Source organism: Eucalyptus grandis, chromosome 11 (genome assembly GCF_016545825.1).
Source record: "Eucalyptus grandis isolate ANBG69807.140 chromosome 11, ASM1654582v1, whole genome shotgun sequence".
Lineage (NCBI taxonomy): Eukaryota > Viridiplantae > Streptophyta > Magnoliopsida > Myrtales > Myrtaceae > Eucalyptus > Eucalyptus grandis.
The window spans coordinates 25,970,442-26,042,530 of NC_052622.1; the positions used below are offsets into that span (position 1 = coordinate 25,970,442).

The 72,089-nt window shown below is 39.2% G+C and overlaps 2 protein-coding genes and 1 pseudogene across 2 annotated transcripts; all 3 read right to left on the reverse strand.

Moving 5' to 3' along the window:
• Positions 1-10,348: 10,348 nt before the first annotated feature.
• LOC104427546 (E3 ubiquitin-protein ligase PUB22) lies at positions 10,349-11,614 on the reverse strand. The gene has a single exon (XM_010040626.3). The coding sequence runs from the start codon at positions 11,594-11,596 to the stop codon at positions 10,349-10,351; it is 1,248 nt and encodes a 415-aa protein (XP_010038928.2). The 5' UTR covers positions 11,597-11,614.
• Positions 11,615-26,839: 15,225 nt separating this feature from the next.
• Positions 26,840-28,628, reverse strand: LOC104425570 (E3 ubiquitin-protein ligase PUB23). Its single transcript, XM_010038292.3, has one exon. The coding sequence runs from the start codon at positions 28,507-28,509 to the stop codon at positions 27,265-27,267; it is 1,245 nt and encodes a 414-aa protein (XP_010036594.2). The 5' UTR covers positions 28,510-28,628; the 3' UTR covers positions 26,840-27,264.
• Positions 28,629-48,908: 20,280 nt separating this feature from the next.
• On the reverse strand, positions 48,909-49,323 carry LOC104427547 (annotated as a pseudogene).
• Between the last annotated feature and the right edge of the window lie 22,766 nt (positions 49,324-72,089).

The following is a 72,089-nucleotide window of genomic DNA, read 5'->3' on the forward strand; positions in this document are numbered from 1 at the left end:
GGTTTCTTTTAGCTGGAAAAGTTCATAGTGAATAATTTTGTTCCTTAAAAAAGAAAAAGAAAAATTTACTCTTGTGGAGTCATTTTTCAACATGGGATAGTTTGGGTCCCAGGTTAGGATAAAATTTATCATATTTTACATTTGGTACTTGCTCAAGATAAGATAAATTCAGATATAAGTAAGATATAAATCGAATAAAATTATCCCATAAGACAGGTGTGATGAAGGTAGATAAGATTTTTAATATCCATAATGGAATTTTTTTTAGAATAACAAACTTCTTAAATTAACAAATTGAAATTATATTTCACCACAAAAAATTTGAATTCTAACATAAGAAATTCAAACTAACAAAAAATAACAGTTTAGATATTTTAATTTAATATTATTTAAATATTATAATATAAATTCAATATAAAAATATAAATTTATAGTAATATTTATTACATATTTTAGGTGTTTTAGGTATATTAGTGTAATTACTATTTAATAAATTTTATTAGAGAATGATGGAAGGGGAAAAAGAAATAAAAAGGAATTAATTAAAAAAAGAGAGGAAAATAAAATAAAAAAGAAAATAAAAATAAAGTAGGCAAGAGTGTTACGAGAGATTTTTGTCATCTCCATTTGTAAAAAAAATTTGTTCATTTATGCTAATATGCCATTTATATCAATAATGCATATAATATAATGTGAATATATCTGATTTTATTATTATAACCATCAAATTGTAGATGGGATATAACAAAATCTATGAATTTTATATTCTATTATATCCAATCATATCATAGTTAGAAAATTGAATAATCAAACGTAACCTAAGGGTATAAATTACTATTTTTTTGGGTTCCAATAAAAATCTAATTTCTCGAGTAAAAATTGGTGCTTTTTATAGATTCTTTGAAAAGTATGGTTATCATTGTCTTCATCGCACGAGTGCATGCTTTGCTTTTTGCATTTGGCCTCCCTTACCGTGTCAAACTGCATTGAGACTTCGTGTCTGTTTCATAAGTGTTTTATTTGGTTGTTGCTGAAGCATATTTACCCAATATTGTATTATACCAGATACAATCTAGTTGTGTTTTATAAAATAATTCATTTTAGAAGTTTGCGGGTAAATCATTATTTATATATTTTACCTATATGTTAGAAAGCAAAAGCTATTATAACTGCTTCAACATCTTCTACCTTTTCAAGCTTCCTACTCATTCTATGAAAGCTACCTTTTGAATCACGAAATGTTTACTTTCCCTAGTTCAACACAACATTTCAACTACCACGTGATCTCATGTTCATAAGCCAAAACCATATCATATAGTGTAGAAGACAATGTCAAATTCATTATTTCAATGATAAATGTGAGGGACATAACCTTCACATTGCACTAAATGTGCAGCAATAGTCGCATGATCCTCTATCTCGGTTGTTGTCTTCTCGCACCCATCCGAACTGTTAATTCACGTGTTTAAGGGTAATTGTGCAAACTATTGTATCGAAATCAAGATTTGTTGAGGTGAATAAAGGCACCGAACGAAGTGGATGGTGATTGTCCAAAACAATTATAATTTTTTTTTTTTAGAGATGCAATGTGGATCCCACCAAATCTGGTCACCACGTTGGAATTCAAATGTTATTTTTTTTTTTGGTCGAAAGTACTCAAATGTTGTTTAAAATTATAAAAAATTGAGGTTACATTCCAAAGAAAAATAAAAAGATTGGGCATGTCCGTAAATTTTTTTTTTTTTTTTTTTGAATATGGAGCTTAATTTGCATCGTTTTACACTTTGTCGAGAATAAATTCAATTAATAAAAATAAGATTCCATCGTCACTTAAACTAATAGCAATAGTTCATTTCCGTCGCTGGACTTGAATAATTTTTTCAATAAGGTCCTTTAATTGTTTTTATTGAATTTACAAACTCATATAATTTTTCTAATTAAGTCCCTCTATTCCAAACTGATTAATTGGCTGCATATCCATTCAAGCCAGCAAAAGTTTTACGTAGGAAAATTTTTGGCCACCATGGACTTGGAGTGAGTAGTTCTAAGGTGAGTGGGTTCCAACTTGAATTTGGAATCTATAATGTTGCGATTGGTTTTATTTTTTTGAACCTATAACCTATCATGAAGATCCTAAAGTTCAAACAACTTAAAAATGATAGGACGTATCTTAACAAAGAGCAAGTAAAATCCATGATCACAGATTTTATTGAAGGGGAAAATTGAGACAATTACCAAAAAAAAAGAAAATAAACCTATTGTAATTGTGCCAATTCCAAAAGCTTTTATGGTCAATTTAGTCATAAATATTTTGATTTATGCTAGTTTAGTCTATCCAACCAATTTTGGTTGACTGGTATTGACATGACATTACCGACGCTAATGTGAACTTTTTAATAATATTTTAATATTTTTTTGAATTTTTATATATTTTTTATATTTTCATATTTTTTTTCTTTAATTTTTTTCCCATTTACTTAGGGTAGGCAAGAGTAGATAGCCGAAATCGCCGGATGGACTAAATTGACATGGATGTAAAAAGTTTAGGATTGAATTTGCACAATTACATTATGTTTATAATATTTTTGGTAATTTTTCTCAAGATAATTAACATCGAATCCTTGTTGTCATTTGCTGATTAGATATTTTTATTTCATTCCCGATACGTCAATTGGGTCTTATGTGAAATTTTAATTAACCAAGGATTTGTGCCCTCTTTGTGCTCATTCCCCAAATCAATGCGACGTAATCATCCTTCCAAATCAAAAGCAATTAAAGAAAAGGTCAATCTTCGGGAACTCCTAAATGCGCTTTACTTGGTAACAATTGTTTAGTCAGAACCAATGAAAACTTTCGTACAATTTGCATGATTTACACGTGGTATTGAAAATTGTCGTTAGCTTATACAGTTTCCAAAAGAGAGCAATTGAGTGCATAATTTAATTGGGGCTAAGTCCATTCATCATGACCTCTTCCATAATTCAAAAGTCGCAAATGGGTGCAGTCCAACCTGGTAACTATCATTACATTTAATTGGTCCATATAAAAGCAAGATAAGAAAATCATTCGGGGCAAAAGTGGTAATAAATTTAGAAAAAGTACGACGGTGTGCACTTTCAATTTGTTTGTTCTAAGAAGCGGGGTCACCAATCCGACATAACGGTAGCTCCTTTGACTTCGCTTTCGGACATTTCGAAGTGCTAAAGTTGGCCCGTCACGACATGTTTTTCACGTTCGTCAATATTTCAGACGGACTTGATCATTTGCGTGCATTATTGTTAAGAAAACAATAATGGGGATTCGCTTCTTCTTTTGGCAAATGAATAAATATACCATGAATAAGTGTTTCGTTGAAAAGTGTTGGGAAAACACCTTCCAAAATGGGGATCAATATGAACATTGACAAAAGATAGGAATGGCGCTTTGTTTCGTGACCTTCCCTCTTGGTAAACAATCTAGAGGTTGGCTAATGGATTACTGGGCTTACACTTAGCTCCAAATCTCCGAAGTCCTTACCAACTCAAGACTTTGGTTTAAGTTTTTAACATGCAAATCAATTTCATTTCGGAATTGCCACTAATTTATTTTTCTAAGTTGATTAGAAATCTAAGTAAAGTGTGAGAGAATACTTTACTTCTACGAATTAGAGATCAAATAGATTCAAGTAATTACGCTAGGTTACTCTAATACTCTTCGGTGCATTTTCTTTTTTATTTTCAAAAATATTTTGGCAAGCAGTTTGAATTAACTTTAGACTTATTTACTAACATGTGAGATGGTAATGCAAGTGTATAAACAGTGAAACTAACACTTAACAATCAAAGGCAATAAACAAATTTCTAGATGAGGGAGAGAAATTGAATACCTCGATGCAAGTGTCACGGCCCGAAAGAAGACTGATCCGAGAGGTTCCCAATGGACGGCCGTGACTCATCCATGGAGTACCTCCTGCTTTCACTTGGATTCCCATCAAGTCTTCTCCTTGAAGTTTCATTATACCTGATTCTAGAAGACTCTATCTTTATTTATGTCGGTAGCTAGTAGTTGTCATTTATGTCGGTAGTTGAGGCGGTGCGATTTCGTCCACCGGATAAAATCTAGATCAACGGATGTAATCCGAGGGCTTTGAGTATAAGAAGGGGTGCCCTCCCCCTCATTTGGAACCATCCAACTATTTCAGTAATATCAAAGTTCCTTTCTTTCCAAAGCTCCTCTCTCTAAAATTTCTCTCTCTACAATTCGGGTGTGCAAGCGAGTGAGCGTTCGATTGAGCAAGGCTTGGCTTGGGTGATCCAAAATAGCCCGAGTCGCCGTGCGGTCACGATCCCATTTGATCGGCTCGTGACAAGTGGTATCAGAGCAAAAGAGAGATCCGTTCGAGATATCAAGGAGAGCCAACTGTTCGAGAGAATGTCGAGCCAAGATGCTGTCATGGATGGAGAGGCCATGCAAGTCAAGGAGACTCATGGCAAAGCAAAGAAAAGAGATACCTCGGTGGATGTTGTAGCTGCGTTCGATGAGAAGATCGGGAAGGTCCAGAGTGCCGTGCTCGAACTCATGGAAGGTCTTGACGATGTTTGAGATCGGATCATGGAGGTTGAGTCCTCACTCCATGAAGACTTCATGACTGGCCTCAACGAAGCTACATCCCTGTTGCACGACAAGGACGAAGCCCTTGAAGCATCGAATGATGTATTGCAGGGGCGTGTCCAAGTGATCAAGGAAGAAAGTCCGTGTAGGGAAGAGGTCGAAACCATGAAGGCGGAGATCCAAGAGCTCAAGACCAAGCTTGCCCTATGCAAGCTTAGCATCACCAATGGTGTAGTGCCTACTCAAGCGGTGCCCAAAATTGAGGTGCCAAAACCAAAAGAGTTCAAAGGCGACCGATCTGCCCAAGAGGTGGATAACTTCATGTGGAGCATGGAGCAACACTATGGCGCCGTCAACATCCGAGACGAGTCGATCAAGGTACGAACTGCTTCCATGTTCCTTCTGATACGGTAATGCTTTGGTGGCGCAATAGGTGCGATGAGATTAGGCACAGTGCTAATCTCGTGGAAACATGGGACGACTTCGTGAGGGAGTTCTGTGATTACTTCTTCGCTGAGTTTGCTCAACAAGAAACCAGTAGCAAGCTCCATTGCCTCAAGCAAAGAGGTGCGATCCGAAAGTACGTGAAGGAGTTCACGGAGCTCAAACTCCAAATTCGCAACCTAAGCGAAGAGGAGGCTCTCGGAGCGTTCATGGATGGATTGAAGCCGTGGGCACTACTTGAGCTCAAGTGTCGGGATGTGACGAGTCTCGCGAGAGCGCTAAGTGTAGCCGAGTCACTCATCAACCTCACCAAAGCCAAACCAAGGAATAGGCCAAGAGAGTGGAGGTCGAACCGATCTGAAGACGAAGGAAGAAACACTCCTTGAGGCGTGCATGATCAAAGCGGCCGAGTCAAGACGTGGGGAGAAGGGTCTTCCAAGCCATCTTTCCAAAGGGGTTGACCACAAACAAATTGCACGACGAGTAAATTCGATCAATCCCCGCCTTCTCCTTGTTTCATATGCAAAGGTCCGCACTGGACTCAAAAGTGCCTGAAGAAGGGTTGAATCAACGCCCTCCTTTCCATTGAAGAGAAGGATGAGCCAAAAGAAGAGAGGCGACAAATCCAGCTTGGAGTTGTGAAGATGATCAACTTCGTCTAAGCTCAATCGCCAACCAAAGAAAAAGAAGCTGCGTTGAACTCGGAAATGTTCTTCGTGGAAGTCAACGTGTGCTGGCGAACACTATACGATTTTGTTGACACGGGTGCGTTGAACATGTTCATGTCGACTGAAGTGGCGAAGGCCTTGAATCTTCGCGTGGAGCCAACCGGGAATTCCTTGAAGCCTATCAACTCGGAGGGCGTCCATGGTGTAGGATCGACTTCAGATGTGGACATCAAAATTGGCGGATGGAAGGGCAAGATGGCATAAGAGGTAATCCCACTCGTTGATTATGATATCATTCTTGGTATGCAATTCTTCAATAGCATGAGAGCCATGATCAACATGAGGACCAAGTGCATTATGATCCTCGACCCAAAATGCCCATCGATGATTCCCATGATCAAATGAGTGGTCGTCACCAAGACCATCGCCACAATCCGGCGCCTCGACGAAAGCTTGAAGTCTGTGAAGCTCTTGAACAAGTTGGCCAAGGTGAAGCCGAACGTAGAGTTGGATCCTACTCCAACACACGCCATGCCAATTCAAGTACTCTTCCCCGAGGTTGAGTATGCACTGCATGCTCTGTCCAAGCCGAAGATGGAGTCGTGTGCCAAGTCCAAGCTGATCATAGAAGGATGGGGTCCTTCGTTCGTGAGCGTTCGAGCGAAGTGAAACCGAAACAAGAAAGCCCGTGCCAAAGCCCGTGCTAGTACCAAGAAGGCCGCCTGTCAAGCTGTGATCAACGAGGGCGTCGCTCGATTGAGTGGAGGATAATGTCACGGCTCAAAAGAAGACCAATCCGAGAGGTTCCCAATGGACGGCCGTGACTCATTCGTGGAGGACCTCCTGCTTTCACTTGGATTCCCATCAAGTCTTCTCCCTAAAGTTTCCAAAGGCAGGCGACATTGTCATTACCCTCGATCTAGAAGACTCTATCTTTATTTATGTCGGTAGCTAGTAGTTGTCATTTATGTCGGTAGTTGAGGCGGTGCGATCTCGTTTGCCGGATAAAATCTAGATCAACAGATGTAATCCAAGGGCCTTGAGTATAAGAAGGGGTGTCCTCCCCTCATTTGGAACTATCCAACCATTTCAATAATATCAAAGCTCCTTTCTTTCAAGAGCTCCTCTCTCTAAAATTTTTCTCTGTACAATCCGGGTGTGCGAGTGAGTGAGCATTCGATCGAGCAAGGCTTGACTTGAGTGATCCAAAATAGCCCGAGTCGCCGCGCGGTCACAATCCCAATCAATCGGCCCGTGACACAACTGAAGCACATTAATTAATTTTCCTAACATCTGCAAAGTATTTATTAAAAAGAAATTCTATCTTAACCTAGCATGATTTCTATTAAGTAATTAACAACTCTAATTAATTCACTTTTTTTATTTGATTTTTCTTTTCATATAAGGAAGCTAACTATATGCAATTCTAACTTAAGTTAAACATGCAATTTATTCTAACATGTCATCCATTCTAAATCAAATGACCCTAAACATGCAAACATTAAATGACATGGAATTGATGACAAGGCATAGATGATTTGGCATATGATATGGCAAGTAATATGGCATGATGTAGCATGATGACATCGCATTGATGACACGGTAAATAATGATGCATGGATGGTGCAACTAAATCTATATGACATGCACATGTTTATTTTTTATATATTTTTTAACGAAAATTTGCAAGTAAAATTTCATGGAAATAAATTATTTAGAACAAAGGCATACTATACAAACTAGGAAATAATATGAATTAAATCCTATTGTAATTGGGAAACCTATCCAAATTCTCTAAATAATATCTAAGCATGCAATTTTATCTGAAAAATTGATGCGATATTATTGTGTTTTCAACATAGGAAGATTATCTACATCAAAGATAAGCAAGTATATCCAACCTAGCTTGAGATATTCATCATGATTTCAAAAAAAAAAAAAGATTATGCTAATTGAAAAAAAAAAAAATCTATCGTGAAATTAGCAATTATTGCAATCTTAATCATTAGAATATCCCAGAAAAAATCAAGATAATTAAAAAATGATCTGAGGTCTTGCAGATCAAATTTGTAACTATCATGATTTTTATCAATAAAATCCTAATGGATAATGCATATTCAATTAGATCATGACATGTTTAAAATAGGTAATAATACTCCCGAATCAAGTCGGATAAGCATCTTACCAAATCTGAATGTGCAACTTCCAAATTGAGGCCGGCAGCTTGGGCTAACGGACGGCGCTGGTCAGTGATGCTGGCGCGGTGGTGCTTATTGTGTAGCCAACAATGGTGGTGCTCGACCAAGGACACCAGTGGTGACTCCTTAATTAGCTAGGACCTGCTCTCGATGGTGAGTTTTCTCACGGCCAATGACAACTCGCTGTATGGCTTGGTGATCATGGATGAGGTAGCAAAGCTGGCTTACCACCGTTGAGGATTTCTTCAAACCTACGAGACAGAAACAACTGTAACAAGTGAAGTGGAACAGCGGCTTTGTAGTTGGCCGCGAGGTGGGCACGGATTGGTAGCGGGTGAGTCACGATGCAAGTCTGCAGGTGGCTCGGAAAAGCAGTAAGCAGCTTGCAAATCAGCAATGGGCGCGGGCTTGGAGCAGCATGGTCAATCGACGAGGGCTAGGAAAGCAGCAGATTGCCACGGGGGAACGGAGAGGTCAGCGTTTTCGTTGGGCGAGAAGCACCAGATCGAAGGTAGCGTCGGTGCAGGGCTCGACTTCCGGTGGCAGTGGTGACGGCAGCATCACGAGGTACGGCAGAACCTCCTTGGCACAGAGCAGTAGTGTCTGCGGGCTTAGCTAGCTAAAGCAGAGAAGTCTCGATTGGAGCGGGGATGGCAAAGCAACAACGTTGTCGAAGCACGACCAAGGGCTTAGCCAAGAAACTCCCTCCCTCCCTCCCTCCCTCCGTCTCTAGCGTGCTTGATTTCTAATTGCCGACCCCCTTAATTGTAAAGCATTGATATGTTTATATAGTGTTAATCCTAGGTTTAACCTTAAAATTCAAGATAGGATAAAATTTATCCTGTATTTGGTGCCTACTTAAGATATGATAAAATTAGATATAAATGGGATATAAACTGGATAAAATTATCTCATGAGAGAGGTAAGATAAATGTAAATATAATTTCTAATATCCGTAAAAGAAAGTTATTTTTCTCAAATAATAAATTTCTTGAGGTAACAAATTTAAAATTATATTTCAACGTAAAAAATATTTAAATTATGCATAAGAAATTCAATAAAATATAGTTAATTTAATCTTATTGTTATTTTCAGTATAATATAAATTCAATATATAAATATATATTCATTACATATTTTAGGTGTTTTGATATTTTAGGTATATTTTCTATTTAATAAAATTTTATTAGAGAATGATGGAAGGGAAATAAGGAAAGAAATAATAAAAAAGAAATTAATTAAAAAGAGTGGAAAAAAAAAAAAAAGCAAATAAAAATAAAGTAGACAAAAATGCCGCGAGAGATTTCTACCATTTCCTTTTATAAAATTTGGGGTTTATTTATATTGATATACCGTTTATACTTAGCAATATACATGATATGATGTGAATATATTTGATTTTATTATTGCAATCATGAAACAGTAGATATGATATACCAAATTTCTTTATACTTCATATCCTATTATATCCAGTCCTATTTTTGTTAGAAATTCAAACGACCAAACGTAGCCTAACTTTACGAGCTTAATCTTCACCTTATTAAGATAAAGGGGCTCTGCTCATCTAAGGCTTTGACTAATTGAATTCTAATGGGCTGAAATTATTTTAATCAAACTCAAAAGTTCCCTTCCCTTGTAAAATTTCAGCCGAGCCTAATGCATGAGCTGACCGAATTTTAGCTCACTTGTGGGTTAAATTAATGGTAGGCTTGATCTTTTAAGGGCTTATTTTAATTAAGCCTTCGACTTTAACGGGCTAAACCCAACTCTCAGAAGTTTGTCCTTTTCTTTTTTGAATTTCGGCCATCTCGTCTCCAAGCCTTGGCCGAATTGTCCCTCTTCACGGGCTCAGTCCATTTTATTAAGCTTAGAACCATTTGCCACCAACCCAATGAGATGAAATAATGAAATACGCTCCTAATGACTATACATAGGTGTGAGGAAAAAAAATCGATCGATTCAATTGAAAAGGGAATTGCCCGACACCAATTTGATTCACAGTTCCATAAAATAGGAATTAGTGAATATCGATCTGATCTGATTCTTAGTTCTTAGTTCCATGAACTGAATTTCTTAGTTCTTAGTTCCATGAACTGAATCAAAATATACACATTTACTCTCTTCCGCATATACCACCCTACATTACTCATAGAATTTAGCAACAAGATTATACAAACGCTTATCCAAAGGCCGACTACTCAATAATCGTGGTCTCATCACTCCGCCCACGACGACCATTCAGTCATTATCATTCGTTGGACTGGCCCCTCTGCCATCGAGCTGAAGCAGCCCAACAGATCAGAAACTTTCCAAGCATACTCGATCCTTTTGTTCAACGCCATATTTTGTTTCTCCAAGTAGGAGAACATGTGGCGGAGATCTACCATTTAAATATGGTCTAAGATCTTGCCTTGATCAAGATTGAATTGGTACAACAAGTGGTGCATTTCAAGATGGGTGTGAAGAGAGCAAATTGGAGGGTATACAAGGAGAGTGCCTCCAAACCCTGGCATGCAATTTTAGTATCTCAATCGCCTTTTCTTTGATCTTCCGCCCACAGTCCACTTGCAGAACCAAACACAGCTTTGCTGCGACGCCCAACTGCAACATTTCTTGCGCAACGCTCGCGGTTGCCGAGAACTTGGAGACAGAGAGCAGAATTCGGACTGCCCTCTCGCTAGCCATCTGTGAAACCCTAAGTATCCTCTTTGACACAACCGCAATGCCCGCCCCATGCCTTAGCAACTCCGATCTCCCCTCGGCACATTGACACAGCATCTCCAACAACATCAACATTAACTCGCTGGTCCTCCGGTCAGAGCAATCAAAAAGCAGCTCAATCAATACCGAGACTGCCCCGGATTCAACAGCTTTGATCCTGTTTCGGCCCCAAGGGCATAGGTTTATCAGTAGCTTCAGTGTGGCCTTGGTGGCCTGGTGAGAGATCTGGTCGTGCAGGACTTGGACCGCCTCAGCAAAGAACTCCTGCCTCAGGGTGATGATCTGCATTGGCTCGGCCACCTCAAACATTGACTTGAGCAGCAGCACCCCATACGCCCTCGACTCGTAAGGTCCACGCTGCATGATGCGTGTGAGTGATTCGGTGAACGCACTGTCCTTGGCGACAAGGCTCTTGAGGCCCAGTTCGGAGAGCTGGAGATGGTAGAGGATATACAGCGCGTCATCACTCGTTGTTTTGATGTCGACCAGTGACCCAACTTCCAATGCCAATGACTGATTTTGTGAGGTTGTATTTATCAGGGAGGACAAGAACTCAACGGCGCCGGTGGCTTCCATGCAACGCTTGGCTGAAGTATTATGAGAAACGATAGATCTCAGCCACCTAAGACACTTCTGCTGGAGTTGAGGCTTCTCGGCATCTCGCAGGATCTTGGCGATCTTGGCTTTGCTGATGGGAGACTTTGGGGTTGGAATCCGCTCGATGCCATGCGATGAGTTGAGGGTGCACCAAGATTGGATCAGGCGGCGGAGGTTGTGGTTCGGGGTCAGGTCCATGTCAGAGATTGGCCGTTTGGTGATGGGGCACAAGCTGTTCTTGGACGTGGACAGCCATGTCTCAATGCTCTCTCGATCATAGGTTATGCCCGTCGAGAGGGAGACCGGATCTCTCATGATCTCCAGCGAGATGGGACAGAGAAAGAATGGAGGAACTTCCACTTCATTGTTGTTGTCCATTTGCTCGCGGTGTGATGTGACCGGATTGACGAGCTGACGATGCAATCTTGATGCCAACTCCAAGTGCAATAGAATTTGAGTGCGATGATTGATGAACTCTTATGATGAGAGAAGAGACAAGGGATAGCTGAGAAGATTGTGAATTTGTTTGGGGTGGCTTGGTTATATATATATCCAGGTGGAAGGCCAGGCACTTCAAAACGAGAGTCAAAACAAAACCCGGGAAGTTAAACGGAGAGAGAGAGAGAGAGAAAGGGGACTTTTCAACGGTATTGAAAGGCTCAAGAATGGCCCTCTCTTGTACTTAAGAGGGCAACGAGCAACACGAGGGTGATGGGAGAGAAGGAAGAGAGGAAAGCACGAGCATGCTATGACACGTGTTCTTTGACTTTCTCTCTCTTGAACTATTGCGTGTGCGCCACGTGTTCTTTATCGTTTGGCATGACACCATTCTGAGATAATCAGTAATTGATGACAAAATCAAGTGGAGACGTCGTTGGATCTATGCGTGTTCCTATTTTTAATGTTATCTTTTGATTCCCTTTAACTACGACTGCGGCCATCATCAGCATCTCGATCCTTCTTCAGATAATAATAATTGGCTGAGCATGGCGTTGCTCCTTCAACCCTTTTGAGTTTTGACCCAACAAAAGTCGAAAATGTCAACGCTGATCTGGTAAACGTGATTTGAATATTATCGACTCCGTTGACATTTAACACGGAGTAACTGAGTCATGAACAGCTACTGTTATTGCCATTTGGGAATACAGCCTCGTGATTGATAAAGTTCAATCCTAGCAACATACGTTCCTTGCACAATTCCGATGTTTCATTTAGCCAGCAATGTACAATTCAATGGTCAAGACATGCAAATTCGAACTTATCCTTGATGCCTTCTGAATCTCTTTCTCTTCTGTCAAGCAATGAATCTCATTTCTGTTGTCAATGTAAAATCGCGTTTTACAACTTCTTGCGAAAAGTGCGTGGGCGGATCTCTAACATGAACAGTGCTGCAGATTTTTCTATGAGCTTCCGATGTCCCAAATTGTATCATCTACACAAAAATATGTGATCTTCTTGCTCGCATTAGAAAGTGACTTCTATGGCTTAGAATCATGAGGTAAATACCTTGAGGAGGCGAGAGACCTAAATTTATTCGTCGTTCTTTGTGTGAACAGAAATGTTGGGAGCAGGATTAATTAATTAATTAGGAAAGACCCTCGGTTAGATACATATGCATATTGCGCAATTCTAGTGCATTATAGTGACTAACAATTATAAAAAAAAAGGGGGGTGGGGGAAAGAAAGCTGGAGACAACTCCTTTATCGTTTTAAGTCTTAACCATACTTCATATTTCACTCAAAATGCACAAATAACTAATAAGTTATTGAAAGCTTGTAAATACTTGAACCGTTCCACAAAGGTCAAGCGCTAAAAAGAATACTCCATGTAACCCTATAAGGTAATAACCATATGGGGGTGTGAGGCTAGGTGTGGACTTATGTATTGATCGTTCAATAGGATCTCTTCCCTATTGATGTAGGATTTGAGATATCACAAACTCTAGCACTTATGTAACCGATGTTCTTGTCAGTATTGGCCCATACCTCGCAACAATAATCCCCATATTCGATGTGTGGCCCAATCAATTCATGCTCCTATGTCATCTTGGAAACCTTCCAAGAGTTGTACCTTGTTTGAGCCCTCTCTCCGCAATCATCAGCTTTGCCCTCGTTTGTTCAGATATGAAGAACCATACATTCATTCACTAGTAGATGGAGGCCCATCTTTAATACCATCAATAACAATCTAGTCCAATTCACATGTATTAAGCCTTTAAAAGGATTGCCCCGAGTAACGTATAAGTTGGTGAACACTTAAGATGTGTGTGTTAACCTATAAATCACTCAATAGAGATTCTCCCAATGCTATAGGACTTGGGACTTCACATACTGATTTTAAAACATGTTTTGTTAATATGAAAATATTAGGCTATACAGAAAAGATCATACGCGTTTATTTAGGTTGGGATTTGAATATAATTTGAGGTTCCTCACTCGCTACATTCGACCCATATTTCACGTCGGTCCATCTTATCACATCCCGTGCTATGGATAACTCGGTCACCGTTCACCCTACACATCATTTCTATGGTTGGCTATCATGGTCAACTCTTTTTTTTTTTTTTTTTTTTCCTTTTTGTGGCCATTATTTGGTCAACCCCGAAAGGTTCATGATGCAAACTTGAAATTCTAGCAAGCGCGATGGATAACCAGCCACTTCTTTATGAAAGTAATCGAGAAGCACAATGTACCTTAGCTTTTATGAAGTAAGACCATATTTCACGTGGCCATGTCCGCGTTGCCCATGTTCTTGTGAGGATCGAACAATCCCACATATGGCCAGATTAGGAGAGAGTGTTGACCAAATCTACGTTATCTTCGTTAATTGCCGGTTACGTGCCGAAATAGGAAGCACTTGTCTCGCGGTAAGAAATGCCACCTCCATGTAATCCTGATCCGAGATGAACAAGGACGACGATGCCATTCTTCCCAATTTCAATAGGCAATTTTGACTAGCACTTATTCGGAGCAAACTTAGGTCATTAAAATACCCCCACTCTTGTCTATAGTTTATGGGGAAAAATACCAAAAAAGTTATGAACTTATAGCATCGGTACCAATTTAGTCATGAACATTTTAATTGGATTAATTTAGTTTTAAAAATTTTCACATATGTATCAATTAAGTCTTTCCAGCCAATTTTGGCCAGTCAGCGCTGATATGGACACCGGCCGATCAGCGAACATTGACATAGCAATTTTTAAATAATTTTTGAATTTTTGAATTTTTTTCCTTTTCTTCTTCTTCCTCTTGGCTTCTTCTCTTGTAGTGGCTGGCAAGCAGCCACCGGAGGCTTACTGGCCACTACAAGAGAAGAAGCTAAGAGGAAGAAGATGAAGAAAAAAAGGAAAAAAAAAAAGAAAAAAAGGAAAAAAATTAATAAAAATTAATAAAAATTCGAATAAAATAAAATAAAAATTTAAAATTGCCATATCAGCGTTTGCCGGTCGGCCGGTGTCCACGTTAGTGCCAGTTGGCCAAAATTGACTGGAATGACTGAATTGATACAAATGCCATAAGTTTGGACTTTTTTGGTATTTTTCTCATAGTTTATGTATATATGAATTCTTGAAAAAATAATTTTATTCAATATAAGTTTGCTTAGAGATATCAGGTTGAATTAATATTTATACTCCGATTCAATCCTAGCCTTAGAATTGGAATAAGTTTGACAATGGATCACGAACTTCTCGATCTAGTATATGGAGAGCCCGCTTTAAATCATCCACCCTACACCCACTCTCTCAATAAGTGCTTCAACAGGAATAATATAAGAGTAGATTAATAAAATATACACGTATGGTAAAATGCTGCCCAACATCCAAAACATGCTATTTTCTCTGAAACAATTTAGTCAATGGCATATAAATAGAGTATACCATGTGGTCTCTTATCAAAAGTAATTCCACATGTTTTACTATTTTCATCTCAACTTCTTTAATCACATGTTATTATAGCGTGTCTATTTTTACTTATTTATGATGAAATCGCATGAGAAAAAGAAAAAAATCATCGTATTCTCTCGATTTGTTATAGATAGTAAAATTTAGTGACATAACTCAAGGGCTAGATATAGATTTTCCAATAACATCACTCATGAATATCCATTTTCATGGTATGTATAAAGCTCTTAGAGACAGTCTCTTTTTTAGGTCACTTGAAAATGAAGCTATTTTATTTTCAAAAGTATAAGTATGTGACCGGACAAAATTTCATTGAGGTATAGAATTATAAGGTTGAATCTAGTAATTAAACATCGTGCAGTCATTAGGGGCAAGAATGATAACTATTTTATTTCGTGACACAGTTTTTGACTATCCATTTCTGTTCTCTAAATGAGTTTTTGAGCAAAAATACAGGTTTCATGACGATACGAAATTTCTATTCTCAAAATTAAAATTCATTTAATAATGACATAAACGTGATGATAACCATTTTGATATAAAAAAAAAACAATTTCTAGCCAAAAATAGATTTTTTTCTGTTTTTAATCCCTAGACGAGTTTTTGAGCAAAAATACGGATTTAATAATGACATAAAATTTTTAGTCCCGGAATAAAATTTGTTTGATGATGGCACAAAATTCTCCCTCTTGGGGTGCTATGGATGTCGATGAGCGATGAGAAAATTTTTCTCATTTTTGTTCTAAAAATAGAAAAATAGAAAAATTTTACTTTTCATTTCTAAGGATAAATTGGGTTGCACGTAACGACGCTTTCCCTAGGTCTAGTGACCCAGGTGAGATAGATCTCACCTCAAGATTGATGAAACCCTATTTTGGGTACTCACAGCACTAGCCGAACTTAACAATTTGCTTGAAATGAACAAATTAGCTCAAAATTGATTTCCTAAAACAATAACTTACGAACTCTATTTAAAATCCTAGCCATTCAATCTGTGAATTCAATTTGGGGTTGAACTAATGCTCTTTTTATTATTTGAGGAGAATGAGAGACGTCATTCTTGTTTAAATATACTCGGTATTGATTTGGTTCAATTGATGAGTTTATTGTAATGTCATTATTTTCAGCCAAATCTAATGCCACATCAGTTTCTTTTGGCTGGAAAAGTTAACGGTGGATAATTTTGTTCCTCAAAATTATGTTTGTACTTTTGTGGAGTCATTTTGCAACTTGAGATCGTTTGGATCCTAAGGGTATATATTACTGTTTTTTTGGGGTTCCTAAAAATATTTTTTGTTTCTCGAGTAAAAGTTGGTGCTTTTAATATATTGTTTGAAAAGTATGGATATTTTTGTCTTGATCGCATGAGTTCATGCTTTTCTTCTTGCCATTTGGCCCCCCTTACCGAGTCAAACTGTCTCGAGACTTGGCGTCGAGTTCATGAACTGTTCTCTCTGGTTGTTGTTGAACCATATCTACCCAATATTTGTTTGATACGAGATACAATGACTGCCGTTATAGTAAGCTTTCAGTTTTTCAATATCTCTAGTTGTGTTTTATAAAATAATTCATTTGAGAAGCGTGTGGGCTGCTTCGACATCTTCTACCTTTTCAAGCTTCCTACTCATTCTATGAGAGCTACCTTTTGAATCACGAAATGTTTACTTTCCCCAGTTCAACAGAACATTTCAGCTACCACGTGACCTCATGGTCATAAGCCAAAACCGTATCATATAGTGTAGAAGACAATGTCGAATTCATTATTTCATAATAAATGTGAAGGACAAAACCTTCGCATCACACTAAATGTGCAGCAACAGTCGCACGATCCTCTGTCTGAGTTGGTGTCTTCATTTGGTGTCGCAACCATTCAAACCATTAATCCATATGTTTAAAGGTAATTGTGCAAACAATTGTATCGAATAGCGAGATTTGTTGAGGTGAATAAAGGCACCAAACGAAGTGGAGGGTTATCATCCATAACAATTATCCTTTTAAAAAAAAGAAAAGAAAGAAGTGCAATGTGGATCCCATCAAATTAGGGTGCTACGTTACATTCAAATGCCATTTGAAATTATAACAAATTGAGGTCATATTCCAAAAAAAAAAAAAAAAGATTCGGCATATCTGTAAAAGTATTTGAACTTGGACCTTAGTTTGCATTCTCCTTGTCGAGAGTAAATGCAATTAATAAAAATAAAATTCCATCGCACAAAAATTAATAGCAACAGTCCATTTTAGTACCTGGACTTGAATATTTTACTCAATGAGGACCTTGAATTTTTAATTTTGGATCAACTTTTTAGACTTGCATAACTTTTTTAATCAAGTCCCTCTGATTCCAAAATCAATTAATTAAAGCTGCATGTCATTCGAGCCAGGAAGAGTTTGACGTGTGAAGAACTTTTTGGACACTGTGATTTGGAGTGAGCGGTTTTAAGGTGGGTAGGTTCTACATCTTGAATTTGAAACTTACCTTGTCAAGACTAGTTCTCAGTTTTTGTGACCCAAAATCTATCACTTAAATCTCAAATTACAAACCACTGGGATTCGCCCCAGTGGCCACCTTTCCAACATGGAAGGGGGAGGTGAGGGGTTCAAATCTCCACCTTCCCAGGGGGGATGGGGGTGGGGACGCGTAAGTTTCAAGAGTGAGTTTCGACTCCCACGCCTTGCAAGAGGCAAGGCAAAAACTGAAAGTGAATGTATAGTAGAAATAGAATAGGACTGACCACAAAAAAAAAAAAATCCCAAATTACAAACTATTTAAAACTGATACAATGTATCTTAACAAAGAACAAGTAAAACCGTGAACACCGATTTCATCTAAGTAGGATAATTAACACTGATCCTTGCTATCATTATTTTGATTTCACTCCCTATACGTCAGTTGGATCTCATGTGAAGTTTTAATTGATCCAAGGACTTGTCCCTCTTTGTGCTCATACCCCAAATTAATGCGACATAATTTTTTTTTTTTTGGGGGTAAAGGTAAGGTATGTATTAACTTTAACCACTAAAGGAACTTTACAAAAGGAAGGAGACTCGAGATCCAACAGAGAGAATGCAACGTAAATTAATCAAGGAAAAAGTCAACATTAGGAGGCTTAGGGGCCTCCTAATGCGCTTTACTTAGTAACAATTGTTTAGTCAAAACCAATGAAATTTTTCGTAAAAGTTGCATGATTTGCACGTTGTACTGAAATTGTCGTTAGCTCATACTTTACCCGAAAGAGAGCAGTTGAGTGCGTAACTTAATTAAGGCTAAGTCCATTCATCATGACCTCTTCCATAATTCAAAAGTTACAAATGGGTCCGGTCCAACCTGGTAATTATCATTGCATTTAATTGGTCCATATAAAAGCAAGAAAAGAAAATCATTTGGGACAAAGGTGGTACATTTAGGAAAAGTACGATGTTGCCCACTTCAATTTGTTTGTTTTAAGAAGCGCGGTCACCAATCCGATATAACATTAGCTGCTTTGACTTCGATTTGAAACATTTCGAAGTGGATAAAGGTGGCCCGTCACCACACGTTTTTCATGTTCGTGAATATTTCAGACGTACTTGGTCATTTGCGTGCATTATTGTTAAGAACAATAATGAGAATTCGCTCTTTCTTTTGGCAAATCAGTAAATATACCATGAATAAGTGCTTTGTCCACCTAGGTCACACACCGCTTGGGTCGAGCGACCCTCATTGAGGGTCATGCGAGATCGGGCAACCTCCGACGGCCCTCACCAAGGTCACCCAACCCTAGTTGGAGGTTGCCCAACGTTAGGCGACCTAGATCAATGGCACCAGAGTCCATAGCCTTTCATCGAACAGGTGAAAGGTTTGGTCTTTTTTTTTTTTTTTTTTTTAAATTATATATATTTGATTTTTTTCAATTTTAAACAAATAAAAATAATGTGTTTTTGACTAAACGGCATTTCTCACAAGTTGATTCTCAAAGTGTAGTTTACCGGATGGTCTTTGTATTTACCCAAAGCCTTTTAAGCTAAATTACTTTACATTTGCCCAATAAATTTTCAAAATGCTGAATCAAATGCACCATTCATCATTAGCCGCGAGTCGAGGATAGATAAGTGGCAGGCGAGTCCCAGTAAAAAGCTACAGGTAGCTTAGCAACAGCTTGCGAATCAGCAATAGGCACGGGCTCAGAGTAGCAGGGTGGGTGAACGAGGACTAGGAATGCAACAGATCGTCACGGGGGAATAGGCAAGTTAGTGTTGTTGTTGGGCAAGAAGCAGCACAATGAAGGCAGCGTCAGTGCAGGGCTCAGCTTCCCGTGGCAGCGGGAACGGCAGCATCGCAAGGTATGACAGGACCTTTTTGGGACAGAGTAGCAACATCGTGAAGCTTGGCTGGGGAAAGCAAAGGAGTCTCGCTTGGAGCAGGGATGGCGAAGCAACAACGTTGTCGAAGCAGAGGAGTCATCGGGGATCTCAACCGAGGGCTTGGCCAAGAGGCTCCTCTCTCTCTCTCTCTCTCTAGTGTGCTCTGATTTTTAATTGCCGGCCCCTTTAATTGTAAGGCATTAATGTGTTTATATAGTGTTTATCCTAGATTTTAACTATAACTTTACAAGCTTAATATTTTCCTTATTGAAATAAAGGGGCTCTAATCGCCTAAGGCTTTGACTAATTGAATTCTAATGGGCTGAATTTTTTTAATCAAAGCTCAAAAGCAGCCTCACCCCCCACCCCAAAAAAAAAAAAAAAAAACCCGGGTCAAATTTTGGCCAAGCCTTATGCATCAGCTGGCCGAATTTTAGCTCACTTTGTATATTTAATTAATGAAAAGCTTGATCCTTTAAGAGCGTGTTTTATTTAAGCTAAAAGCCTTTGACTTTAATGGGCTAAACCCAATTCATTTAAAGCTCAGTAGTGTGTCCTTTTCCTGTGTGAATTTTGGCCATCCCGTCTCCAAGACTTCGTCGAATTTTCTCTCTTCATGGTCTAAATCCATTCAGTTAAGCTCAGAATTATTTGTTGCTAATCTGATTAAATGCAATTAATGAAATATGCTCCTAATGACTATATGCAATTCAATTAATTTATTTTTGCTAAGAGTCAGGGTCAATCCCTAATTTTCTATGTATTAAATTCCTAAATGAGTTGTCAAAATTTATGTGTCAATACTTTGGTTAAAGATATTTAGGATAATTCTAATAATTTTCTGGATCTCTCAAGATTGAGCGAATATCTCTCTTTAATTGTGTGTATCTTCATTAATATGTTATTTTATTTAGTGATTTTATAAAGTTTATTAATAGGCTGATGTAATTTTCATTATCATATATCAAAAAATACACAATTAATCTCTTTCGTATATCATTAACATTTCTCTACTTAGTATCAGAATCGGTCAATCCTGAAGTGCACTTGGTGCACTCACACCCGATGTACACCCAAGTGCCTATCTAGAGCTAAAATTGCTTCTTGTCAACATTAATTTCAACATTATTCATCTCATCCGATAGCCACTATACTTTTGTTGTGGTTGAGTCCATTCCATGATGGTCGTGTTTTGATGCCAACTGTGATAGCCACATCATTCAGTCGAAACTTTTCAAGGAGCTGGCTTTTCTTTCGATACCAACTACATGGGCCACATCGCTCGGTAACTATTCTCCTAAGCCAACCATATATGCCACTTGATGCTACAATGCCAGTCTTATAGGCCACGTCATTCAATCACTATTTCACAAGGTAGTTGCATTGGCCGCTTGCTATTTCCCTTCTGATTCTTGACCTTTTGTGTGTCGTTTTAGGAAGTCAAACTCACCACCAAACGCACTGCTCTCGAACCAGCTAGATCAAGAAGTTTCAGCACAAACAATAATCGGACGCCACTCTTTTACCTGTCTCAACTATTGGACACTAGTCGAACTCCAATTGGCATCTTAAATGCTCCTTGAGTTTGAGGGAGGCAATTAGAGATATTTATGGTATGTTTGGTAACATTTCTATTTCTGTCTTTTGTTTTATTTTTTGGTTCCCCGAAATGGAAAACAAACAGAAATCTATTTGTGTACTCAGTTAATTTTCTATTTCCCAGAATAGATCAATGGCCAGATAATAGATTTGAAACAAAAACAAGAAATTAAAAAACTCTACTATTTTGTTTCTAGGAACAAAAAGATAAACAATGTCATTTTAAAAAATACAAGGTCATTTTGGAGAAACAAGCTCAGCGTAACCTAATGTTTGTCTTTGCACAATCGACACAAGGTCCGAGTGAGATGTACATTTGAATTGGGTCTCTTGATTGATCCAATTCCCCATTTATTAAAAAAATTTAAAAATGAAATAATTCTAAATTTCGGAAAAGATTTAGAAATTATATTTTTAGTAGATTTTAATGTTAATTCTAGTTTAGAATTAATTTAGCATAAAAATGTGAAAATCTTTTGACAAAAATGAAATTCAAAATTGAATAAGTTCTTTGGGTTTCACCATATGTATTTTTAAATACCATTTTCTTTTAGAGATAAAGCTAGGTCGCGATAGCTTGGTGACTCGTTAAGACAAAATTGTCTTCTTCACGAGCAAAGTGTGGGTGTTAATTGAGATAAATACCTTCTTCACCATCATCATCTACAATTCTATTTGAATATGATGTGGTGGCAGGATGGGCAATTGTTGCTTTGAATCATACTGATGATGGGTGAGTGTATGGGGGAGGATGTCAATGGGCAAATGCAAAATTAGGAATAGAATATGGTCCGAACCAAGGCATACAAGATGTGCCAGCAACCATAAATCAAAATTGGTATTAATGAAACTCACCACCAAGGCCTACAAAAATCACCAACCAAGGACACAGGACTTTGGGATTCAAAAAGCTCCCTACCAAGGTGTACAGAAAACCATCAGCCAAGGATACAATGCTTTTTTGGCTCAGCACTAAGGAAGAATCCACTCTTCAAAGATATTCACTATCACACAGGAAAATCTCAAATATTCATTTATTCAAAATTCGCTATCTTACATTTGAGAATTTGCCTCGTTATATAAAGGGAATATTACCTAGGAAATAGACTAAACATTGAAGATAGGGAAACTACCCAACATTAATGACATGGAAACTAGAAATGACAATAAAGACCTAAGAACTAGAAAGAGCATTAAGACATCTAAAGACTTGAACTTTCACTCTTTGAAAACCACAACACAATTATGACTTACTAATGACACTTAATGTGGCACCCCTCGACACGGCCCCCGATCTGCTAGGGTCGCCATAGCTTGCTCACCTATCACTTGTCCTAATAACATGTCACTCTGATACCATTTGAATTGTAGTGGGTCCATAAATCCTGGGGGTTCGTACCATCTCAATCGGTCCCAGCGCAGTTCAAATTAACGGAAGCATACTCAACATCTCCCTAACCCGTACACAAACTAAATAATACAATGCAATGCACACCAACTACAACATTTCATATATATATAAAAGCTAATGCCAAACTACTTTTATTTACATACTAAGATGGATTTCACGACGAGGTACAACAAAAGGCCAAGACTTTAACTAAGCTCAGCTATACTCAAAAGTACTCGACTATACATCAGACATGTACATCAATCTATCAGCTAGTGTTGGCCATCCCAAAAAGTGTCAACCTCCACCGGTCACACGCTCCTATCACACCCATCCCGGTGCATCGACCGGTGGCGGCATCAACATCCCCATCATCCTCCCATCTCAACGAACATGGACAAATAAGAACTCCTGGACTATGGGGCCATCAGGTAGGCCCACATTGTACATAACCAAAACACAGACGCGGATAAACACTAGACCATGAACACCAATGCAGGGGTGCTCTGAGCACTCGACCTCAACATCAAACGGTAATCCATAAAATGTACCACGCGTGATAGGTGCTAGAGGCATCTCTCAATCTGAAATGTTAGTCCCCAAAGGGATAAGTACAACCACTCAGCAGTAAAGATCCATCAAACTACACAATGCAACAAGCAAAATAATCAAGATACCACGAGTAAAGCACATATCATCCATGCTATCGAGCATACATCACCATGCGGTCGTGTATATATCGCCATGCAGTCATGCATATCTCACCATTCTATCGTGCATATACCACCATGCAGTCACGCTTGTATTTCCATGAGGTTCATCCCATGCCATATGCACATACATATGCGTGATTCATGTCATCCATACACTCATGTATACATCCCCATGAGATCCATTCAAGCCTTCATGATCGCATTCTCAATGTCAAATAGCATCAATTTACTTTCATAAGCAGATCATGCATCATGCCATATGCACACACCCATGCACATGATTCAATTTCCAGTTTTATCTTTCAAAAGGATCTCATCATTTTTCTTCCAAGGACCAATGTTTGCATCCCTCATTTATTGCTCACATCCAACCTGGCATTGCGAGGAACCTCCGGCACACACCTCCGGGCATCCAGCACACACACTCTGGCATCTCGCATCCCACCTAGCATCACGAGGAATCGCTGAGGCTCGCCATGAAAATGGTTACCATTGCCTTCCGGAATTACGTACCGACATATTACCAGGCATCCCCTGGAATTACGTACCGATATACCACCAGGCATCTCGAAACTCCCGAGGACCCTCCGGCTCACACACTCCAGGCATCCGGCACACACTCCGGGCATCCTGACACTCCCGGGGTATCGTCGGCTCACACCTCCGACGGTATCATTATTATCACAATATATAATCATATATATGTCTCATTTTCAACATGTCATTTGATGCAACAATATCAGAGGTCTAAACCAGCTTTTTGATGTTACATGACATGCTAAGTGTCACCGCATATGCAGCATGATTAACCACTTAAGACATTATATCTCATAGAACAATTCATTTATTTTTGAAAATACAGCAATTTTCGGATAAAACAGAATGCACTCCTTTAGTAAAAATTCTTGGAAAATTAGTAAAAAATCTCAATAAATTCTGGAAATTAAGCATAATGTAGACAAGACCTAGAGAAAGATATTTTATGAAGAAAACCATACCGAAAGAGCTTCATACAAGTCGCTACAGTCCATACATCACAGCAAAAGAAATTCCAGCACCACTTTTGCATAGTTTTGGAATTAATTTCGATTAAATCCTTAAATGAACTGAAAAAATTATAATATTTTAATATGTTATATCTGAGACATAGAGTTAAAAGTCTCATGAATAAATTGAAGTCTAATTCCTTCTGAATTAAAATTTATAATTTTTATAACTCTCCCTAACTCTCGGTTCACTGTCCAGATTCATCCTCTTCAAAGAAAATCGTTTTCCCCAATCAATACTTGTCCGTTTATTCTCAAATTTTATTATGTTACTCCTCACGATGTCTCCTACAACTCTTATCAAGGACATGAGATCAAATTCGGACTGGATACTTGCAAAAAATTCACAGAATCACAATAGATCAACATAACAGTTTCCAGATCTAGTACCTTCGAAGAAAAATGGTGTCACCGACCTATAATTGTTCGTTTTCTCTCAAATTTTGATATGTTACTCTCCAAGAAGTCCTATACAACTTTCATCGAGAAGTCGAAGTAAGATTCCAACTAGAACTTTGCATGCAGCTCATGAAATCACCAAAGGTCGGACTGTTTTCCAGAAAACAGAATACTAGACTAAGGATCTACTCCCATAACTTCGAAAATCCTCACCTCTACCACATCCGAAACTCACCATTCATCACACACAATCACAGCAAGCGAAGTGTAGATCAACGGACTCTACTTGCCTCTAATACAAGCAAAATCACAGCAAGCACAAGGTGGGGAAAGGCAGGTTCGACGGCGGGACTAGGCGGACGCACAGTGGCAACCGGTCTCCTTCTTCTCTTCTCTCGCACGGTCGCTCAGTTTCCCTCTCTCTCACTCGACAACTCTCTCTCTCTCTCTCTCAGTCGATAACCCCCTCATCAATCTGCCTCTCCTCTCTTTAATTTTCTTTCCCTTCAATGATTTGCAATCATTAACCTTACATGGCATTTTACACTTGGCTACAATGGATGGACATGTGGCTGATCTCCCTTGCCACTTGTAAATTTTCATGTAGGTTGATGGGCCATCCTTTGGGCCGGCTCCTCCTTCGGTCGACAGCAGCTCCTTTGGGCTTCATGGACCAGGCCTTAGTGGCCGAACGGTGGGGGGTCTTGTGGGCTAGTTTTGGGCTAAAAATTTCGGCCCACTTCTTCTTTTAATAATCTACCCTAAATCGTCACTTATATAAATACCTAATTGCAATTTATAGGGCCATAAAACTTGCAACTTAAATCAATAAAATCCAACCTATAAAGTGCACGGCCAAGAATAAAATTTTCCTATCAAATAATGGTCCATTGAAATGCTCGGCCTTAATCTATTTTATTAAACCAATGACCATAACATAGTCCAATGGCGCTTCCATTACCTATCCATGGTTTATAGCATATCTAGAGGTTGTCATGAGGTTTTAGGATGCCACACTTAACTAGACACAAAGTAATTAAAATAGACATCAAAATTCATTCATCTCATTGGGCATTCTAATAGACATCTTCGAAGATCACCGAACAACAAAGGAAATTGTTCAAAGAAGCTTTTGTTTGCTAGATAGTCGATTAGTAGTCTCAAAATCAATAACAAGCTTGTAAGTTGATAGCAACAACCATGAAATTGACAACTCTCTTGCATAATCGACATCTTCAACTTGAATTGATCAACAAAGCCCAATGCTCCCACATCAAAATAGAAAAGTGGATAGTTGTGAACAAGTATCTTGCATTATCATTTGTATTCTGTTTATAGTAATCGAATAAGCGTGTGCTCCATGAATTTCCAATGTCATTTGCTTGAGGTTTGATGAGTTTGTAAAAATAAGTACACCAACTTTAAAATCGCCTCCAACCACTAGCCATTTGGTCTTCTTCTTCTTATTCTATGCACCTTTTTATTGTAATATAAAAAATATATTTGTCAACCTTATTATATTGTGAGTTATAAACTAATGGAACTCTCTGCCGCCATTTTCAATCATCCATCTTTGACTAATTATTATGTGAAATTTTCTGATGCCATTTTAGAATATCTTGATCAGTTAAGTCCTTGAATAAACATGAATTGTTAGGTCTCCACTAAAATTCTAATAATTAAATGAAAAAATGGGAATATAATTTTTTAGAGTCTTATCAAACATATTTCTATTTATTTATTTATTCTGGGAGTAGCAATTATGTGCAATTACTTAACATTTTCTTCTATTCATGAACTTATATAGAGAATAGAAATAAAAAGAAAAATTAAACAGAAATGGTTCTTACAAATAAATGTTACCATACATACCCCTGGAATAATTATGATAGTTTTTTATATCTCTCAAGATTGTGCAAATATTCTTCTTTGATTGTGTGTAACTTGTTTAATCTTTATCTTATTTAGTCATTTCATTAAGCCTATAAATAGACTAATGTAATCTTAATTATAATATAGAGAAATATATTTACAATTACTCTCTTCCACATATCATTCTTATTTCTCTACTACTTTGTTGATTCTTGTACAAGAAATGCAGATTGACAAGAAAATTAAAGGTATGAAAGCTAGAGACAACCGTGACAGGTCATGTAAAAAGGTACTAGAATGTAAAGATAATAGGAAGATAAAATTGAACGACTAGTGTTCATTGTTTGATTAGCGGTCCTTTACTCGAATGATCGATACTTATAACTATTAGAAGTGATTAACAATAGTTACAAAAAAAGCAAATACCACCTACGTGACTCATAAAATTTAGCAACATGTATTTGTAAATGATTACTCAAAGACCTACTACTCAATAATCATGGTCTCATCACTAGCCCCACGACGACCATTTCTTCCACAACTTATAGCACCTTCTCCTGACGGTTTTAACAGCCCGTATTTCGCGGCCATTATCATTTGTTGGACTGGCCCTTCCACCATTAAGCTAGGATCAGAAGCTTCCCAAGCATATTCGATCCTTTCGTTCAACGCCGTTTTTTGTTCCTCAAAGTAGGAGGACATGTCGCGGAGCTCTACCAACAAATATGGTCGAAGATCTTGCCTTGATCAAGATCGATTTGGTAAAACAATTGGGACATTTTCAAGATGGGTATGAAGCGCGCAAATTGGAGGGTATACAGGGAGAGTGCTTCCAAACCCTGGCATGTAATTTCAGTATCTCAATCGCCTTTTCTTTGATCTTCCTTCCACAGTCCACTTGCAGAACCGAACACAGCTTCGCTGCGACGCCCAACTGCAACATCTCTTGCAAAACGCTCGCGGTTGCCGAGAACTTGGAGACAGAAAGCAGAATTCTGACTGCCCTCTCGCTAGCAACATGCGAAACCCTAAGTATCCTCTTTGAAACGACTGCGATGCCCGCTCCATGCCTTAGCAACTCCGATCTCCCCTCGGCCCATTGACACAGCATCTCCAACAACATCAACATTAACTCACAGGTCCGCCAGTCAGAACAATCAAGAAGCAGCTCGATCAATACTGAGACTACCCCGGACTCAACGGCTTTGATCCTGTTTCGGCCCCAAGGGCATAGATTTATCAGTAGCTTCAGCGTGGCCTTGGTGGCCTGCCGAGATATCTGGTCGTGCAGGACTTGGACCGCCTTGGCAAAAAACTCCTGCCTCAGGGTGATGATCTGCATCGGCTCCGCAACCTCAAACATCGACTTGAGCAGCAGCACTGCAAATGCCTTCGACTTATAAGAGCCACACTGCATGATGCGTGTAAGAGATTCAATGAACTTACTGTCCTTGGCCACAAGGCTCTTAAGGCCCCGCTCAGAGAGCTGGAGATGGTAGAGGATGCACAGCGCGTCGTCGCTCGGTGTCTTGACTTCAAGCAGTGACCCATTTTCCGAGGCCAACGAGTGATCTTGTGAGGTGGTGTTTATCACCGAGGCCAGGAACTCAATGACACCGGCAGCTTCCATGCAACGCTTGGCTGAAGTATGATGAGAAGCGATAGATCTCAGCCGCCTAAGACACTTCTGTTGGTGGTGAGGCTTCTTGGCATCTCGCAGGATCTCGGTGATCTGGGCTTTGCTGATGACAGGCTTTGGGGTTGGGATCCGCTCAACGCCATGCGACGAGTTGAGGGTGCACCAAGATTGAATCAGGCGGCGGAGGGTGTGGTTAGGCGTCAGGTCCATGTCGGAGATTGGCTGTTTGGTGACGGGGCACAAGCTAATTTTGGAAGTGGACAGCCATGTCTCAATGCTGTCTCGGTCATAGGTTATCCCCGTCGAGACGGTGACTGGATCTCTCATGATCCCCAGCGAGATGGGACAGAGGAAGAATGGAGGCACTTCCACTTCATTGTCTTCCATTCGCTCGCAGCGCGATGTGACTGGATCTATGAGCTGATGATGCAATCTCGATGCTGACTTTAAGTGCGATCGAATTCGAGGGCGATGATTGACAAACTCTTGTGATGAGAGGGGACAAGCGATACCCGAAAAGATTGTGAATTTGTTAGGAGTGGCTTGGTTATATATATATCAAGGTGGAAGGTCAGGCAATTCAAAACGAGGAAAGTCAAAACAAAACACAAACTAAAAGTTGAGAGAGAGAGAGAGAGAGAGAGAGGACTTTTCAACGGTATTGAAAGGCTCAAGAATGGTCAACTCTTAATTACCCGGTCGCGAATGAATGAGAGGTCAAAGAACTATTGCGGGGATGTGCGCCACGTGATCTTTATCGTTTGACATCGCATAATTCTGAGGTAGCCAGTGTATGCCGACAAAATTAAGTGGGGACACCGTCGGATGTGTGCAACGTTCGTTCTTTGTTCTTCTTCTTTATGTTCCTTTTTAACTACTATTGCGGCCATCAGCACCGTCGGATGTGTGCAAAGCATGGTGTTCCTCCTTCAACCCTTCTGAGTTTTGACCCAGCGAAAGTCGAAAATTGTCAACGCTGATCTGGTGAACAAGGTTCGAATATTCTGCGTTAAAGGATCGATTTACAAAACAATTTGATATGAACTGACTTAGTCATGACCAGCTAGGGTTATTGCCATTTGGGATAACAGCCTCGTGATTGATTAAGTTCAACCCTAGCAAGATATATGTTCCTTGTACAATTCCGATGTTCTTTTAACCAACAAGGTACCTTTCAATGTTCAAGACATGCAAGTTAAGACTTTCCCTAGATGTCTATTGATTTTGTCTCTCTTCCGTCGTACAATGAACCTCAATTCAATTTTCAAAGTAAAATCCCGTTTTACAACTTCTTTCTAGAAGTATGTGGGCGGATCTCTGAACCGGGCTACAGCTTGTTCTAGGAGCCTCCGATGTTCCAAATTGTATCATCTACACGAAAAATATGCGATCGCCTTGCTCTCATTAGAAAGTGATTTCTATGGCAAATCCTAGAATCATGAGGTAAATACCTAACTGGAGATAAATTATTGACTTGAGAAAGCGAGAGACCTGAACTTATTCACTGTTCTTTGTGTGAACAGAAAAGTTGGGAGCAGGATTAATTAATTAATTAGGGAAGACCCCCGATTAGATATATATATAAAATGTGCACTTCTAGTGCATGTTAGTGACTAACATTTAAAACAGAAAACAAAAACTGGAGGCAACTTTTTTATCTTTTTAAATCTTAACCATACTTCATTTTCCACGTAAAACGTACAAATGATTAATAAGTTATTGAAACCTTGTAAAAATCACAAACCGTTCCCAATAAGTCAAAATCCTAAAAAAGAGTACTCCAAATAACCACATAAGATAATAGCCATTTGGGGATGTGGGGGTGCTTTATGTACGATCACTCAATAGGGTCTCTCTCCATTTGATGTAGGATTTGAGATATCACAAACTCTCACACTTATAGAACCAATGTTCTCATTAGTATTGGACTGTAGAGTGTAACAATAATCCCCATATTCAATGTATGGCCCAGTCAATTCATGCTCCATTGTCATCTTGGAAGCCTTACAGGAGCTATATCTTGTTGGAGCCCTCTTGCAGCAACAATCACCTTCGCCCTAGCTAAATCTAATATAGGCCTAGTCTATAAGAACCGCACATACATTTACTAGTAAATGGAGGTTGTGCTTTGATATCATCAATAACAACCTAGTCCAGTCCATATGAGCTAAGCCCTAAAAATATTGTTCCAAGTAACGTATAAGGTGGTGAACACTTTGGGTGTGTGTTAACCTATAAATCACTCAATAGACACTCTCCCAACACTATAGGACTTCGGGCTTCACGTACTGATTTTAAAACATTTGAAAAAGAACTTATGTTTTGTTAATATGAAAATATCGGGCTATAGAGAAAAGGTAAGACAGTGTTTACTTATGTTGGGATTTGAATAGAATATGTGGTTCCTTCTTCCTAACAAAACACCTAGCTATTAGCTAATTCAATTTTCCAATCTCTTCCTCCAAAAAAAAAAAAAAAAAAAAAAGAGAGAGAGAGAGAAAAGAAAAGAAAAGAAAAGAATCTTTTCCTCTCACTCACTGCATTCAACCAATATTCCAATGAAGTTTTCACGTCGGTTCATTTTATTACATCCCATGCTATGGATAACTTGGCCAACTGTTCACCGTTCACATCATTTCTATGGTTGGCTTTCATGGTCCACTCTGTTTTTTTTTTCTATTTGTGGCCATTATTTGGTAAACCCCGTTAGGTTCACGATGCAAAGTTGAAGTTTTAGCAAGAACAATGAAGAACCGGCCATTCTTTTCTTGGACTGGTGAAGTTATAAGGTCATAAAAGCAATCGAGAAGTACAATGTACCTTAGCTTTTGTGAACTACGACCATAGTGCACATGGTCATGTCGGTGTTGCCCTCGTTCTTGTGAGGACCAAACAATCCCACATATGGCCAGAGTAGGAGAGAGGGTTGACCGAATTTAGGTTGTCTTCGTTAATTGCAGATTACGTGCCGAAAGAGAAAGCACTCGTCAAAGATCCCACTAAGAAATATGACCTCCACATAATCCTGATCCGAGATGAACGAGGATGACGATGCCATTCTCCCCAATTTCAACAGGCAATTTTCACTTGTGGGAAGTCACTTATTCGGAACATACTTAGGTCATTAGAATACCCCTACTCTCGTATATAGCTTATATACATATATATAAATTCTTTTAAGAATTTATTCAACATAAATTTGCCTAGAGATCTCGGTCAAATTAGTATATGTATCCTGATTTGATACTAGCACTTAGATTGGAATAAGTTAAGCAATGGATCACAAACTTCTCTATTTAGTGAATGGAGAGCCCGCTTTCAATCATCCGCCCTGCCCCCACCACTTCGGTATATGCTTTAACAGGAATTACACAAAAGTAGATTGATGCAATATACACCTTTGGTCAAATGCCTGCCCAACCCTATGAGAAAAACATGCTATTTTTTCTGAAACAATTTAAGACCATGTCACCTTTTGTCAAAAGTAATTTCACTTGTTTAACTATTTTCATCACTGCTTCTTTAATCACATATTCCAATAACGTGTCTATTTTTACTAATATACACTGAAAACCCATTAAATAAATAAAAACAACATGATATTCTCTTGATTCGTTATAGATAATAAAGTGTAGCAACATAGCTCAATTGCTAGATACAGATTTTCCTATAACATCATTGATGAATATCCATTTTTGTAGCTTATATGAAGCTCTCAGAGACATGTTCTTTTTTAGGTCACTCGAAAATGAAGCTATTTTTTTTTCCCGAAAGTATAGTTATGTCACCGGATATACTAGAATCTAATAATTAATTGAAGTAGCAAAAGGATTCAAATGTCTCATATTGACATCCCACCACGACAAAAGGAAGAGAGAGAGAGAGAGAGAGAGAGAGAGAGAGAGAGAGAGAGAGAGTGAAGAAGCAAAAGGATTCAAACTCACGCCAGAACGGACAAACATTCCATTAATGGAAGGGCCACCACCAGTTGGTGGGATGGCGATGGCGATGAAAAGGATTCAAACTCACCCCAGAACGGACAAACATTCCATTAATGGAAGGGCCACCGCCAGTTGGTGGGATGGTGATGGCGGTTGGTATGGGCCATGAATACTCTCACGTGCTAAATCCATCTGTACGTAGGCGTTCCCTTTTGACTAGGTTTATAAACTGCCGATCCCACTCAGTTTTTCTCCATAGCTACCTTGCTAGATACAAAATGCCGGTGTAAGGACAATTTATTTCATAAAATATGAATGATTTAAAATTTTCATAAACTACTTATGTTATCTTGTAAGTTTAATTTTTAAACAAATGTACAAGTACATAGCAGGGCTTTGCTAGGGGAAAAGTACAAAGAAAACCCTAAACCCATTACATTAATACAAATTCAGTCATAAACCTTTGAATTATACCAATTTAATTCTAAATCGGGAGAATTACCAAAAAAGTCCTAAACCTATTTCAATTGTGCCAATTCAGTCCTAAACCTTTTTTTTTTGGCCAATTTAGTCCTAAACCTTTTTTTTTGTGCCAATTTAGTCCAAACCTTTTACAATTGGCCAATTCAGCCATCCGGCCAAAAAATGGCCCGTCGTGGGCCGATGGGGCCCGGCCGGCGAACAATTTTTTAATAAATTTTTTTTTTTTTTTTTATTTTTAATTTTTTTAATTTTTTTTTCCTATCTTCTTCTTCCTCGGCGGCGTTGGCCAGCCGGCCGAGGCGAGGGCGGCGAGGCTCGCCCCGCCGGCCACCGCGGCGAGCCTCGCCCGGCGACGGCGAGGCCACCGTCGCCCGGCCAAGGCAAGGCTCGGTCTTGCCCAACCATGGCGAGGTTGAGCCTCGCCGGATCTAGCGATGGCGGCCTCGCCGTTCTTTGGGCAAGGCTCGCCTTCGCTAGTGGCCGGCGGGGCGAGCCTCGCCCGGCGACGGCGGCCTCGCCGGCCACCGGCGAGGTCGACCCTCTCCTAGCCAAGGCGAGGTCGACCTCGCCGATGGCCCCGAGGCCGCCGTCGCCCGGTCTGGCGAGGCTCGACCTCGCCATGGGCTGGCGAGGCCGAGCCTCGCCTTGGCTGGCGACGGCCGCCTTGCCGTCGGGCGAGGCTCCCCGCCGCCACGGCGGCGAGCGAGCCTCGCCCGGCGACGGCGAGGCCGCCGTCGCCCGGATCCGGTGAGGCTCAACCTCACCATGGGTGGGCGACGGCGGCCTCGCGCGGGGGCGAGGCTCGCCTTCGCCGTGTGGCCGGGGGCGAGCCTCGCCGGCCCTCGCCTCTGGCCGGCCGGCCAGCGCCGGCCAGAGGAAGAAGAAGATAGGAAGAAAAAAAAAAGAAGAAAAAAAAAAAAAAATAAAAAAATCGAAAAAAAAAAATTATTAAAAAATCGTTCACCGGCCGGCGGCGTCCACGTCCACGTCGGCACCGGCCAATTTTGGCCGGATGGACTGAATTGGCACAATTGTAAAAGGTTTAGGACTAAGTTGGCCAAAAAAAAAAGTTTAGGACTAAATTGGCACAATCGCAATAGGTTTAGGACTTTTTTGGTAATTCTCCCATTCTAAATCTTTTCACATTGTATCAATTTAATCCATCCGACCAATTTTGGTTGGCAACATTGATGTGGACATTGGCCTGGCCAACGGTGACATTGCAAATTTTAAATATTTTTTTTTCGAATTATTTATTAATTTTTCTTTTTCTTTTTCCTTTCCTTTTTTCTCTTCATCTTCCTTAGGCTTCTTCTCCCATAGTGGTCAACGAGCTAGCAAGGGTCGTCGACCATTAGGCGAGGCCAACCTCGCCATGGCCTCACTAGCCACAAGCAAGGCTATCTTTGGCTGCGGCAAGGCTATGGCAAGACTGGCCTCGCCCGTGGCCCAAGGAGAGGTTGGGCGAGGGCCGCAACCCTTGCCAGAGCCTCGCTGATCACTGCAGGAGAAGAAACCCAAGGAAGAAGAAGACAAAAAAATGGATTGAAAAAAGGAAAAAAGGAAAAGGAAAACATTGAAAAAAATAAAAAAAATTATTTGGAAAATTGCCATCTTGACTTTCAGTCACTAGCTGGCATCCACGTCAATGCCAATTGGCCAAAATTGGCCAGATAGACTGATATAATATCAATATGAAAAGATTTAAGACTAAATTAATCTAATTAAAAGATTTTAGACTAAATTAAAATCAGTACTAATACAATAGGTTTATGATTTTTTTTTGGGTACTTTTCCTGCTTTGCTAATATAACAATCTTTGGGTTATTATGAGAATAATAATTTATTATGAGCCACAAATTTTTGAAAGAGTAGACCCCTCAATAATTTTTTTTTTGATGACCCAGAACCCCATACACAATAATTTTTAATTAATTATTATTTGATTTTTTTTTATAGAAAACAAACTATTATTCTCACAATAAATTACATTATCACTCAATCATTTCTCGTAAGAATATCATTAGCAAAACAAGACATGTCTGGTGTAAGAAAATTATTAGCATGGATCACCTATTTTTTCTTTTAAAAAAAAGATAGATAAAATGTTATTGTTTTGTTTCACAAAATACAAATGATTTGAAATTCTATAAACTACATAGGATATCTCGTAAGAATATTATTAGCATAGGCGATTCGTTATCTCACCTATCTTTTTTTGGAAGTAAATAGCATCAGTTTGTAGTTCAATAGTAAATCGTTGTTGTATTTACGGACTTTAGTTTTTCCCCCCATAAACACATATTCTTGCCAATTCCGGTCAAATCGATATACTTTTCAAGTGTCGGGGCGGTTCTCGAGATGCGCTAGAATAAATTCATCTTCCACACGATAGGTTATAAAATAGAGCAAGTACTAGATCAATTGCAGAACCGACTGAATAAAACATTTTGCACCGTCCATCAAGCAACCCTTTTAGGTAGGAACCACAATGCATGAACATGAAACTCGCGATATGTCACCACGGCAATCATCTTTATCTTCAATTGGAAATTCATTGATCAAATCAGGTCTTGAGCTCAACCTCAATTCAAACCCTCAGCTCTCAAAGCCACGTTTCACCGGCGTAGAACCTTGAACGGTCGAAGGATCGATCCCCACCGAATACAATTCAATGAACGATCGACATATTCAGATATCTCCTGCCCAAGTCGCAACCTGTGTGCCTTTTCCTTTCTGTATATTAAGAATAGCAACCTGCGGTCCTTGGAAGGTGGAAGCGTCTCCCATTTCTTCAATTACTATGCACTGGCCGCCACCAACTGCCCAAAGTACCATTTCAGCGGTCAAACCGGAAGTCGACGCTGTCTTCGTCAATCCTTCTTCCGGAAACGTCGGGCTATCGATATTTTCTTCAATTATCAGAGGAGACTTTGAACTTTCTCGAGGAGGGTTCGTCTTACCAATTGATAAGAAATTTATGAGGGCTTTGCGTGATTGCAAGTTGCATGCATGGACCATTCCTTCTCCTTCCTATTCATGAGACGTATAATCTTCCTGAAATTGAATAGAAGACCTAAATACCGATGGCGTGCGGCCTGGGGACTAGTCCTATAGCTCTTTTGGTCTTGGATTATCAACTATATTTCTTCACCTGAAATGAATGTGTGCATATACAAGTTCAGAAAAATTACAAAGGGATGAACTATAAGCCCTTATTTGTCGTCGAGGCTGCCCACAAATGTTAGAGCACTTTTCAGCCACCACCAGCCACCAGGCGCATCATGCAATCCCTAGCGACATTACAGTGGGGTCTCGTGACCCTCAACGATGCTTTCCTTGGTCTATTGACACGGGCGAGACAAATCTCGCCTCAAAATTGATGATTTGAAACCCTAACTTGTGTACTCAAAACACTAATTGAACTTTACGATTTGCTCGAACTCAACAAATTAGCTCAAAATCGGTTACCCAAAACTGTAATTTACGAACTTGATTTGGGCAAAATCCTGGCCATCCAGTCTGTGAATTCAATTTGGGGCTAAATCTTTTTTAATTGAGGAGAATGAGCATAATCCTACTAAATAATGTCATTTTTACTATAATAGCCACAGTAATAATTTGGTTCAGCTGACTAGTCTATTGTACATGTTATCATTGTTAGCCACACCTGATGCCACATCAACTATTTTAGTTAGAATAGTGACGGTGGATAATTTTGTTCCTCAAGAAAAATGTATTTACTTTTGTGGAGTCATTTTTCAAGAGGAAAAAAACCAAAAAATTCATAGACCTAACGCATTGGATCAAATTCAGTCATCAACCTCTCAATTATGCTAATTTAATTTTAAATCATTTCATAAATTGTCAATTGAGTCCTTTTGGCCAATATTAGTTAGAAATTGCTTATGTGGATGTCAGTCATCTTATCTAACACGACCAACCGACATGAACAATTTTTACAATTTATTAAAAAATTTGAATTTTTATTTCTTTTCTTTTCTTTATTTTCCATTCTTTTTAGCTAGCAACACTAGGTGAAGGACAACAGCCCTTGCCAACCACTAGCGAGGGTCACAACTCTCACCTATGCCTACATCCGGTCCCTTGCCAATGAATGAAAGGAAAAAAAAATTAAAATTTAAAAAAGAAAATAATAAAAATAATAAAATATTTAAAATATTTTTGGCCAAAATTGGTTAAATTGACTTAATTGATCAAATGTGAAAAAAAGTGTAAAATTGAATTGGTCAAATTAAAAGATTTATGATTGAATTGGCACAATTTGTAATTGATTTAAAACTTCTTTTTTTGTACCTTTGCCTTTTTTCAACACGAAATTGTTACGGTCCTAAGGGTATAAATTACTGGTTTTTTGGGGATCCAAAAGATATTTTAGTGCTTTTTTATGAAATGTTTGAAAATTACAGTTAGTTTTTTCTTGATTCCACGAGTTCATGTTTTTCTTTTGGTATTTGGCCAACCTCATTGTGTCGAAATGTGTCCAAACTTGGTGCCAATTTCATAAAGTGTTCTATCTAGCTGTTGTTAAACAATATATACCGAATATTGTATGATATGAGATAAAATGGCTGTTGTTATAGTAGGCTTTTAATTTGTCAATATATCTAGTTGTGTTTTATAAAATGATTACTTTAGAAGCTTGCAGGATAAATAACTAATATATATATGTGTGTGTGTGTTAGAAAGCAAAAGCCTTTATAGCTGCTTCTACTGCATCTACTTTTTCATCTTCCTATTCATTCTATTAAAGCTACCCGTACTTAATGTTATACCACAAAGGTACATTGAATCCCGGAATTACTTTCCCTAGTTCAACACAACTCGGCTACCACGTGCCCTCACGGTCATAAGCCAGAACCCCAATTTATTGTAGAAGACATTGTCAAACTCATTATTTCAATGATAAATGAGAGCAACAAACCTTCGCATCGCACCAAATGTGCAAGAATAATTAGGTAACCATCTAGTCTCGTCCGTGTCTTCATTTGGTGCCTCATACATTTAAACCATAAATCCATACGTATAAGGGTAATTGTGCAATTTATAGCTATTGTATCATATATCGAGATATGTTAAGGTGAAGAAAGGCACTGAACAAAGTGAAGGAACAAACATAATTTTTTTCAGAGGTGCAATGTGGATCCCACCAAATTAGGGAGCCGCGTTAGCATTCAATTGATACATCAAATTATAACAAATTGAGATCATATTCGAAAGAAAATTCAAAAAGATTAGGCATATCCGTAAAAAAAAAAAAAAAAAAATGAACTTGGAGCTTAATTTCCATCGTTTTATACCTTACCGAGAATAGATTCAACTATCGATCTTCACATAAATTAAAAGCAATAGTCCATTTTAGTCCCTGGACTTTAATATTTTTTTTTCAACTAAATCCTTGAATTTTTAATTTGTTTGATCAAGATCGAGTCCCTCCGATCTCAAATCCAATTAATTGGAGTTGCATGCTCATTTGAGCCAGCAATTTGCTATTTCCAAGGTAAGTAGGTTCCAAACATGAAACCTAAAACCTAGTTTGTTAAAAACCGATTTCCTATTTTTAGAATCCGAAATCTACATTGTAGACCCAAATTGGCCCTGTCGGTCCAATTCCAAGGTCTCCCAAGAACTGGCCAATTTTGTTTTTTTTTTTTTTTTTTTCATGTTTTTATTCCTTGAAATGACAAAATTTATTAAAACACCTGGTATTTGCAACTGAGACAATTAGTAGTTATAAGAAAAAAGTAGAACAAGAAAGGGCAAGAAGTTTGGTACTACACAAACAAAATATGGAGCAATTGGTAAAGGTCCAACTCATACCTTAGCTAGGCAAAATAAAAGTTAAAGTAACAACAAAAATTCCCATCTACCAAAAGTAACGATCCATAACATGACAAATACGTAAAATAAAATAAATAATAAAAAGTTCAGAACACGTAACTTAAAAACATAAAAGAGATTGCTCCAAATTCTTGGTCCAATTCGGTTTCAAGGTCTACCTTGAACCAATGCTTACCCCTACCATGAACTATTTTTTTAATGCATATACCCAAACTTTGAAAGATTGAAACCACAGCCAGATTTTGAGTATAATAAGACTTCTCAATACGAACATCGCAAATCAAGCATTCCACATCGGACTCTAGTTGGCTTCGTCAGATAGACACGTCAGCTTCAATTAACCGGATTTCTAGGACTTAGTAGACATATTAAAAGTTCAAATACTCGAATGTTCAATAAATACATAAGTTCATGGACCAAAAATGAAATCTTACCCAGATTAATTCAGATTTTTGAAATGCATGAAATCAAAATCGATGAAGATGTGATAGCAGATGAGGAGATCATCCAAGGAAGAAAGAATCTCTTAATGAATTTTGCAAACAAATAGCATAATCACTAATAGTCGTAATCAAGCGGGCAAGACGCCATTCCACTTCTGACTGTTTCAAGCAAATGTTTATTCCCCTCTTTCTATCTCATATGAAGGTTTGGTAAAATGATGTAATCATAAATAAAATGATGTAATCATAAACCATGCGAAAGATGTAGGAAGATGGAATGATTCAAACTCGAATCATGGTGTATACATAAATGGGTCAAAGGGATTGAAAGAACCGATGAAAAAGGAAAGAAGTGGAAGAAATCAAATGAACGATCATGCCGTTAGTCATGTATCGCCACAATGACATTATGAACGACTACCTGACCCTAAAGTTCGCACTTAAAAACAATTCAATGTATCTTAACATAGAACAAACAACGATTCATCTAAGTATGATGGTTAACATTGAATCCTTTTTGTCATTTGCTGATTAAATATTTTATTTTCATTCCCTATACATATGAGAAGTTATAATTGATCCAAAAACTCGTGCCCTCTTTGTGCTCATTCCCCAAATTAATTGCGACGTAATCAACCTTCCAAACAAAAATAAATTAAAGAAAAAGTCAACCTTCGAGGCCTCCAAATACGATTTACTTGGTAATAATTGTTTATTAAAAATCAAGTAATAATATTCACGTAAAATTTGCATAATTTGCACGTGGTGCATTGAAATTGTCCTTAGCTGATACAGTATCCAAAAGATTGAGTGCATAACAATTTATTTCATCATAGAATCAAATCGAAAGCCGACGGTACATGACCTCTTCAAACTAGCAATCATCTTTACGTGTGATTGGTCCATATAAAAAGAAAGATTAGAAAATCATTTTGGAAAAAAGTGTTAAATTTTTGAAAAGTTTGAGGGGAAAGTACTAAAAAAGTTATATATATTACATTGGTGTCAATTTAGTTATAAACATTTTAATTAGATCAATTTAGTCATAAACCTATTATAATTATATCAATTCAATCCTTCTTGGCAAATCACTAATGTGGATATTATTTAATATTTTATTTTTTAATATTTTTTCTTCTTTTAATATTTTTTGTTTTTGTTTTTCTTTCTTCTTTTTTTTTTTTTTTTTTTTTATCCTTTAGTTTGGCTAGCAACCCTCGCCCAGAGCTAGTAGGGTTGTGAAGGCCTTAGGTGAGGGCCTTTGCACTCACACTTACAGTGGGCATGGCCAACACAGCCTCGCCAGACAATCAAAATGTTTGTTATCATTAAAACCTAAATAACCATTGGTATAGTTTGTCCAGTTTATTTTCTTAAGGTGTCAAATGGACTTTGGTGTGGACTTTGGATGTGTGAAAGACAACTATGGCCAATAGTTCTCCATTTAGGCTCCCACATCTAGATATAGTCCGAAAGAGGTCGGAGGAGCGAAGAAATGCCTCTAAAAACTCCCAAATCTAGGTCTATAGAGAAGAGCTGAAGATGTAGGAGCCGAGAACTTCCAAAGCTTAAAATAGTCGTGTAACAGCTTCCAACACAAGATGAACTAACGGTATTCCCCCTCGACCCTATCAGACTTCTTGGTCTGTAGATTTGAAACGGTAGATCTATTCCTAATGATTGAAGCGGAAATATGCCCAATAAGCAAAGAAGAGCATCAGCAGCGTGTAAAAAATATAGATGAAAATAACAAAATACTCCTAGATTAGATTAGAAGAGAAAATCTCAACTCACAGGTAATGGTTTTTAGACATTAGCCTTAAATCAATATTTGATGACATTATTTGTCTAGCCGAAACCTATAAGAGTGAATTTGATGTTCATTCGAGTGTTAATCAGTCCTATATTTGATGTATGCTACATGAACAATGATTAGGAGGAAGTAGACTTGATTTTTGTTGATCTCTTAAAATTCTTTGATCAATTGGATAATGTCGATGTTCAATTGAATCTTGTTTGATTTTTCTATATAAATTGGGCTATAATTAGGGAAAATGACTTTAATGAAAGCTGAAATAAACATTGTAAGCTTTAATTAGTAAAGCTACTCAATTAAGGAGTTTGTTAAGTTATTCAATTGGATTAAAACCTAATTGGTCAAAAGGTGGGGGCGACAGAGAAGTTGCCATTTTGGTCAGCTTATTGAGTTCGTGATTTTTAAGGCTAATTAGCCTAATTTGATGCTCAATTGACATTGCTTGTAATTGGATTGATGATTGTTTGCCCTCAATTTCGATAATCAATGCATGATCCTTCGGAAGGTAGTATAGAAAACATGGATCAGAGCTTAACTACATGCTTTGTGTCTAAGCCCATTATGTGATGGATGTTCAAGTGGGGGTTAATAAATTTAGCATTAATTAATTAACCCTTAGTTTTACGATATGGATGGGTAATGGAATCACATAATCGATATCAAATTTCCGAACCAAAATAGAAATTTTTGATTGTCCATTGTTTTGTGGAAGCTTGCTAACATTTGGATTAAGTGATTGCATTGTTGGATAATGGAATTGATTGTCGAAGACCAGCGGCCGAAGGCTTTTTTTTTTTTTTTTTTTTTGTCGTAATAGAACTATGCATTCAAGTAATAGAAAAAGAGTAGCCTGAAGCAAGTGCTTGTAAACAAGATCCAACAAGTATAGGGGAGGGGAAACAACCCAGTTGGGGGTTAAAGCGCCACTACCGTGGGCCTTTGCGGCCCAATCAGCTACAAATTTCGCCTCTCTCCTACAATGTTGAATGCGAAGATTAGGGAAACAGGGGAGTAGAGCGGCGGCTTATGCGAACAGTGCACGAGCCTCCCATGGTGTCGATCTGCGATCACGCATAGCTTTAACCAGAGTGAGGCAGTCAGATTCAATTAGAAGTGGGGCGTGATCTTTACCATGCTGCAACAGATGGTGGAGTGTGAGGTTAAACACCTGGATCTCCGCCTGCAAGGCCAAAAAAGCTGGGAAACTTCTGGTAAAACCATTAGTGAGTTTTCCATTATGATCATGGCAGATACATGCCATAGTTCCTTCTATGCTTGCGGGCTAATAAGTGCCATCGATATTGATCTTCAGAACTCTAGGATCTAGGGGCTGCCATAAATGTTCAAGATTAGGAACAAGTCGCCCTATTCTCATCGAGGGTCGAGTGGACTGATGGGCGATGTGGACTTAGGCTAAAGCTACCTCCACCACATGTGTTGGATCGAGACGCTGACGTCGGAAGATAAAGTTGTTACGCGCCCGCCAGATCTGCCATAAAATTGAGGCAATGGTCTCCAGACCAAGTGAGATTTGCTGTGTTGCAATCCTATCTACGAGCCATGCATCCATTCTTTGTACTGCTTGTGGCAAAAGCCAAATGTTGATCTAAGGGTGAGACCAAATGCCCTGTGTCCATGGACATAATAGAAAAAGATGTTCCAATGTTTCTGGTGTTTGATGAGGACATAGATTACATATTGGATCTGTGGTTATGCGTTTGTGAAATAGGTTATCTTTTGTTGATAGTGCATTGTGGCATAAAGACCATAGAAAAGTACGAATTTTTGGGGCGAGTTTCATTGTCCAAATTCTTCGCCACAGTAACCTTGGGGTCTAATATGATGTCGAGGCACGGTTTTGGCTATGGCTGGTAGCTATGTTTCTTAGAGCATGGTAACCACTTTTCACAATATATTGGCCATGTTTTGTTGCAATCCAAATAAGTTGATCAACGACGTAATGAGGTCTTACTGGAATGGTAAGGATTTTTGCTATTACCTGATCATCAAAATGCTGGTTGAGTAGGGGAACATTCCAATTGTTGTGGTCTGGATCGATGAGATCAGCCACCATCACAGGTTCTCCTCTAACAGTAGGTCTACCTAGTATCCTTGTAGGTAACCATCTATCTTCACGGATTTTGATCGTTTGCCCATCGCCAACTGACCACTGAAGTTGAGGTAAGATTGAATCCCTCCCTAGCAATAGGCTCTGCCAACCCCAAGATGGTCGAGTTCCTCTATCCGCATACTTGAAGTCCTTTGAATGAAAATAAAGGCCTTTGAAAAGTGTACTCCACAGGGATAATGGTTGTTGGAATAAATGCTAGGCCTGCTTCCCAAGCATGGCTTTGTTGAAATCGATGAGATCTCAGCCTAGGCCTCCATTGTCCTTTTTGCTTTTAAGTACTTCCCATTGCTTCTAGTGAATTCCTGTTTTGCGACTATCATTCTGCCACCAGAACCTTGCAATTCTCTATTCAACAGATTTGCAATGAGACATAGGAAGTTTAAAGATAGACATGGCATACTGTGGAATCGCCTGTACAACAATCTTAAGTAGAATCTCCTTACCACCCTTAAAGATTAACTTTTCTTTCCATCCTTCCAATTTAGAATTTTCTCTCCCCAGTATCCAGGCAAACATCTCTTGTTTTGATCGCCCCCAATCAAATGGTATACCCAAATACTTACCAGTCCGTTAAAGCACTGGTATTCTAAATTCCTTCGCCAAATTTTCCTGTAGCCTAAAAGGGCAAGCTTTACTGAAGAATATGCTTGATTTGTTTCAATTAACATCATGTCCCGTAGCTAAACAGTATTGATTTAATATGTTGGCGAGATTCTGACATTCTTGGATTTTACCATCTAAGAAAAAGATTGCATCATCTGCAAAAAATAGATGAGAAAGGATAGGACACTACTTGTTCAGCTTGATGCCCTTGATGTCTCCCATGGCAATAGCTTGGTTAATAAGATTTGATAAGACGTTCTCCAGCAAAATGAATAAATAAGGAGAGAGAGGATTGCCCTGTCGAAGGCCCCGTGTTGGATGGAAGTAATTTAATTGTTCTCCATTGAATTTAACACTGAGAGATGTTGTCATTATACATTGCATCACCCATTGTACCCATGTAGGATGGAAGCCTAACTTGAGGAGATAATCTTTAAGGAAATCCTATTCCACCCGGTCATATGCCTTTTGCATATCCATCTTTAGGACTGCCTGAAAATTTCACTTACGTTTCCTGATCTTTAGTTGATGAAGTACCTCTTGGACAATTAAAATTTTATCTTGAATTTGGCGACCACTCACAAAGGCACATTGTTCCATGGAAATCAGATCAGGTAGCCAAGGTTTCAGACGATTGGCAATCACCTTGGATATAATTTTATATGCGTAATTGCATAGGCTAATTGGGCAGTACTGATCCAGTCGTTTTGGGTGTGGTACTTTGGGGATCAGAGAAATAATGGTCATATTAAGGTCTGTGGGCATCACTCCTGATAGGAAGAAATCCTGCACCGAGAGAAAAAGGTCACCATGTATGATATCCCAGTGAATCTGATAAAAAAGTCCATTCAAACCATTTGGGCCCGAAGCTTTTGTAGTCCCTAACTGGAAAGTTGCTTGGTGAACCTCCTCTCGAGTGACCACAGCTGTTAATAGAATGTTCATTTGTGCTGTGACCACACGTGGGCATTGATCTAGGATAGGCCCATAGTCACGATGTCCCACCATTTTATAAAAGAAGTCGGATGTCATCTCCTTCAAAAGCTTATGGTCGCGCACCCACCTTTGATTGTCATCCCGCAGCATACTTATTCTATTCCGTTGCCGCCGTTGAATGGTAGTCGCATGGAAAAATTTAGTATTCTTATCCCCCCATCTCAGCCAGTTAATCCTGGAGCGCATCGCCCAATATTGTTCCTATTTTTGCCATAAGTGCTGGATTTCCTCTTTCAGTTTAGTTGTTGTCAGTTGATCATAGTGGCTATGAGGTTGGTTGATATGATTTTGGAGTTGTTGCAAAGCTGTTACTTTAAGATGGCCTTTAGAGAACTTCAAGCGACTTCAATGAGCTAGAGTGAAAGAAACAACCTTTAATTTGTATGGTAGGGCAGAATTTTTTACTATTTCTAAGGTCCATGACTTGTTAATGACTTCACGGCACTCCTGGTCTTGTATCCAAAAAGCTTCGAACATAAAAGCCTTTTGTCGCCTACGAGGTGTTGCTGCAGTGGTTAATAATAAGGGATTGTGATCAGAACCCAAAGCAAGTAAGGCAAAAACTTCAGCTTCAGGAAATATGAGGCGCCAATCCAAAGTACACAGCACCCGATCCAGCCTTTCTTTCAGAAAGTCATCCCCATCACGATTATTCATCCATGTAAAAGCACATCCCTTACTGTCCATTTCCATGAGGGAGCAATCATTCAAAACATCTTGAAAAGAATGCAGTCGGTGAGGGTCAGCTAATCATTTGCCCACTTTTTCCCATTGATAGATAATTTCGTTGAAGTCACCAACACAAACCCACGGTAAAGTATTAGAATAGCTGATTTATCTTAGTTCGGCCCATAAAAGTTGGCGTAGCTGATAAACTGCTAGTGCATGAATGCAGGTAAGACGCATAGGTATGCCACACGTGACATCTGTGCATATCATGTCAAAATTTTTTGAAGTAGACCGAGCCACACTTAGAGAGATCTTATCAGTCCAAAAAACTACCATCCCTCCAGCCAAGCTAACCAGGTTACTTAAATGAGAACTAGGAAAGTGTGACCATCACTGAAGTCGTTGAAGCACTACCACTTGATTCTTAGTTTCCATAAAAAAGACAATGTTGGGCTTTTCTTTGGCCACTAGGGCCTTAAGAGCTTGAACTATCAAGGGATTGCCCAAACCCTGATAGTTCCAGCTCAGTAACTTCATTTGTCATGCGGTGGCTATTTAAGGCTAGCCACCATAGCTCACTTTCCTGCCTCCTCCGCTGCAAAGATTGGCGTGTCCATGAGTTGTGTTTCATCTAGGTCCTCTTATATTGGACTCCTCAGCTCATATGGGTTACACCGTTTAATTTTTTTGGCAGCGCCTAATTTGGTAGTGAGTCTTGTATTCTTTAGCTTCTTGGGGTTCGGTGAGTCCATTGTTTGGTCCTGAATCCCCTTCATTTTTGCTGTTGCAGGGATTAGCGCAGTTGTGGAGGAAGTCCCTAGAAGCATGCCATCATGATGGTGTTGCGAGAGTGGTGCGACAGTGGTTGTGATGATTGGTATTACTGGTTGGTTCAGGGGTCCCACGTCCATATTAACATGAGGAGGCAGCAGAGGGACAAGATGGGTTGAGGAGGGAGGAGTTTCAGGTATAATCTCGTCCGTCTCCTCTTGCTTGTCCTACAGTTCATAAAAAGTCAGCCAATACGAGCTATGTTCCTTTACCTCCGCACGTAACCATTGGCCATAAGACATATTGTCTTTGCCTTCTAGCTTTTCCTCTTCAAAAGGAAAGTCCTTGCAATAGATAGCATAATGTCCTAACTTATTTCAAGAGTAGCAAAAGTGGGATAGCCATTCATAGCGAAAGTCTAGCCATAAGGTTTCCTTATCAATACGAATCAGCTGGCCCGTCTTCAGAGGCTCTTGTAAATTAATTTATACCCTCGCTCTCCCAGCTCTAAGAGTTGTGCCCTCTTTTGTATCTATTTTGACCTCCATCACTCTGCCAACATGTCTAACAGCTTTGCGTATCATGTTCTCAATACACCATTCCAATGGAAGACCAAAGATTTGCACCCAGAAAGTGCAACTGGAGAAGTCATAACAATGTAGTGGCGTATTGGGTATCCAAGGCTTCAAGATTACCAAATGACTAGAAAAAAGCCAAGGGCCACCATCCAAGACCTGTTATTTCTCTCCATTAGATTGGAATTTTGCAACATACTGACCCACTTCTCGTTGGGATATCTCAACTTGGTCAGTTCGCCATGCTCGCTTCAAGGTATTTTGAAAAACTTGGAAATTAATGGAGGGATTGGAGAGTATTTTACCTACTAAAGTTAATCTGCATTCCTTAATTTTCTCTGGTGACGGCTCATCATCCTAAACCTCAATTGCTTGTTCGGAGCAAAGACAACCCAACTTGTTACATAGGGCGGCAAGGTGTGAAGTTTCCTCCTAGTCGTGGGGGTCCATAAGGTCAGGCACCAGAGCAAACCAAAGGAAGGTCGAGACATGCGGAGAATTCTCCAAGCAAAGTATCCATGAGCACCCGAAAAAAGAAATGCATTAAACGAGATAAGTCTCCAAGCGGATCAATTGAAGCCATGCAGTAGTCGAAATTGGGAAATAACGAAAGACGGAAAAGTAGATTCACCTGAAAAGGGGAACAAAGATGGTCGAAAGATGGCCAGGACTAGCGGAGGGAGGGGAGGATGGAAAGGATTGGGAATTGAAAAGAGACGAAGCCCCTTACCAGTTCATGGAAAAACCTGGGAATTGAAAACCAGGAAGAAACAGATTGAGGGTGGGATAGAATGGGAAAACAGGGTAGGTGAAAACACAATGGAATGGAAGAAGATGGGAGTCATCGGTGATGTTAGGGTTTGGGGGGCAAAACTACCATCAAGGTAGAAGAAACTCTGCATTTCAAGAGAATTAAGGCAAAACTACCATCATAGGTTAGAGGCAAGGAGATTACCCCGTGCGAAATTAGAATCAAATCAATCAATGGGATTGCGTGGTTCTAACGACTGAAGGCTTGGAAGGGGCAGTCTAAGGTGGTGTTTAGTCTTAGGTCAATTAGCTGAGCTTAGAATCGATTATGCTAGTCTAGTTAATAAACATAAGAATTAAGAATTAAATGTGACATCCCCAAAACGTCATAGCTAATGTAGTTATTCAATTCTTTCCACTTTTTAAGTATGGGGAAGCATTTTTGAACCAATAATAACCTTGGACATAAGAAACTCAAAGAACGCACATGGATATAGAAAACCGGGCAGTTTCATTTCTTTCTTATTTATATACTGTTGGCAACCTAGGTCGGCTACACTGGGGTTAAAAGATGCTCCTACTCCAGGCTATATCAAAGTCCATTAATTGTACCACTCTAACCACAATGCCATTTAACTACACAGTCGCCTACATGTCCAAGTCCCATTGCTTGGTCTCTCCAAAAATGTCATCCTCGTCTTTCGAGCCCTTGTCCTACTTGACCCTGTTGTCTTTATCGTCATCACCGTTTGAGAGTGAGAGTGGTTCCACCAAACGCTTGTCGATTTAGGCATAGACGGCAATGAACTCAATCAGCACCAACCCGATGGTAGGCAAGCATCTATCATCAAGATCACAATGATTAGAATGAAGGTGACCACAGGGAATCGGGGTTATTCAACTTTGTTTGGTGCCACGTGAAATCAATCAGGGCACCATAGAGGGTCATGGAGGACATAAGTAGTAGAGGCATATCTACTATTTGAAAAATGATAATCCATCACAAGTGAGCATAACACCCAACAAGCAAACTACTATCCAATCTACACTACATATGTCAATGACAGCACATGCGATGGAGTTTAGATATAAAATATAGAAATCACTTTAAAATCAACTTGCTTGAGAACTTTTTCAAAATCAGGATAGCAAGTAAAAAACATTTCCTTTGAAATAGTAAAGTTCATGTGAAATCTAAAATTGCTAACAATCATAGTTGATATGAATTAATTGGCACAATCTTCCGAGGAACCCCATTATCCCCCCGGCATCTTGTACCCATCTAGCATCGCGAGAACAATTGGGGGAACCATGTTACACCTCCTAGGCATTTGGAGGAACCCAGTTACCCCTCCAAGTAGGGGTGTTAACGATTCGGTTTGGTTCAGTTTTTTTGAAAAATCGAACCGAACCGAACCGAACTGTTAGAAAAAACTTCCGAACCGAACCGAATGAGACCCAAACTGAATACGAACCCAACCGAAATTTCGGTTCGGTTCGGTTTTTCGATTTTTGGTTTTCAACTTTTGCTTTTCAGTTTTTTTTTTGCCCTCGTTCCCTCGCCCTCTCTTCTCTCTCTACACGTCTTTCTCTCTCTCCTGTGCTTGACCCTTTTTCCCTTCTTCGACCTGAACCTTAAGCTTGACCTCAAACGCACCGCCATTACTTCCCGCACGTTGCCCCCATCTATGCCTCGGAGATGGAAATTACACGTTGAGGGAACAGAGAAGACCAAACAGAAAGACGTCAAAAGCATGGGTTGTCCAACACCACAGCGGCCACCCCCTCATCCTCGAACCTGAACACATAGTAACCCACCGTCAGCCCACCGACGATTGCTAGGAACACGCCCCCGTTGAACGACATGATTGCCAGCATCAGGAGGTAGCCGATCGTCGAGTTGAGCCCGAAGAGCAGCGCCGCCCTGAGCCTTGCAGATCTGGCCAGCCGGGAGGCGCTGGCCTTCAGGAGGAGTGGGGATGTGGCGGCGGCGGAGGTGGCAGTCCTCCATGTACTAGTAAAAGGCAGAGACGAGGAAGCAGGCGGCGAGGGAGAGGAAGTAGCTGGGCCAGGAGTCGGTCTGCCATGAATCGAAGAGGAGGGTCACGTACCTGCTCCAATACAGCGTCATGTGCATCATCTTCGCTCCTCTGTTGTTTGAACCCGAGAGAGAGAGAGAGAGAGAGAGAGAGAGAGAGAGAGAGAGAGAGAGAGAGAGAGAGAAACGGGAGAGGACATATTTTATCAGTTTGTGGTTTGGTTTGGTTCGGTTCGGTTAACCGATAAAAACCGAACCAATAAAAAATATTGGTTTTTAATGAGAACCGAACCGAAAACCGAACTGAACCAAAAAATCGAATTCTTCGGTTCGGTTCGGTTCAGTTCCTGACACCCCTACCTCCAGGGATTCCTACTACCACCGGGGCATCGTCATCCCAAGAACCAATGGCATTCTCAAATCACACACTCATCCCATAGTACAACAATTCCATAATTTAATTGAAGCATGCTATCTACTAAGTTAATGTACATGAATAGTTTAGTGTCTTCCATCAACTATGCTTTATAAACCATAGAATAATACAAACATTTAGTTCGGCAATACTAGCCAAAATGACGGTTTACAAAAGGGAGTTTAGCCAAAAGAAGCAAAAAAAAGGACAGCATGCCTGCTTATGGAAATCAAGGGCATTTTGCCAAGTAAATCAATTCAAAAAATTATGAAACTTTAATGTGGACAAGATCCAAGGAACATTTTTCATGCAAAACTCAAAACCCAATTCAGTTTGTACAGGACCCAATAATTTTATGTAATTTGGGTCAAAAGAGGACAAATTTTTATGATAAAATAGAACAGAAATTGGACGTTTTGAAAGCCTAAGTTAGTTCCAAAAATCCTACGAAAATTACATGTTATAGTTTAAGATGTGCTCTAAAATTTTCATGAAGGACACTAGTCCAAATTATTTATCAAAAATTCCATAGAAAATGGAAACCGAGTAAAGGTTTGGTAATGGGTTATGAAAATAGATTCGGACCCGCATAGTTATTGAAATATATTTTGTACGTACGAAGTCCAAAAAATCCGAAATTAAATTATGTTATAAAAAAAGGCATAACACACAACTTTCATGTAGAAAGTCTCTCCAAATTTGTACCACAAAAGCTTACACAAAATCAGTAAAATCCTACCAACAATAAATCGTCCTGAAAAATGGTCGTAACCTCGAATTCATCCGTGACTCATGTCATTGAAGTTCAAAGCAGCTCACATTTCAACTTCCAGCAATCCCACAACATATCGATAGGCTCACGAAACTAGAACTTCAACAATATTTGCAATGCACACTTTTCGAAATCGTTGATTGACACAACTAAGTACGAAATCAACCGTGACAACTAAAACTCTAGGAAATCAACCTCAACGTGTGGAAATTAACCTATGCAGCATAAACAGGAAGTAGTTCACTTGCCTCTAGTCCAAAGCATGTGTTGACGTAGTTTGGGTGAGGGTCTCGGAAGCTCAGTTGCGGCCGGTTGCTCGTCGATCCGTGACAAGTTGATGGGGGCAGCTTAAGGATGGTGAGGCGGTGTCAACGAATGGCTAGATGGGACACATCGCCAGCGATCGAACAACGTGAGGTCATGACAAAATGAAGAGAATGGAGAGGGAATGAGTATGTGAAGTTTGGATGGAGATGAAAGTGTTATAATTATGGTTAATGGATTAACGAAAATCAATAAATTAAGATATGTCTTTTCTATTCATGTATCTATTGAATTCATGAATTTTCTAGGTTCATGTATCTTTTAGTTCATGTATGTATTGAGTTCACGAATCTCTTGACATGTAGAATTTACGTGTCTTTGGATTCATTAATCTTTTGGATTCATGAATTTCATGGATACATGCGTCTATTTTAATTCATGTATCTCTTATGTGCATGAACTAAAAAGCTCTATAAATAGATAGGTTTATAGAGCTTCATAAGAGTTTTTGTTTTTTTCAACTCGATTCCAAAAAAGCTTTGATATACTTTTCTACTCTTTTGATTTTTCTGGGTGTGCTGGTTCAATTGAACGGTTCGATTGAGTCATGTTTACATAGTGCTAATCTAAACAGGTTCGAGGTGTTGTATATTGGGAGGCATAGTTCGTGAATCTGCGGAGCACCATTGGTAGGAACTAATCGCCTTAAGGAGATTCGGATATCCATACCTCACCTCCATTACATTGATATTTTGATTACGACAAACAGTTTGTTTTTTTCTGAATTAATTTCCAACAATCTTAAAGCAATTAGATCACTCACCGTTTGTTGTTCTTGTTAGATTATTGAGGTGGTTGAAAACAATCAAGTGCCCTTCTGTGGCATCCCAGAAATTCAAAGCCAAGCCTTAAGGTGTGTTAAAGTCTTTAATTAGGTGGTAGAATTTTCATGGCTTATGTTTTAGCCATTAGTCTTTTAATTTGATGATTTGTGCTTATGATTGTGAAAATTTAAATTTAATAGATTAATGCTTGGCCATATGATTTAAATTTCAATAATTACAATATCCCAAGACTTTGGCAAAGATGAAAATTTGGAATTCAAGAATATTTATAAAAAGAATTTCAAAAAAAAAAGAAGGGAAAAAGGGGTTGAATTTTTCGAAATGGGCCTTGGGCCCATTAGCCTAAAGCTTGGTGGGCCAAGCTAGTCGGCCCATTAGAGCCCAAGAAGAGGATTCGACCAGCCCAAGGGGAGTGGCCGGATGGGCCTAAGCCCAAGCCCAAATCAAATTTAAAAGAAAACCCAATGAGACAAGTGGCAAATGGCAAGAGCATGCATTGGTTGGTTTTTAGGCAAAGTAATCATTGCTAATCATGAGCTCTAGGGAGTATAAGAGGGGAGGAGAGAGAGAGGGTGACCAGTTCCTCCATTTTGGCCGAGAGAAAGGGGTGAGAGAGAGAGAGGAATCGCGAGAGAGAGGGAGAGACCGAGAGAGGAAGGAGGCGGAGCCGAGGGGTGCCGCCGTTCGTTCGCCGCCCGTTCGCCGTGTCCGACCGCCGTACGCCGTCGTTTGTCCATTTTAGAGGCAAGTGGAGTCCGTAACTTCTCTTGCATGTTTGTTTTGGTGGTTGCATGTTCGATTTTAGGTGTGATTTGTGCGAAAAACCGAGGTAAGAGTTGGTTATTTTCAAGCCGTGTGACTGTTCTTGCTCGGTTTGTGGAAGTCAGTAGCTTGTTCGAGCTTGCATGTGTGTTTGGAGTCCGATTTTGGCTTTGATATCTTCATGAAAGTTGTAGCTAACATCTTGTACTATAACATACTGAAATTTAGTGAAAAATTATGGAGATTTGAGGGGTCAAAAGTTCTATCATACGGAGACCCTAGATCTGCGAAATCTTCACTGACCTCTTGTTGATTTCTTGATTGCATGTTGATTTCTGTTGGAGATCTCGCTTCGTTGTCTTCATGAAAGTTGTAGGTAACATCTTAAAATACAACATACTAAAATTTGAAGAGAAATGAACGAGTATAGCCTAGTGAATTGGGTAGATCTTGGAGATGATTCATTCTGGTGGTGTGTTCCGAGACAACCGAGATTTGATGGACTTAAATGGTGACCATAATTTGATTATTTGACCTAGATCTCTTCATGAAACTTGTAAAGGACACCTTGGTACATAACATACTAAAATTTCAGAGGAAACGAAAGAGAATAGATGGGTGAAATCTAAAAATTTCGGAGAAGTGTATTCTGGACGACGCGGTAGTGGTTCCAGAGGTTTCGTGGGGTTGTATAAATTAATATAAAAATAATTTGGCTTAGAGTTATTCACGAAAAGTGCACGAAAATGTGTTGGCTATCACCCTGTAAAATTTCGTAATTTTTGAAGGCCATATGAGTATTTTAATCGAATTTATTTGGAAACTGTGCAATTCTGGTCATTATCCGAATATCATGTGCTATTTTGTGGAAATTGTGAAGTTATGAGAAATTCAATTTGGCCATGAATTTTGTATGAAATTGTGATCCTATTGATTTGTTTAGTGATTGTTTGAATATTATGATTTTGGGAAAATCATAGATATTAAATTTAATATTTATGTATGAAAATAAATAAATATAATAATATAATAATAAAATAATAAAATAATAAAATAAAAAAAAAAAAAAAAAGGAATTATCTTATTGGCCATGAATTTCATTGAATTTATTATGCATTGTTGTATGATATTGGTGTATGTATGATCATAAATTGTGATGCATGTGTGTATCATGTGCCATGTAATAATAAGATTAAAGGGATGGTGAATGTGGAAAATGATATGTGAGTAAGAGGATGTGGTGGAGGATGTGGCCGGAATGTACAGAGATGCATTGCCGGAATTCTTTGGGAGATTCAGGATGCCCGAAATGTGGGGGGCCGGAAGCCTTGTCGGAGGTCTTTGCCCGAAAGGAATGCCTCGCGATGCTAGGATTTGGGTGCGGGATGCCTGGCTAGAAGGGTAAAGGCCGGAAGCCCTGTCGGAGGTTTCTGCCCGAAGGGAATGCCTTGTGATGCTAGTTGAGATGCGAGATGCCCGGAATGTGGGGGGCCGGAAGCCCGGTGGCCATGGGATGGCTGAGTTTGCCGGGAGCCCTGTCGGAGGTTTCTGCCCGAAGGGTTGATGATGAGATTGATGAATGGGTGATGTGGTGATCAAAATTGAAAGATAAAGATGAAAATTAAACCATGATATGATATGCATGATGATATGCATGATGATGATGATGATGATGAGATGTGATGTGATATGATGATCACCTATGATAATATATGCATGATGATGATGAGAAGTGATGTGATATGATGATCACCCATGATATGATATGCATGATGATATATGCATGATATGCAAGATGATATATGCATGATGACGATGACGTATGCATGATGATGATGAGATGTGATGTGATATGATGATCACCTATGATATGATATGCATGATGATATATGCATGATGATGATGAGATGTGATGTGGTATGATGATCACCTATGATATGGTATGCATGATGATATGCATGGTGATATGTATGATGATATGCATGATGCATTGGGTTGTTATTGGATTTCCCTATCTGCCGAGTGGTTGTACTCACCCCTTTTGGGGAATAACATCTCAGATTAGCAGTATGCCGCTTCCTGCCGTCTCGCGGGGGGTATTCTATGGTCTACCGTCTGATGTAGAGGTTGAGTGTGCGGAGATAGATTGTCCCTCTGTTCCCGAACTGACTTTTATCCGAGTGCGATGTCTAGTGATGTATGATATCGGCCCGGCAGGGGCCCCGTCATACAAGAGTTCATTTCGTGCACGTTCGACGGGATGGAGCTATGCGAGAGATGCCGCCGCCGCCACCACCCGATGCACCGGGTTGGGTGTGAGACTGCGCGCGACGAGTAGGAGCTGGATCTCCTTTGATGTAGATAGTCGACACTTTCGATGGGGGTTTTTGTGCTCGCATGATGTTGAGGGTCGAGGTCTCTTTTTGAGGTTTTAGGCTGGACATGGCTGAGTCCTAGCTTTTTCTTGTTATGTACTGACCCGAGAGTAGTCCCATCTTGAAAATATATGTAAATAATGTGTCGATGTTTGTTTATAAAATCCCGATGTTTAGCTGGTGTGCATTTGTATCATGGATTGGTAGGGGGATAGATGGTGATGTTTAATTTGCTTCCGCTATGAGTCGCGTTGGGACTGCTTTGTTTCAAAAAAAAAAAAATGTGTTTGCAAATTAGGACCTTGTTCGAAAGAAAAAGAAAGGTATTAAAGTGTAACATCGGAGCTTGTGGCGATCGCCGAAGGGTTCGGGGTGCTACAACGCTCCCTTTTTGGTATCAGAGCGAATGGTTATAGGTGGAGTGATAAGGAGCCTCATTTGGAATTGAGGAAACATGATGACAATGCACACCATAGGATCTAAAATGAAATAATTGAATAACGGGTGATGAGTATTCACTCGTAGATCCCTAGTAGTTTATTTTGAGTTGCTTTTAGGTGCCAGTAACATGTATATGTTACTTATGTAGTAGTAGTAATTGCTTTGAGTGGAGGTAGTAGGTCTCAGATTATTCCTGAGGCAATGCTTGGAAATTGCAGGAAGGTCATGGTGCGAGCTGGAAGTGCTCATCCATCGAGGGCTGAAGCCTTTGCTGCAAGGGCTGAACCCCGAATGGAAGATATCCTGCAGGCATTAGCTAATATTGGAAATCTGATGGAGAGGCAGGCGTAGCAACAGCCCGGAGCAGAACGCCGTACTCAAGGACTAGTGGAGCAGTTTTTGAAGCTGAAGCCACTTAAGTTTAATGGAATGGGAAGTCCTGAGGAGGCAGAGCAGTGGATTGATGGAATGGAGCGAATTTTCCGGCTGTTGGACTGCACCGATGCTGAGAAAATAGTCTTAGCAGAATATCAATTGGAGGGGAATGCGAAGTTTTGGTGGAGAGCTTCGAAGGACATAATCTTTCCACCAGGTACTGATGTGAGCTGGGAGGAGTTTGTTAGGGCTTTCAATAGGAAGCATTTCTCTGATTGTGCTAAGGATATGAAGATTACTGAATTTGTTCAGCTAGAACAAAAGGGATTGACAGTAGATCAGTATGAGGCTAGATTTTCTGAATTGTCTAGATATGCTCCTAGATTGATTGAGGATCAGGAGGAGAAGGCTAAGAGATTCCTGAAAGGGCTAAGGACTGACATTAGGATGCAACTGGTGCCTTTGAACATAAGAGATTATAATGAGATTTACGAAAGGGCTCAGTTAGTGGAGCAGGAGCTGATGAGAGAGCGGTTGGAGTTTAAGAAACCGTTGAATTTTAGTGATATAAGAAAAGGGAAGAGACCTTATTCTGGTCAAGGTCAAACCTGGAATGTGAAGAAGAAGAGTAACTTTGGGAATTTTGGAGGAGCAAGGAGTGGCTTGAATATAGGGAAAGCACCCTATCAGCCTGGTGTTTGTCAGAAGTGTAATGTACGTCATGGCCCAGGACCTTGTACGGGACAACAGAAATGTTTTGGCTGTGGACAAATGGGTCATCTTAGGAGAAATTGCCCACAAGAGAGGTCGCAAGTGAGTGTTGGCTCAGTGCGATAGGGATATCAGAGTGCTGTTAGGTCGAACCCGCAAGGAAATCCTCAGAGACCGCCTGCACAAGGAAGGGTGTATGCGATTACCCAGGAGGAAGCGGAAGCTTCCAAAAATGTTATCTCGTGTACGATTCTTATTAATGGTGAAAAGGCATATGCATTGTTTGACACGGGTGCAACGCATTCGTTTGTGTCTGAAAGATATAGATGTTTGAATAAGATAGAAGTTATGCCTCTTGAGACGCCTCTTTGTGTTTCCACACCTTTAAAGGATATGGTATTGTCTACGCTGGTGTGTGGAAATTGTAAGATATCCATGGGAGGAAAGGACATGGAAATAGACTTGGTTGTAATGGCTATGTATGATTTTGATGTTATTATAGGAATGGACTGGCTTCGTAAGTATCGGGCTAGAATGGATTGTTATAGAAGAGTGATTCAATTCGTTTTTCCTGATCAGTCTAGTTGTGAATTTTTAGGAGGTCAAACCCAATTGCCTGTAGCGCTTATTTCGGCAGTAGAAGCATGTAAGTTACTTGACAAAGGATGTCAAGGGTACCTAGCCATAGTTAGAGATTATGCAAGGAAGGAGCCTAATCTCGAGGAAGTTCGTGTAGTTAACGAATTTCAAGATGTATTTCCCGAGGAATTGCCTGGATTGCCGCTAGAGCGGGAGATTGAATTTGAAATTGAATTAATGCCTGGAATAGGACCAATATCAAAAGCCCCGTATAGAATGGCCTTAGTTGAATTGAAGGAGTTGAAAGTGCAACTGCAAGAATTGCTTGACAAAGGATTCATTAGACCAAGTGCTTCACCTTGGGGTGCACCGGTCTTGTTTGTGAAAAAAGAAAGATGGATCGATGCGCTTGTGTATTGACTATAGGTAGTTGAATCAGGTGACCATTAAGAATAAGTATCCTTTGCCTAGAATTGATGACTTGTTTGACCAGCTTCAGGGAAGTTCAGTTTTCTCTAAGATTGATTTGAGGTCGGGATACCATTAGTTGAGAATTAAGAAGGAGGACATTCCTAAGACTGCGTTCAGGACTCGTTATGGACACTATGAGTTCCTTGTTATGCCATTTGGATTGACTGATGCACCTGCTACATTTATGGATTTGATGAATAGAATATTTCAGCCTTATTTAGACCAGTTTGTGATTGTTTTTATTGATGATATTATGGTATATTCAAAAGGGCCTAAAGAGCATGAGCAGCATTTGAGAATAGTTTTGCAGACTCTGAGAGAGCATAAGTTGTATGCTAAGTTTAGTAAGTGTGAATTCTGGTTGGATCAGATAATATTTCTAGGACATGTGGTGTCAGGAAATGGAATTGCAGTAGACCCGGCAAAAGTTGAAATGGTAGTGAATTGGCCGAGACCAACGACACCTACTGATATACGAAGTTTCTTAGGACTGGCCGGTTATTATAGAAGGTTCATTGAAGGATTTTCAAACGCGGGACCTTTAACTAAATTGACTCGAAAGAATGTAGAGTTTGAATGGAATGGAGAATGTGAAAGGAGTTTTCAGGAGCTCAAAAGGAAATTGACTTCGACTCCAGTTCTGACTATACCTACTGGACCTGATGGTTTCACAGTGTATAGTGATGCATCTTACAAAGGACTAGGATGTGTGTTGATGCAGCATGGCAAGGTTGTAGCCTATGCATCCAGACAATTGAAACCCCATGAGCTGAATTATCCGACGCATGATTTAGAGCTAGCAGCTATAGTGTTTGCCTTGAAGATATGGAGACACTATTTGTATGGGGAAAAGTTTGAGATTTATACGGATCATAAAAGTTTGAAGTATCTGTTCTCACAAAAGGAGTTGAACATGAGACAAAGGAGGTGGATGGAGTTGTTGAAGGATTATGATTGTGAGATAAGATATCATCCAGGGAAAGCAAATAGAGTAGCAAATGCTCTTAGTCGAAAGTCGGCCGTAGAAATAGCTAGTTTAAGGATGGTAGAATGGAAATTGTTAGAATCTGTAGCAAATTCAGAATTTAAATTGGAAATTGATTGTCTTACTGGCATGCTTAGTGCATTAAGGATTGAGCCAGAGATTATCCAGAAAATTAAAATCCTGCAAGAATCGACCCGAGAGATTTTGAAAGTGAAAGATGCTGTATCTTTAGGGAAAAGATCAGAATTTCAGATCTCTGATGATGGAATAGTAAGATGTCAAGGACAACTTTGTGTTCCCGACAATGAGGAATTGAGGAAGGAAATTCTGTCGGAGGCACATAAGAGTAATTATAGTATCCACCCAGGTAGTACAAAGATGTACAGAAATTTGCGTCAGCAATTTTGGTGGAATGGTATGAAGGCAGATATGGCTAAGTACGTATCTCAATGTTTGACGTGTCAGCAAGTGAAAGCAGAGCATCGTAAACCCGCAGGACTTTTGAGACCATTAGACATTCCTGAATGAAAATGGGAACATATAATGATGGACTTTGTGCAAGGATTGCCAAGGACATCAAGTAGTCATGATTCAATTTGGGTTATAGTGGATCGTTTGACTAAGTCGGCTCATTTCTTAGCGATTCGCATGGACTACCCAATGGATAAGTATGCGGACATGTATGTAAGTCAAGTGGTACGCTTACATGGTGTTCCAGTGACCATTACTTTAGATCGAGATTCGAGGTTTACTTCTAATTTTTGGAAAAGTCTTCAAGTTGCATTAGGATCTAAGCTTCAGTTTAGTACTGCTTTTCATCCTCAGACGGATGGTCAATCAGAACGAGTAATCCAGATACTGGAGGATATGCTGAGAGCCTGTGTAATCGATTCAAAGGAAATTGGGATGAAAGATTGCATTTGGTAGAGTTTGCCTATAACAATAGCTTTCAGAAGAGTATAGGCATGGCACCTTATGAAGCATTATATGGAAGGAGATGTAGGACTCCTGTCTGTTGGAGTGAAGTGGGTGAAAGGAAGTTGACAGGACCTGAACTGGTACAAGTTACCGCTGAAGCTGTCGATATTATCGGAGAAAGGCTTAGAGCAGCTCAGAGTAGACAGAAAGGCTACGCAGATAGACAGAAAGTGTGATTTGTGCGAAAAACCGAGGTAAGAGTTGGTTATTTTCAAGCCGTGTGACTGTTCTTGCTCGGTTTGTGGAAGTCAGTAGCTTGTTCGAGCTTGCATGTGTGTTTGGAGTCCGATTTTGGCTTCGGTGTCTTCATGAAAGTTATAGCTAACATCTTGTACTATAACATACTGAAATTTCGTGAAAAATTATGGAGATTTGAGGGGTCAAAAGTTCTATCATACGGAGACCCTAGATCTGCGAAATCTTCACTGCCCTCTTGTTGATTTCTTGATTGCATGTTGATTTCTGTTGGAGATCTCACTTCGTTGTCTTCATGAAAGTTGTAGGTAACATCTTAAAATACAACATACTAAAATTTGAAGAGAAATGAACGAGTATAGCCTAGTGAATTGGGTAGATATTGGAGATGATTGATTCTGGTGGTGTGTTCCGAGACACCCGAGACTTGATGGACTTAAATGGTGACCATACTTTGATTATTTGACCTAGATCTCTTCATGAAACTTGTAAAGGACACCTTGGTACATAACATACTAAAATTTCAGAGGAAACGAAAGAGAATAGATGGGTGAAATCTAAAAATTTCGGAGAAGTGTATTCTGGACGACGCGGTAGTGGTTCCAGAGGTTTCGTGGGGTTTTATAAATTAATATAAAAATAATTTGGCTTAGAGTTCTTCACGAAAAGTGCACAAAAATGTGTTGGCTATCACCCTGTAAAATTTCGTAATTTTTGAAGGCCATATGAGTATTTTAATCGAATTTATTTGGAAACTGTGCAATTCTGGTCATTATCCGAATATCATGTGCTATTTTGTGGAAATTGTGAAGTTATGAGAAATTCAATTTGGCCATGAATTTTGTATGAAATTGTGATCCTATTGATTTGTTTAGTGATTGTTTGAATATTATGATTTTGGGAAAATCATAGATATTAAATTTAATATTTATGTATGAAAATAAATAAATATAATAATATAATAATAAAATAAAAAAAAATAAAAAAAGGGAATTATCTTATTGGCCATGAATTTCATTGAATTTATTATGCATTGTTGTATGATATTGGTGTATGTATGATCATAAATTGTGATGCATGTGTGTATCATGTGCCATGTAATAATAAGATTAAAGGGATGGTGAATGTGGAAAATGATATGTGAGTAAGAGGATGTGGTGGAGGATGTGGCCGGAATGTACAGAGATGCATTGCCGGAATTCCCTGGGAGATTCAGGATGCCCGGAATGTGGGGGCCGGAAGCCTTGTCGGAGGTCTTTGCCCGAAAGGAATGCCTCGCGATGCCGGGATTTGGGTGCGGGATGCCCGGCTAGAAGGGTAAAGGCCGGAAGCCCCATCGGAGGTTTCGCCCGAAGGGAATGCCTCGTGATGCTAGTTGAGATGCGAGATGCCCGAAATGTGGGGGCCGGAAGCCCGGTGGCCATGGGATGGCTGAGTTTGCCGGAGCCCCGTCGGAGGTTTCGCCCGAAGGGTTGATGATGAGATTGATGAATGGGTGATGTGGTGATCAAAATTGAAAGATAAAGATGAAAATTAAACCATGATATGATATGCATGATGATGATGATGATGATGATGAGATGTGATGTGATATGATGATCACCTATGATAATATATGCATGATGATGCATGATGATGATGAGAAGTGATGTGATATGATGATCACCCATGATATGATATGCATGATGATATATGCATGATGATGATGAGAAGTGATGTGATATGATGATCACCCATGATATGATATGCATGATGATATATGCATGATGATGATGATGATATATGCATGATATGCAAGATGATATATGCATGATGACGATGACGTGTGCATGATGATGATGAGATGTGATGTGATATGATGATCACCTATGATATGATATGCATGATGATATATGCATGATGATGATGAGATGTGATGTGATATGATGATCACCTATGATATGATATGCATGATGATATATGCATGATGATGATGAGATGTGATGTGGTATGATGATCACCTATGATATGGTATGCATGATGATATGCATGGTGATATGTATGATGATATGCATGATGCATTGGGTTGTTATTGGATTTCCCTATCTGCTGAGTGGTTGTACTCACCCCTTTTGGGGAATAACATCTCAGATTAGCAGTATGCCGCTTCCTGCCGTCTCGCGGGGGGTATTCTATGGTCTACCGTCTGATGTAGAGGTTGAGTGTGCGGAGATAGATTGTCCCTCTCGTTCCCGAACCGACTTTTATCCGAGTGCGATGTCTAGTGATGTATGATATCGGCCCGGGGGGCCCATCATACAAGAGTTCATTTCTGTGCACGTTCGACGGGATGGAGCTATGCGAGAGATGCTGCCGCCGCCACCACCTGATGCACCGGGTTGGGTGTGAGACCTGCGCGCGACGAGTAGGAGCTGGATCTCCTTTTGATGTAGATAGTCGACACTTTCGATGGGGGTTTTTTGTGCTCGCATGATGTTGAGGGTCGAGGTCTCTTTTTGAGGTTTTAGGCTGGACATGGCTGAGTCCTAGCTTTTTCTTGTTATGTACTGACCCGAGAGTAGTCCCATATTGAAAATATATGTAAATAATGTGTCGATGTTTGTTTATAAAATCCCGATGTTTAGCTGGTGTGCATTTGTATCATGGATTTGTAGGGGGATAGATGGTGATGTTTAATTTGCTTCTGCTATGAGTCGCGTTGGGACTGCTTTGTTTCAAAAAAAAAAAAATGTGTCTGCAAATTAGAACGCTTGTTCGAAAGAAAAAGAAAGGTATTAAAGTGTAACATCAGAGCTTGTGGCGATCGCCGAAGGGTTCGGGGTGCTACACCTTCAATGTCCAGAATGTTTCTGGACACGTTCCTTTGGTCGATTCAACTGTTGCTATAGAAGATGTTTAGCCCTCAAGGTCTGAATTTGTAGCAGCCAATGCTACGGGCCCTTGGGCAAACACCAATTTTGGTGGTTCGGGTACAAATCATACGACCGATATGCCTAGGATTGTTTTTCAGAACAGTACAGGCCAAATGGCTTTTGGCTTCGTTTCTGGAGGGATAGTTCAACGAACCTTGCCTATTGTGAAGGCAACACCTCCAGTTACAGCTAATGAGAAATCGGAGAAATTCACCGGCGTAGGCTTTAAACAGTAGCAGCAGAAGATGTTCTTCTATCTGACCATGCTAAATCTAACGAAATATTTATTGAAGGTGTGCCTATTAATTAGTCCAGATAAGCACGATGTCATGACGCTTGGCACATTGGAGGTTTGGAAGCATGGAGACTTTTGATGCCAAAATTATATTTTTAACTGTTTAGTGAATTATATATATAATGTTTATTGTAACATTGAATCTGTTAAACAGTTATGGGAGTCCTTAGAGAAGAAATACAAGACTGAGGACACTGGCATCAAGAAATTTGTGGGGAGAAGTACACTATCAATGCCATAAGTTGTGTACGGTGCTCACTTTGGTGCCAAAAGTTTTCGTCGGATCACTTAAGTTCCAAAATTTTTGAAAAACGACCATTTCAGTGCCAACGCCGATCTGGTTGGCTAGAAATCCAACATGATATTTTTTTTTTTTTTTAATTTTTGACGCTGATGTGACTTGCCAAAAAGTACAATCAGCATGTAAACCATAAAACGACGTCGTTTGGTGTCTTTCCCTCAAGTCAAAACCCTAAATCCCCAAATCGAGAGAGAGAGAGAGAGAGAGAGAGAGAGAGAGAGAGAGAAGGCATGGCAGTGTCATCTTCTTCCCCGAAACAACAACAACACCAGCCACTCTCTAAGCAGAGCCCAATCCACCATCTCCATCTGTGCCCTCTTTGTTTCCCTCGCACTCCTCATCTTCTCTCTCTCTCTCTGCACCTTCAACCCCACTTCTTCCTCCTCCTCCTCCGCCCTCACCTCCTATTTTTCCATCGCTTCTTGCCCGAGAAACAACCTCAGCCTCTCCTTGCTCACCTAGTCGAGCAACTACAACGGAGGCCAAGTGACGGTGGCCGATCACGATGGCCAAGTAATGGTGGCTGAGCAGCGGCGTCGTTTTTGTGAGGTCATCCACATTTGACGGCAAAACGACATCATTTTCTTAAGGAGGACGGAAAACGACGTTATTTAAAAGGTTTCTCGTTTTTTTTTTAAATATAAAAGTCATGTAATCATTTTGGCCAGAATCTCTCGCCGGTGGCACCAAAGTTATCGTTTTTCCTCCAATTTGACACTTAAGTGATCCGACAGAAACTTTTGGCACCAAAGTGAGCGCCATACACAACTTATGGTACTGCTAGTGTTTTTCTCCTAAAATTTGGGGGTTGCTAAATTCTTGGACTACGAGATGGTAGATTCTAAATCTGTCATGAGTAGGTTCAAGAATTGCAATTAATTCTAAGTGACATATCTGCTGAGGGAATGATACTTAGTGAATCATTCCAAGTGGCGGCCATGATTGAGAAACTGCCTATGGGCTGGTTAGACTTCAAAAATTATTTGAAGCACAAATGGAAGGAGATGAGCCTTGAAGATCTCATTATGTGCCTTAGAATCGAGGTAGACAATAGAAGGAGTGCGAACCCTCCTTCTGAGCCAACGGCCAACGTTGTGGAATCTTCCAAATCCAAGCAAGATAGAACAAGGAATATGTCTTTTCAAGGGAAAGGCAAGCAGAAGGAATAGTTCCAGAAATTCCAAGGAACGTGTTTTATATGCAACAAGCCTGGCCATCATGCTAAGGGTTGTAAGAAGCGCCCGAAAAAGGCAAGAACGATGGTGCAACCCAGCAATTGAATTTGACAGAACATGACAATATTAAGAGACTGTCTGCTATGGTAATGTCCGAAGCATCTCTGGTGTCGAACACTGATGGCTTGTGGCTAGATATAGGTGCCATAAATCACATATGTGCAGATAAACACATGTTATCATCTTATGAGAATGTTGAAGAAGATGAGAAGCTTTATATGGCTAACTATGCATCAACAAAGATTATTGAAAGAGGAAAGGTGATCCTGAAGTTTCCATCTGGCAAGGAAGTCGCTCTGCTGAATGTGCTGCATGTACCAGAGATTCAGAAAAATCTAATTTATGGCCCCATACTTGTCAAGAAGGGTTTCAAAATTGTATTTGAATCTGACAAATTTGTACTTTCAAAATGAGGGATGTATGTGGGGAAAAGGGTACTTGTGTAATGACCTGTTTAAAGCCAATGTGGCAGTCATTGATGTAAACTCGAATTATGTATACCCAAAGACTATTAATAAAGAAAAGTCTTCAATTTACACTATTGTGTCTCCTTATCTATGGCATGGTAGATTAGGACATGTAAATTATGGTACAATGAAGAGAATAGCAAACTTGGGGTTAATTCCAAGATTTGAGTTGGATGCCCATTACAAGTGTAAGACTCGTGTTGAAGTCAAGTTTGCCGAAAAACCTTTCAAATTTGTTGAAAGAATAAGTGAACCTCTACAATTAATCCATAGTGATATATGTGATTTAAAGTTTGTAGAAAGTAGAGGTGGAAAGAAGTACTTCATCACATTTGTGGATGACCGTACTAGATTTTGCTATGTTTATTTACTAACTTGCAAAGATGAAATTATGAGCATGTTTGTCAAGTATAAAAATGAAGTTGAAAACCAACTTGATAAATGAATCAAAGTGCTTAGGTCTAATAGAGGAGGAGAATACAATTCAATCAATTTCAAAGAGTTTTGTGCTAGTTTTGGAATAATTCTCCAAACGACTACATCGTATACTCCACAACAAAATGAAGTTGCTAAATGATTGAACAGGACACTAAAGGAGATGGCTAACGCCATGCTTTTGAGTTCAGATTTACCTCAGAACTTGTGTGTGTGGGGGGGGGGATGCAGTTTTAACTGCAAATTATTTTCTTAATAAAATATCCCACAAAAAGACAGGTAAAAACTCCATACGAGTTATGGAATGGAAAGTTCCATCCTACAATTTTCTAAAAGTGTGGGGGTGCTTGGCCAAGGTGGCAATTCCTCCTCCTAAACAAACTCGGTTGGAACCTAAAACGGTGGATTGCATATTCATTGGTTATGCTCAAAATAGTAGCGCATATAGATTTTTGGTTCAAAAATCTGAAAATGCGGAAATTCATGTCAATACAATCCTAGAATCAAGGGATGCTGAATTTTTCGAGGATTTATATCCTGCAAAAAGAAATCAATGAGAACTTTCTTAGAAAAGGCTTAGAAAATCAGAATCAAATAATGATGAAGTTGTGATCAAAGAAGCCGAACTTCAAAGGAGTAAAAGGTCTCGAATTGAAAAATCTTTCGGACCTGATTTTCTAACATACACGTTAGAAGGTGAGCCCCAAACATTTAAAGAGGCAATGTGATCTCCAGATGCTCCTTTTCTGGAAAGAAGCTGTTGACAATGAAAGCCATTCTATCCTAAGTAACCATACTTGGGAATTGGTTGATCTTCCAACTAGAAATAAACCAACTAGATGTAAATGGATATGCAAGAAAAAGCTAAAAGCCGATGGTTCCATTGACAAGTACAAAGCTCGGCTTATAGCCAAAGGGTTTAGACAAAAGGAGGGTCTTGACTACTTTGATACTTATTCACTTGTCACAAGAATAACATCAGTAAGGATGTTGATTGCTATAGCTTCGCTATACAATTTGCAAATATATCAAATGGATGTTAAAACTGCATTCTTAAATGGGGATCTCAATGAGGAGATTTATATGGAACAACCTAAAGGGTTCAAGGTCAAAGGACAAGAACACAAAGTGTGTAGAATTGTCAAATCATTGTATGGACTTAGAAAAACTCTTAAGCAATGGCATGAGAAATTTGACCGGGTAATGATTTAAAATGAGTATAAAATCAATGAGTGTGACAAATGTGTGTACACTAAATCCACAACAATTGGATATGTACTTATTTGTCTATATGTCGATGATTTAATAATTCTTGGAGATAACACTGAGGTCATTAGAATCACCTAGAACGTTCTCAAGAAGAACTTTGAGATGAAAGATTTAGGTGTAGCGGATGTTATACTTAGCATCACAATTCTAAGGAATTCTGATGGCTTTGGTTTAACACAATCTCATTACATTGAAAAGGTAATTGATATATTTAAAGGATTCGACATTAAAGATGCAAACACTCCTTTTCTTCTACACCTAACTTTAAGAAAGAACACTGGAAATAGTGTCAGACAGCTAGAATACTCTCAAGTAATCGGTAGCATCATGTATATCGTGAATTGCACTAGACTTGATATTGCGTACTCAGTAAGCAAACTAAGTATATATACCAGTAACCGAGGTCACGAGCACTGGAATGCTCTGATGAGAGTATTAGGATATTTGAAAATGACAAAAGACTATGTTCTACAATATGGCAAATATCCAGCTATTTTGGAAGGTTATAGTGATGCCAACTAGATTTCAGATTCTGATGAATCGAAATCGATTAGCGGATATGTGTTCACGCTAGGAGGTGCTGCAATGTCATGGAAATCCTCTAAACAAACTCTAATAACATGCCCTACAATGGAATCAAAGTTTGTTGCTTTGGATAAAGTTGTTGAAGAAGCATAATGGCTTTGACATTTTTAAAAGATGTCCTAATGTGGCCAAAACCTATGCCTACAATTTGCATCTACTATGACAATCAAGCATCAATTGCAAGAGCGCATAATATGATTTATAACGGTAAGTCTAGACATATTCGTCGTAGACACAATACCATAAGGCAGTTGCTTTTAAATGGAATCATTTCTTTAGACTTTGTAAAGTCAAAGGAAAATATTGCGAATCCGCTAACAAATGGTTTGTCAAAAGAGCAGATAAATTGTGCATTGAGGGGAATGGGTTTAAGAGCCTTAACCCAATAAAGAAATTCCAGGGTGGAAACCTAACCTATGCGATTGGAGATCCCATGGTCTAGGTTCAATAGGACAACACAAATTCTGGAAACTCTAGTAAGCACTGTCTCCCATTCCTGTGATGCAACAGTGCTTTCCTACAGCATTATTAAGGGTACGCTATGCGTTTAATGATTCCTATAACTTGAAATATAACATCCAAGTAAGATATGGTAGGATATCTTTAATAAGAATGCACATGTATGCGTGGAGCTGGCCGACTCTATAAAAATCTTTAAAAGGCTAGATTTTCTAAAGCACGCATGAATCCCGAGAGGTTCAAGACCGGAAGAACAAACACAATTGAGAATCAATCTTGAATTGGAAATACTCTATTTGAAGTTTATAGGCTTACACAAACAACTGACGATTCAAGGCTTAGTCCATCAACTAGTTAAGTAAGTTCAATAGGCTTTCACTAAAGAAGGTTCAAAGCGAAAGCTACGTATCTTGATGTGGTGTATTTCAACAGGCATGCTCAGATTCCTTCGAGTCAAAAATGTTTTGTTGATCCATTAATGTGGGAGAGTGTTATAATTATGGTTAATGGATCAACAAAAACCAATAAATTAAGATACGTCTTTTATGTTCACGTATCTATTGAATTCATGAATTCCTAAATTTTTCTGTTCACATATCTATTGAATTCATGAATTTCCTAGATTCATGTATCTTTTAGGTCATGTATTTATTGAGTTCACGAATCTCTTGAATTCACGTGTCTTTGGATTCATGAATCTCTTGATTCATGAATTTCGTGGATACATGCGTTTATTTTAATTCATGTATCTCTTTTGTACATGAACTAAAAAGCTCTACAAATAGATAGGAGCATAGAGGTTCATAAAAGTTTTTGTTTTTTCGACTCGATTCCAAAAAAGCTTTGATATACTTTTTTACTATTCTGATTTTTTCTGGATGTGCTGGTTCAATTGAACGGTTCGACTAAGTCCTGTATGCATAGTGCTAATCAAAACAGGTTTGAGGTGTTGTATCTTGGGAGGCATAGTTCGTGAATCTACAGAGCACCATTGGTAGGAACTAATCACCTTAAGGAGATTCAGATATCCGTACCTCACCTTCATTACATTGGTATTCTAATTACAACAAACAGTTTGTTTTTCTGGATTAATTTCCAACAGAAAGTTGGGAGAAGTTGTTGGTCAAATGAAGAAGAAGATGAAGTCATCAGCTGAGAAGGAGGAAGTAAACACTGGTTTTATATTCCTCTTCCACGGCTTATTGCATGCACCTAATTAGGGTTAAGATGCTACCCTTGAGATTAACGTGTGTAATCCATGGTGAAGCCGGCATGGAGAAGAGACGTGGCTAAAACCTAGCTGAATTTAATCTTTCACCACCTTTGAATTTTCTTGGTCAAAGGTCTTCAATCGTGGCTACCCCATGAAAGATAGATCAGGGCAGACGTGGTTTGCTTGGGGTAAAGTTCATTTACCTTTTTGACAATTCAATGAATGCATTTAGCCTAGGATGGCCACATCACTTAGTCTTGTGGCCTTACAAGGAGAAGCCAATTGTGGTGTTAAATCATGTCTCGATTTTGAGCCTATGAATGAAATTTTCATTCAAAATAAATTAAAGGAAAAATATGAAAGCTGAATATTTGTGGATGTGCACAAGATTTCCTATTTGGCATTAGAGTTCCAAAGTGAATATTTGGACCATAAGTTGCAATTTTAATAAGTCGAATGAAAGTCCAGGATTTGTACATTAAGGAAATCAAATTCTGTATGTATTGTTCATTCAAGACTACAGAAAAATAGGAAAGTCCAAGTTGGACTTGTTGACCAAAGTGTCCAAGTTTCCTATTCCGAGTTGAAGTTGGCTACGCCATGCATATTTTATCATATATATATTTTTCTTTTTCTTGCCGCAAGAGCATGCCGTTGCCAGAGTTTGTTGATATAAGCATTGAAGTTGTTGAAAGAGCAACGTGGTCTTCGCGTCATGGAGAACATGAAGATCTCTTGAAGCATCATTTCTAAGCGAGTGCTTGGCGTGGGTTTGTTCATTGATTTTTCATTCGTGCAATTACATCCGAGAAGAATTAGTGTTTGAAGCTGATTAAACCTGGTGTCCGATTTATTTTCTTGTTTTGTCTTTCTATTGTTCGATCGCTTGCTTTCCGCAACATGTGGTTTGGGGACGGGTAATGTGGCATAGCAAAATGAAGCAGTGAGGCAATGGTGATTCACTGGTCGAGGCGTTGCTACAATGGCAGTCTGGCGGTGACATGGGGTTGAGTTGGTGTCACCATGATGCGATGGCATTGCGAGTGAGGCTGACATGGCTCGGTGATGATGGGGATGAGCTGAAAGGCTTGCCCTTGTGATAGTACAGTAAGACACGGTAACTATGACAAGATACGATGACGTGTTGAGCTCAATGACGCAACATGGACCCTTAAGCATTCAAGACTCGCTATTCTGTTGAGAAAAAATTTGGATGTTACAAATCTTCCCCTCTTAAGGAATTTCGTCCTCGAAATTGAACGTCCCCTACGTTCCATTGAAAAGGAAGGGATATCGTTGTCTCATTTCCTCCTCGTTTTCTCACGTCACTTCTACCGTGTCGTGGTGTCACCACAAGACTTTGATGAGTGAAATCACTTTTGTTTGAAGGACTTGTTTTTTTTAGTCCAATATTTTTCATTGGCTCTTCCACATACTTCACCTTCTCATCCATTTTGATGGCCTCAATCCAATATGTGAGTAAGGTCAGGCTGATATTTCCTCAGCATCAATATGTGAAAGACATCATGCAAATTCGATAGCTTGGGAGGTAACATCAATCAATAGGCCAAATCCCCTATCCTTTTGAGGATTTTGAAGGGTCCAATGAATCTTGATACGCCCTTCATTGGTGATACTTTAAAGAATACGTGATCTCCCACGTTAAATTCCAAGGGTCTTCTATGCTTATTTGCGTAACTTTTTGTTGACTTTGGGCCGTCTTAAGTCAACTCCAAATTATCCCTACCACATCCAAGGTAACTTGTATCAATTTTGACCTTATTAGCTTTCTCGCTCACCTCATTCTAACATACAAGAGTTCTATAAGTCCTTCCATGCATTACCTCGAATGGTGTCATCCCTATGCTCTACTGGAAACTATTATTATATGCAAATTCAATTAGATATAATTTCTCGTCCCAGTTACCTTTGAATCACGGAAGCCCTTAACATGCCTTCCAGTACTTGGATTACTCTTTTTGATTATCTATCTGTCTACAGATGATAGGCGATGCTAAACTAGATTTTGGTCCCTAATGCAACTTAGAGACTTCGCCAAAAATGTGATGTAAACCATGAGCCTTAGTCTGAAGTTATGGTCACAAGCACCCCATATAAGTGCACTATTTGCCTTAAATATATTTCCACATATCCATCTATCGAGTAATCCATTCGCATAGCTAGAAAAATGGGCATATTTGGTTAGACGATCTACTATCACCCAAATAGAGTCATGACTATTTGATGTTATTAATAATTCTTGTACAAAATCCATCGTTATGTGTTCTTATTTCCACTCTAGAATGTCCTATAGTCTTAGCATTCCTAAAGGCTTGCGATGTTCTACCTTTACTTCTTGGTAGGTCAAGCACTGAGACACATGCTTAGCAATATCAACCTTCATCTCATTTCATCAATAATGTTGGCGGAGGTCCTGGTACATTTTCGTATTTCTAGGATGAATACTATAATTACTCTTGTGTGCCTCTAATAAGATTTCCTTTCTTGTCTCCTCATTGTCAAGCATACATAGGAATCCATGAAATCTTATTATTTCATCGTCAGTAACTTGAAAATCCAACTTCTTTCTTTCTAATTCCTTTTTGTGATTTTTTTTCCACGATCACAAGATCAAACTGTTGTAATAACTTAATCTTTGGTATGGTTTAAAGTTATATCCTAAATGTAGCCATCACACAAATTCGAGCCTAACGATTCCACCTCTCGGCTCAACTAAACACACCATCTAGCAGAATTATCCCTACACCTTCATTGCCACAAATTCAAGCCTAAAATCATCAAAATTGACACTATTAAAAATTCATCTAGCCTAGTCCAACCAAGACATCCACTATGCCTAAAATACAACACCATTCATTCGATTCAAAGACAATCCATCATTATCTAATTTCCACTGAGTATTCCTCAAGTTCCCAACCTAAAGGATCATTACTTAGATTCCACCATTTTACCTTGGGAAGAGTATGACCACTATCGATCATATCTATTAATTCCACATAACCTTTTTTTTTACTGAGATCATCACCTAACTTTAGAAGTCGACCATCATCGATGAAACCTATTATATAAACACAAGTAATTTCATGTCTCATATGACAACTTAAACTCATAACTTTCAGGATCAATCTTTACATATTGAACACCTCCATATAATGCATTACTACATCCAATGAGATCCTCTAATAGGAAATCACAACCTAGCTCAAACGATCATAATTTAATCCTCAAATTCATAACTCACTCTCCATAATTCACATCTTAAGCTTTGTAATCTAATCCACCTATGCCATCAAGAATCAAAGTTTATCCATTAAAACTTGCTATGATAATAACAATTGCCTATAACCATCTAAAAGATCATTACAAAATTTCATCAGAGTCTAAAGCTAAGACCTAAAACGCTTCAAAAAACTTGCAATGGCATTCCTTTCTCTCTGCCATGCACCATTTTCCTACACATGTACAGGACAGTTATGAAGGAAAAAGGGCAATTGCCTTATGCGGCGTTGATCACCAAGTTATTTCGCCA

Excerpts from the sequence above, each read along its gene's own strand:
- LOC104427546 (XM_010040626.3), bottom strand. The coding sequence starts at position 11,596 with ATGGACAACAACAATGAAGTGGAAGTTCCTCCATTCTTTCTCTGTCCC.
- LOC104425570 (XM_010038292.3), bottom strand. The coding sequence starts at position 28,509 with ATGGAAGACAATGAAGTGGAAGTGCCTCCATTCTTCCTCTGTCCCATC.